Source organism: Saimiri boliviensis, chromosome 20 (assembly GCF_048565385.1).
Source record: "Saimiri boliviensis isolate mSaiBol1 chromosome 20, mSaiBol1.pri, whole genome shotgun sequence".
Lineage (NCBI taxonomy): Eukaryota > Metazoa > Chordata > Mammalia > Primates > Cebidae > Saimiri > Saimiri boliviensis.
In genome coordinates, this window is record NC_133468.1 from 5,707,623 (window position 1) to 5,778,686 (window position 71,064).

Sequence of the window (71,064 nt, forward strand, 5' to 3'; positions counted from 1 at the left end):
AAAGTCAATATCTAAAATATATAAGGAACTCAAACAACTCAATAGCAAGACAATAACCCGGGTTTTTAAATGAATGGAGGACATACATAGACATTTCCTAAAATAAGTCATTTGTATATATTCTGGATAGTAGATTTTTATGAGATAATGTGATTTAGAATTTGTTTCTCGCCGGGCGCAGTGGCTCACGCCTGTAATCCCAGCACTTTGGGAGGCTGAGGTGAGCGAATCACAAGGTCAAGAGATAGAGACCATCCTGGCCAACATGGTGAAACCCGCTCTCTAAAAAAAAAAAAAAAAAATCAAAAAAAATTTTTTTGTTTCTCCCATTTTGTGGGTTGTCTTTTCACTTTCTCTCTCTCTCTCTCTCTCTCTCTCTCTCTCTCTCTCTCTCTCTCTCTCTTCTTTTCCTGATATGGAGTCTCACTCCATCACCCAGGCTGGAGTGCAGTGGCACAATCTCAGCTCACTGCAACCTCTGCCTCCTGGATTCAAGCAATTCTCCTGCCTCAGCCTCCTGAGCAGGTGGGACTACAGGCATGCACCACCACACCCAGCTAAATTTTTGTATCTTTTGTGGAGGCGGGGTTTCACCATATTGGCCAGGCTGGTCTCAAGTTTCTGACCTCATGATCTGCCTGCCTCAGCTTCCCAAAGTGTTGGGATTACAGGTATAAGCCACTGGGCCAGGCCTTCCCTCTCTTTTTATATATATATAGCTAACAAATGACTAATAGGTATATGAGAAAATGCTTAAATCACTAAGCATCAAAGAAATGTAAATTACAACCACAACGAGATATCACTTCACACCAATTAGAATGGCCATTATCAAAAAGACAAATGATAACAAGGGTTGGCAAGAGTGTGAAGAGAAGGGAACCCTAGTGTGCTGCTGATGGGAATGTAAATTGTGCAGTCCTTATAAAAAAATAGTATGGCAGGTCCCCCAAAATTTAAAAATAGGCCGAACAGAGTGGCTTATGCCTGTAATCCCAGCACTTTGGGAGTGGGGTGGGAGGATTGCATGAAGCCAGGAGTTTGATAGCTGCCTGACCAGCATAGTGAGACCCTAAACTCTACCAAAAAAAAAAAAATTAAAAATCAGTCAAGCATAGTGGCATGTGTATGTAGTCCTAGCTACTCAGAAGGCTGAGGTGAGAGGATCACTTGAGCTTAGGAGTTAAAAGTTGCAGTGAGCTATGATCATGGCACTGCACTCCAGCTGGGACAACAATATATAAAAATAAATATATTTTAGACACTGTCTCTAAAAATATATATATTTTTAAAAAATAGGCCAGGCATGGTGGCTCACGCCTGCAATTCCAGCACCTCGGGAGGCCGGGGCAGGTGGATCACTTGAGGTCAGGAGTTCAAGACCAGCCTGATCGACATGGTGAAACCCCGTCTCTACTGAAAAGAAAAAAAAAAAAAAAAACAAATTAGCTGGGCATGGTGGCACACGCCTGTAATCCCAGCTACTTGGGAGGATAAGGCAGGAGAGTTGCTTGAACCCGGAAGATGGAGGTTGCAGTGAGTGAGCTGAGATCACACTACTGCACTTTAGCCTGGGCAATAGAGCCCAAATCTCGCCATTGCACTCCAGCCTGGGCAACAAGAGTGAAACTGTCTCAAAAAAAACCCAAAAAACAAATAGATCCAGCAATTTCACTACCAAGTATATAACTAAAGGAAGTGAAATCAGTATCTGAACTCCCATGTTTTTTGTGGAGCTATTCACAATAGCCAAGATATGGAATCTGTAAGGTCTTTTAGGCTGACTGACGGCCCCATAGATGCCATGTGACCTGCACAGACACTCCAGATGAGTTCCTGAAAAATTTAAAGTAACTGGAAAATAATGAAAAGAGGAAGAAATGATCAAACCCTGCAGTGCCTACTTAACTTTAAGACCTTCGCTATTGTTCCTTATTCCCAGACTTTGTGATCGATCTTGGTCAACCTGTGACTTCACACCCTACAACCCCCTCCCAGCTTGCAAAAAACTGCCCTAAAGTTACTTGTGTAACTTTCCACTGTTTACCCCAAACCTATAAAACCAACTCCTATCCCTTCACCCTCCACTAACACCCTCTCCAGCCTCAGTCTGCCAGCACCCAGGTCAATAAACAGCCATGTTGCTCACACAAAGCCTGTTTGGGGGGCGTCTCTTCATTCAGAGCATGCATTTTAAAGAATCCCCCTATGTGTCCATCAACAGATGAAAGAGTAAAGAAAATGTGCTATTTATGCTCAATAAAATAGTATTCCTCCGTAAGTAAGAAGGAAATCCTACCGTTCACGACAATATGGATGAACCTGGAAGACTAAGTGAAATAAGCCAGACACAGGTAGACAAATACTGTGTGATCCCACTCATTGCGGGAGCTAATAGAAATAGAAAGTAAGATGGTGGTTACCAAAGGCTGCAGGGGATGGCGGGGAGCTTGAGAAGGTATTGGTTAAGTCATACAAAATTTGTTAAATAGGAGGAATCAGTTCAAGAGATCTGTTGTACAACATGATGATTATAGTTACAGTATATTGTATTCTTTAAAATGCTATCATAATGGATGTATTCTCACCGCGGAAAATAACTGTGAGATTATGCAAATGTTAATTATCTAGATTTAGTCACTCGACAATGTATCTATACTTTAGAACATATCTGATGGAATCTACTAAAAAGCTACTAAAACTAATAAATGAATTTAGCAAGGCTGCAGGATGCATGCTGCAGGGCCACATGAAGACCATGTTTTGGTCGGAGACAGAAGAGGGGAAAAGACAAAGTCTAGCCGGAGCCTTTATCGGGAGAGGCCATGCAGAAAGACGTGAGCAGCTTAGGATTGACTAGTTTGGCTCCAAACTATAGCGTGCGGGTCCCTAGGTGCCTGGCCTGCCCCTGGGATGATGAAGGCAGAGGAACGTTGCCTGCTGGGTGTGCCAGCCTGAGGGAGGAGGCCTGGCTATGGCTGGTTAGTTTGCATATGGAAAGGCTTGCTCCAGACACGCTTTTGCTATCTCTAGAAACTGGCCAGTTAGAGTGCATCTGTCCTTCTCCCCGGCCACAAAGATCTGTTTTTTTTTTTTTTTTTTTTTTTTGAGATGGAGTTTAGTTCTTGTTGCCCAGTCTGGAGTGCAATGGTGTGATCTTGGCTCACAGCAACCTCCGCCTCCCGAGTTCAAGCGATTCTCCTGTCTCAGCCTCCTGAGTAGCTGGGATTACAGGCATCTGCCACCATGCCCAGCTAATTTTGTATTTTTAGTAGAGATGGGCTTTCTACATGTTGGTCAGGCTGGTCTCAAACTCCTGACCTCAGGTGATCCGCCCACCTCGGCCTCCCAAAGTGCTAGGATTACAGAGGTGAGCCACCACACCCAGCAGAAAGGTCTTTTTAAAGATGTCAAAACATTACAGTATACAGAAAATGAAAAATACAAAAAAAGTTGGCTCAAAAGCCAACTCCAATTAGCTGTAGGACACAGGAAGGGCAGGGGGAAACGGCCTTAGGGACAATGAGAACCCATGTCTGGACCGCCAGAACCCCCTCTTCCCCCGCCACTCCATCTCTTTCCAATTGTATGTTGGCTTCATTCACTCAGGCTGGCCTTCCCCTGGCTGAAGACAGGGCAGGCTCCACCAACGAACCAGGGGGAAGGAGCTTCTCCCTACTCCAGCTGGAAAGAATACCCAGTGCCTGGCTCAGGGGAGTGTCCCCTTGCCCCTGCAGATCAACTCCTGTGATGGCTAGACACACCCACTGGACCAGGAGGCATCAGGGGCTAATTTGGTGGCAGCTGGGCAGTGCCTCACAAGGGAATAGCTGAGCATGGTCCTACTTGGGGCCTCTGAATTTGTCCTTGGCCTTCCATTTGCCTGCAGGGCTCCTCACCAGAGGCCAGAAGCTCTCCTTTCTGGCTCCCCTGACCCCACAGCCAGTGTCTGCTCAAACGTCTCCATTTCAGGGCGGCCCTCTCTGGCCTTCTTATATAAGGTAGGTCCCTCCCCATCTGTCAAACCAGCCTTTTGTTTCTCCATGGCAGGTACCACCATCTGGCTCCCATAACTTTCTTTGTGTGAAAAGACAAATTTAGGCACAACGAATTTTTTGGCCAGGCATGGCAGTGAAACTGACCCAATTGTCCCAAAGATAGTTTTTTGGACAAACATAGAAATTCATCTTTTTGAACCTTACATTTGTTTTCTCTGAGTTCTTTCCTTGGAAAACACTTCAGGCCTCTCTCAAAAACAAAAACAAACAAACAAAAAAAAAAAGTATCAAAGAACTGAAACTCACCAGATCACCACATCCAGACAATGAGATTCCAGGCCTGTCATCCACCAGGATTGCTCCATTACCCTCCTCAAGTTCCTCTTTCTTTACATTCCTTTCCAGTTCCTGGTCTTTTGTTGTGGTGGTGGTTGTTTTTTGAGACGGAGTCTCACTCTGTCGCTCAGGCTAGAGTGCAGTGGCATGATCTCGGCTTACTGCCACCTCCGCCTCCCAGGTTCAAGTGATTCTCCTGCCTCAGCCTCCTGAGTAGCTGAGATTACAGGCGCACACCACCACGCCCAGCTCATTTTTGGATTTTTAGTAAAGACAGAGTTTCACCATATTGGCCAGGCTGGTCTCAAACTCCTGACCTCGTGATCCGCCTGCCTAAGCCTCCCAAAGTGCTGGTGTTATAGATGTGAGCCATCCTCCCTGGCCCCAGTTCCTATTTTCTTATATGTTGTTACATTTGTTTCCTTCTATACAGACCCCTAATTTTAGTAGGTCAAGGAGACGGAGCTGAGAGTGAACTCCCATCTCGCTGGCTGCAGCACCTGATTAAAACCTTCTTTCTTGGCAATACTCGTCTCAGTCATTGGCTTTCTATGCGGCGAGCAGGAGGACCCAGAGGGAACCCTTGGTGTTCTGCTAACAGTGGCTCACACGCTTTGGGAGGCCGACGTGGGAGGAAGCCCAGGAGTCTGAGTCTGCAGCAAGCTATGATCACCACTGCACTCCAGCCTGGGCAACACAGCAAGACCCCATCTCATAACAATGAAAACGTTCATTAGTTTGAGCATTCAGCGGTTTGTGAATCAGGCAGCACCAGGCCATAAGCAGCTTAGCACTCCACCTGGGGGCTGGAGGGGAAAACTTTACTAAGGCGTTGGCCAAAACAAGACAAAGAAGATACTTGATAGATCAAAGTGGAAAGTCCCCAGTGAGAGGTGCGTTGGCGGCTCCTGACGGGTTAAGATTTGGCTTTGTTCTCTCAGGCTGTGGCTGTTCACACTGAGCTTCTGTGCTGGGTTTCCATTTGCTCACAGGAGAACTCAAGGTTCTGGAGCATCTCAGCCGAAACGGCCACCCAATTACCCATGTTTCAACCACGTGTGTACTAGAATCTAAGCCCTACCGACCCCTATTCTCGGCCTCCACTAGAATGTAAGGTCCGCGTGGCAGAGCGTCTGCATCGGTCACTGCCGTACTCAGAGTGCCTAGAGCAGCGCCTGGTGCATGGGAGGTGATCACGACACTCAGATCATGTGGCTACCATGAAGGGAAGGAGAGACTGTCCTCCAAAGAAACAGGAGCGACACAGATGTGGTGCTGGGTGTCGTGGAGGCGAGGAGGCACTCTAGGTGTTGTCTCCTGTGGCTGGGGTCCTGAGCTGTAGGGCTCTCATGGGACTTCAAGTCCCAAGCCCGCACTGGGAAGCTTTCCCTTTCTCCACCCTCCCCAGGACAGAAGCTAGTGGGGCCCTGGGTGGAGGGAAGCATGGTGCCTCTGCCTATGGGAGGTGACGGAAGGCCACTAGGCCGGCCACCAGCAGGAGTCAGTGGTGAAGCACAAGGACTTCCGGCCTGCTGTGTCTCAGACCTCCCTCTCTCACGGGCAGGGAGCCGGGGCTTGTGATCATAGCAGAAGACAACACGCCCTTGGGATTTGGAGAGGCCAAGACAGAGAATCCCGAGGCGAGGCGGGCGAGCTCTGAGCAGCTGGGGAGCAGATGCCACTTGGGGCCGCAGAGAGTGGGTGGCACCCAAAGCAGATGAGTGACATTGTTCTCCATCCTCTGCCCCTCCTGCTCCTGGCAGTGAGCTGGGCTTTCACCTCTGCTCTGCTGACGCAGGGCGGAGGGGCTCAGTCCTCCCCAGCCCATCCTCAGAAGGTCAGCTCCATAGTGACGTGGTTTTTGTCCCTTATTCAGAGGTGTCCCATGCACACACAGCAGTGCCTGGCATGTGGTGGCCCCTCATCAATACCTGTGGGACTTGGAGAGCATCAGCCGCTCTTGAAGCAGCCATCCTGGAGGGGCAGCTGAGTCTCCGAGGGGGTCCCTTGGAGGGGGGCACTCTCAGTGACCACAGCACTTGAGTTCCTCATCAAAGGGGTAGATGAAGAATCTAAGACCGAGAGGAAAAAATGTAACTCACTTGTCAATGTCACATGCCATTGCAGAGGCCAGACAGGAACAGGGACCAAACATTTCGACTCCAGCCCCAGACTTCCCTGAGGTGACCCCGGAGGTGGATAAAGGAGCCAGCCACATCCCAGATGGCACTGTACACTGGCACAAGCCTGTGCAAATGGGCACTTACACAAGTGCATTCGTAGAGCTAGAAAGAGCCTTTTTTTTTTTTTTTTTAGATGGAGTCTCACTCTTAGCCAGGCTGGAGTATAGCGGCATGATCTCTGCTCACTGCAACCTCTGCCTCCCTCGTTCAAGCAATTCTTCCTGCCTCAGGAGAAAAAACAAAACAGGGGCCAGGCGTGGTACTCAACGCCTGCAATGCCAGGACTTGGGGAGGCTGATGCGGGTAGATCACCTGAGGTCGGGAGTTTGAGACCAGCCTGGCCAACATGGCGAAACCCCATCTCTACTAAAATTACAAAAATTAGCCAGGCGTGGTGGCACATGTCTGTAATCCTAACTACTTGGGAGGCTGAGGCAGAACCCAGGAGGCAGAGATTGCAGTGAGCCTAGAGCACGCCACTGCACTTCAGCTTGATGACAGAGTGAGACTCTGTCTCAAAAAAAAAAAAAAAAAAAAAGGATCAGAACCAGAGGAAACATTCAGATCATTTGGTCCAACTCTTGTTTCAGGTGAGGAAATGGGCTCATGCACTGATGAGCTCACGCTTACACGGTAGACGTTCCAAGATGGATGTCATGGTTCTCAATGCAGTGGCTGTTGGTTTAAGTGCCACAAAAATGACCTCTGCATACTACCAGCCTCCTGTGCGGAGAGGAACCATTAGCTAAATATCACGGGGTGGCTCTGATGATGATGAAATGTCAGTATCAGCCTGACCTAGTAGTTTGAAGGGCATTGGTGGATATCTGCCCTGGTGGGTGTGTAAGCGTCTTGAAGCAGTGCATCAACCTAGCCAGGTAAGGCTTCTTACGGAAGGCGAGGCAAGTTTGTGTTCGGTTTCAAAGGAGTAAAGCTTTTTCTTTATTGTTTCAGTAGGTTTTTGGGGAACATGTGGTGTCTGGTTACATGGATAAATTCTTTAGCGGTGATTTCTTAGATTTTGGTGCACCCATCACCCAAGCAGTGTACACTGTACCCATTATGTAGTTTTTTGGGGTGTGTGTGTGTTTGAGATGGAGTCTCACTCTTTCTCCAGGGGTGCAGTGGCATAATCTTGGCTCATTGCAACCTCCACCTCCCAGGTTCAAGCAGTTCTCTTGCCTCGGCCTCCTGAGTAACTGGGACTACAGGAACACGCCGGTACGCCCAGCTAATTTCAGTATTTTTAGTAGAAACAGGGTTTCACCATGTTGGCCAGGCTGGTCTCAATCTCTTGACCTCATGATCCACCCGCCTTGGCCTCCCAAAGTGCTGGGATTACGGGCCACTGCACCCGGCCCCATTATGTCTTTTATCCCTCACCCCCATCCCAACCTTCCCCATGCCCCCAAAGTCCATTGTGTCATTCTTACGCCTTTGCATCCTCATAGCTTAGCTCCCACTTATGAGTGAGAACATATGTTGTCCTGAGTTACTCCACTTAGAGGAATGGTCTCCAATTTCTCCAGGTTGCTGTGGATGCCATTATTTCGTTCCTTTTTATGGCTGAGGAGTATTCCATGGTATAGATATGCCACATTTTCTTTATCTACTCATTGACTGATGGGCATTTGGGCTGGTTCCATATTTCTGCAATTTTGAATTGAGCTGCTATAAATATAGGTGTCGTTTTCATATAATGACATATTTTCCTCTGGGTAGGTACCCAGGAGTGGGCTTGCTGGATGGAATGGTAGATCTACTTTTAGTTCTTTAAGGAATATTTAAAGGAGTATAAAGTCTTAAGGATTGCGGTATAGGAAGAAAAAGAGGAGGAGAAGAATGTGTCTGAGTTGAGTGCCCCCAGAGGAAGGCAGGACAGTTGACCTCAGCTGGGTGAGCACCTGGACGAGATTCTAGTAATTTGGGGCAGTATTGACCATAAAGACGATTTATTGCAGGTACCTCATCTGAGATTGCTGGTAGCTGATGGTAAATGCCAAGGGACGTTGTCAGGGAAGGATCCAACGGAACTCAAAGCAGCTGACTACAGCACAAGGCTGGAGCCTCTGGCTCTCTGAGGTTCCAGGGCCAGAACCCCAAGTCAGGGGGACATTGAGAAAAGGCACAAACTCGGGAGAAGTAAGGATAGCATCACGAATTCCTTCGCTCACAATAATTCAGCAAACGCCGCAGATAAACAGACCTCAAATCTTTGATTCTGGGAAACTGAGTTTAGTGGAGTTGCCAAAATGACACCTGGGATTAGAGGATGACACAGAGCCTGCCTGGGCAGGAGGGTCGTCAGCCAGGACGTGGCATAGGCGTGCAGCCTTGGAGGATGACCGGAACCTTCGAGACAGCCTGCACACAGTCACGTGAGTCCCTCACTCCCATCCGGGGACAGGGGAAGGGAACAAAGACGATGCTGGATGTGACCTTGTGAAAGACCCCAAGTACCATGCTAAGGAGTGTGGATTCGACCCTGATGGCTGAGAGGGACGGTTAAGCAAAGAATTGATATTTGTGGATCAGAAGGTGCCGTTCTGATTGGTGGTGTGGGAAAGTGATTCAGAGGTTGGCTGGAGACTGGAGGATCAGGAGTGTCTTGTTAGGAAAGAGAAAACAGGGCCAGGCCCAACAGATCACACCTGTAATGCCAGCACTTTGGGTGGCCAAGGCGGGCGGGTCACTTGAGGTCAGGAGTTTGAGACCAGTTGGGCCAACAGGGTGAGACCCTGTCTACTAAAAACACAAAAATTAGCCAGGTGCAATGGTGGGCACCTGTAATACCAGCTACTCTGGAAGCCGAGGCAGGAGAATTGCTTGAACCCGGGAGGTGGAGGTTGCAGTGAGCCGAGACTGTGCCACTGCACTCCAGCCTGGGCAACACAGTGAGGTGCTGTCTCAGCAAGGAAAGACAAAACAGAACTCAGGGGGAGAGAGACGAAGTCAAAGGGGAAGTGCATTTGTGGTGTCCAGTTGCATTTGAGGGTGCAGGAAAGAGGACTAATCTAGATTGAGTCTTCCTGATTTGGGCATGGGACAGCTCCATTCCCAGAAAGAGAGGGAGGCTGGGGTTAGAAATAGCAAATGGAGTTTGGAACAGGTTGAGTTGGAAAGGTTGGTGGAAGGGTTCAGAAGGCAGTGAAATATGGTTCTGGGCTGGGTGTGGTGGCTCATACCTGAACCCCAGCATTTTGGAAAGCCAAGGCTCACCTGAGCCCAGGCAACAAAGCAAGAGCCCCATCTGCACACAAATAAAATTAATCAGGCGTTGTGGTACACACCTGTAGTCCCGGCTACACAGGAGGCTGAGGTGGGAGTTTTGCTTGAAGCCCGCAGCTTGAGACCAGCTCGGGTAACATAGCTAGACCCCATCTCTACAAAAATACTTTTTTAATTAAAAAAAAAACATTTTTCAAGCTTTTTTTTTTTTTTTTCCCCCCTAAGGCCAGGCACGGTGGCTCACGCCTATAATCCCAGCACTTTGGGAAGCCAAGGTGGGTGGGTCACCTGAGGTCAGGAGTTCGAAACCAGCCTGATCAACATGGAGAAACCCCGTCTCTACTAAAAATGCAAAAATTAGGTGGGCACAGTGGCGGGTGCCTGTAATCCCAGCTGCTCTGGAGGCTGAAGCAGGAGAATCACTTGAACCTGGGAGGTGGAGGTTGCAGTGAGCAGAGATTGCACCATTGCACTCCAGCCTGGGCAACAGAGCAAGACTGTCTCAAAAAAAAAAAAAAAAAAAAAAAAAAAAAATCAATAAATAAAAATAAAGTTTTTTTAATTAAAAAATGTTTTTAAATTTTTAAATTTTAAGTTTTTTAAAACAAACTTCTTTAACATTTTTAAAAATTGTTTTTTAAAGTTAAAAATTTTTTTCAATTAAAAAAATTTTAAATCTTTAAAAAAAAATTTAAGGAAGTTAAAATTTTCTTTTTTAACATATATGGACTGGGTGTGATGGCTCCATCTGTAATCCAGCACTTTGGGAGGCTGACACCAGCGGATCACCTGAGGTCGGGAGTTCGAGACCAGCCTGACCAACATGGTGAAACCCCAGTCGCTGCCAAAAATACAAAATTAGCTGGGTATTGTTGCGGGCTCTTGTAATACCACCTACTCAGGAGGCTGAGGCAGGAGAATCACATGAAGCCGGGAGGCGGAGGTTTCGGTAAGCCAAGATCACGCCATTGTGCTCCAGCCTGGGCAACAGGAGCAAACTGCGTCTCAAAAAAAAAAAAAAAAAAAAAAGAAAAAAGAAAAAAAGACAACAAGACAACAGAAGGACCCTTCCAGGCCTCTAATTTCCTGAAGCATTTGTTCGGACTCCTGAGCACACCTGGAGGAAGCCCCGCCTCTCTCCAGAGTAACGCAGCAGAGCACTGCCCTCTGGTGACATACTGTAGAGCGGCTTTTCCCAGGAACTCTGAGCCTTAGTTTTTTGTTTGTTTGTTTGTTTGTTTGTTTTTTAAGAAAGCAGATACTTTAAGGTTTAGGGTGGTTTTTTGTTTTGTGTGTTGTTGTTGTTGTTGTTGTTGTTGTTCGAGATGGACTCTCGCTCTGTTGCCAGGCTGGAGTGTAGTGGGGCGATCTCAGGTCACTGCAACCTCCAACTCCCTGGTTCAAGCAATTCTCCTGCCTCAGCCTCCAGAGTAGCTGGGACTACAGGCACGTGCCACCACGCCCAGCTCATTTTTGTATATTTAGTAGAGATGGGGTTTCACCACGTCGGCCAGGATGGTCTCGCTCTCCTGACCTCGTGATCTGCCCACCTCGTTCTCCCACAGTGCACCCATGGTCTCAGCTACTTGGGGCACTGAGGCAGGAGGATTCAGACATGTTAAGGCAGGAGAACTACTTCAGTCTGGGAGGTCGAGGCTGCAGTGGGCGGTGATCACATTACCACACCCTAACCTAGGTAACAGAGTCTCAAAAATAATAATAGGTAGGGTGCGGTAGCCCCTGGTAATCCCAGCACTTTGGGAAGCTGAGGCAGATGGATTGCTTGAGCCCAGGAGTTCAAGACCAGCCTGGGTAATGTGGTGAAACCCTGTCTCTACAAAAAATAGAAAAATATGGGCAGGCACAGTAGCTCACGCCTGTAATCCCAGCACTCTGGGAGGCCACGGTGGGTGGATCACCTGCAGTCAGGAGTTTGAGATCAGCCTGGCCAACATGGTGAAACTTCATCTCTACTAAAAATACAAAAATTAGCTGAGCATGGTGGAACATGACTGTAGTCCCAGCTACTCGGGAGGCTGAGGCAGGAGAATCGCTTGAACCTGGGAGGCAAGGAGGTTGCAGTGAGCCGAGATGGCGCCAGTGCACTCCAGCCTGAGCCACAAAGTGAGGTGAGACACTGTCTCAAAAGATGAACAAATGAACAAACGAATTAATTAACTAAAAAGCTGGATGAGTTGGTGCACACCTGTGGTCCCAAATACTTGGGGGCCTGCGATGGGAGGATTGTTTGAACATTGGAAGGAGGAGGTTGCAGTGAGCTGAGATGGCACCACTGCACTCCAGCCTCAGCAACAGAGCAAGATCCAGTCTCAAAAGTGATGATGATGATGATGATGATCTATGATTCTGCATCTAAGAGGAAGGACTGGAATTCTCCTGACCATGGCAGCAGGTGCTCTGATTCGTGAAGGCTGCTCATCCTCATAAGGTGGCTGGCCTCTTGGACAGGGTGGACACTCTTCCCTGGTCGATATTTTCTCTGTGACTGAGAGACAAATGATGAACCCAGGATTGCAATGGGTTTGTCCTGAATTCAGCAAATGGGAAGAAAAGGGAATTATAAACCAACCGTCCTGGGACAGGAGAGATAATGGATTCATTATTCTATCAGCACAGGGCGGGGAGGCGTGCAGGGGGTCAGGTGGCCTCTGTGCCTGGAAGATTCTCACGTTGCTCCGGAGCCTTCACTCGCGTGACTCTGTCTGCAGGACCGGTCGTTTCTGCTGCTCAGCACCAGCCCACTCCACGCAGAGATCAGCCGGGAGAACCCCGGCTCTCTCCAGTCCTTTTCTCCGCCGGGTGCAACTCTTCCTCCTCCCTGTAGGCTGATAAAGAGGATGCCCGGCTCCCTAGGTATGGATGAAGTGGGATTTGGAGGCGGGATAGAACTGGGACAGGCAGGTGGCCAGGTCTGAAGGAGACCCCTTGGGTGCCTGGAAGCGCACAGAGCAAGGCACAGCAGCTGCGGCCATCTGAATTTCTAGGGACACTGGACAGTGGGAAGTGAGGGGTGCCAAGGACTGATTGAGGGGAGGTTTCTGGGTTCCTGGGGGAGTGTGGGGTCAGGGAGTGAGAAGCAAGGGGTGGGCCTCAAAAGGCTGGGCATGGGAAGGCTGGGCACAGCGGCTCACTCCTGTAATCCCAGCATGTTGGGAGGCCAAGGCGGTGGATCACCTGAGGTCAGGAGTTCGAAATCAGCCTGACCAATATGGTGGAAACCCCATCTCTACTAAAAATACAAAAAGGAGTGGGTGTGGTGGTGGGCGCCTGTAATGCCAGCTGCTTGGGAGCCTGAGGCAGGCGAATCACTCAAACCCGGTAGGCGGAGGTTGCTGTGAGCCAAGATCATGCCACTGCACTCCAGCTGGGTGACACAGTTAGACTCCGTCTCAAAAAAAAAAAAAGGTGGCTGGGCATGGGGTTCTGGGGGCTGGGCAAAAGTCATGCCGGTGTCTGGGAGGGAGGCCTCACAGTGACCCCTTTCCAGACTGCACACCTGTCCCCACTGCAAACCCCAACGCGAGCTGCTGGCTGGAGTCCAACTGGACGGCCCTGCAGGAGTTCGTCATCCTGGGCTTTTCCACATGGCCCCCAGGGCTCCGTGTCGTGCACTTTGCCCTCCTCTTCCCGCTCTACCTAGCCACCCTGGCGGGGAACCTGCTGATCCCAGGCCTGGCCCTGGTGGACCCTGCCCTGCTTCTTCCTGGGGGCGCTGTCCACAGTGGAGGCAGCCTACACGCTGGTGCTGACGCCACGCATGCTTCCTCCTGCCCCCTGGGGCCAGGCCGTGGCCCCCTCCACCTGCGCTGCCCAGATGGGCCTCTTCGTGGCCCTGGGGGGCTCCGAGTGCCTGCTGCTGGCCGCCATGGCCCTAGACCGCTACCTGGCCATTTGCCACCCGCTCTACTACCCTCAGCTCATGACCACAGGTGTCTGCTGGGGCCTGCGGGCTGCCTGCTGCATGGGTGGCTCCGTCCTGGCCTTGGGCCTCACCATGGCCACCTTCCAGCTGCCTTTCTGCCGCGGTGGCCTGGTCAATCACGTCTTCTGTGACCTCCAGCCGTGCTGGCGCTGGTGCTGGCTGGTGTGTCCCGGGCCCTGCAGGAACGCGTCCTCCTGGCAGCCTGCTGCTGCTGGTGCTGCCCCTGCTCCTCACCCTGCTCTCCTATACCCGGGTGCTGGTGGTCATCCTGGGGGTCAGGGGGGCTGCGGGCCGCCGCAAGGCCTTCAACACGGTGGCGTCCCACCTCACCGTGGCCGTGCTCCACTGCGGCTGTGCCACCAGGCCCCTGAGCAGCCGTTCCCTCGAGGAGGACAAGCTGGTCTTGCTCATCTACATCAACGTCACCCCATTGCTGTACCCGGTCATCTACACGCTGTGGAACCGGGACATGCAGGGGGGCCCTGCAACGCGCGGTCTGCCAGAGGACGCCGGGGATGGGCCACCATGAGGATCTTGCCTGATGCTGGTGCCAGGTGGTGTTTGTCCTGAGATTTTCCCCACTGAGGGCGGTGGGGGAATCTCACCATTGCAGAGACATCTGAGCCTCCCCAACGCCTACTGGACGTAAACCTGTGTATGGGCACTCAAGTACCGCCAATCCAGCTCTAACCTAGTGCTGCTGCGTCTATTGGTATCTTGCGCTGGATAGTTCTTTGCTGTTGGGGGACGTCCCATGCACTGTAAGATGCTCAGCCACATCCTAGAATCCTGCCACATTCTATTCACTGAATGCCAGTGGCATCCTCCACCTCACTCCTCCCCGTGATGATCAAAAATGTTATTGGGCCGGGTGAGGTGGCTCAGGCCTGTAATCCCAGCACTTTGGGAGGCCAGGGAAGGAGGATCTCAAGTTCAGGAGTTTGAGACCAGCCTGGTCAACACAGTGAAACCCTGTCTCTACGAAAATTGGCCGGATGTAACGCTGTGTGCCTGCAGTCTCAGCTAGGTGGGAGGCTGAGGCAGGAGGATTGCTTGAGCCCAGGAGGTGGAGGCTACAGTGAGCTATGATCGCAGCACTGTACTCCAGCTCAGGTGACAGAGCAAAGCCTTGTCTCAAACAAAACAAAACAAAAATACCTCCCGAAGGGCCCATTTAGGAGTCAGGAACCTCAGAGGCATGGTCCGTGCAGGTAACCTCTGCCTACCTAACCTGGCTGGCAAACGTGCACACCTGTCAGGGCTGATTGGGAAGAATTATGTCTATGCCAGTGAGGAGCGCCAAGAAGGAAGCTGCCAATGGCCTCAGAAGTCTTGGGAAGGGGAAGAGTCTATTCTCATACCGTCTCCCTCCTTACCTGTGGCTTGAGGCTTGTGTCTGGGAACAGGAAACACAAACCCCAGCCCTGGAGCAGGAAAGCTTCCCACCCTTCCCCCAAATGCTACAGGTATGTGGGATGTGAATGCCCCTAAGAGAGAGATTGAGGACAGCTTTTTTTGCTTGTTTTGTTTTTTGAGACAGAGTCTTGCACTGTTGCCTAGGCTGGAGTGCAGTGGCACAATCTCAGCTCACTGCAACCTCCGCCTCCCGGGTTCAAGCAATTCTCCTGCCTCAGCCTCCAAGTAGCTGGGATGACAGGCACCCGCCACGGCACCCAGCTAATTTTTTGTATTTTTAGCAGAGACGGGGTTTTCACCATGTTGGCCAGGCTGGTCTCAAACTCCTGACCTCAGATGATCTGCCCCCCTCGGCCTCCCAGAGTGCTGGGATTACAGGCATGAGCCACTGCACCTGGCCTAGGACAGCTCTTTTTAAGGATTTTATTGTTTAGAGCAGTTTAGGTTCATAGCACAATTGAGAGGAAGATACAGACATCCCACTTACCCCGTCCCTAAATAAGATGCACCTCATTAAGGTTATCTATGTCAGATTCCTGAGAAATATGGGTTGAGAGAGTCTGTCTCCAAAATATTTTACTTCCAAAAGCTCTTTCAAAGACCATGCCACATTTCTGATTTTTTCTTTTTTCTTTTGTGAGACAGAGTCTCACTCTGTCACCCAGGCTGGAATGCAATGGCATGATCTTGGCTTACAGCAACCTCCACCTGCCAGGCTAAAGCAATTTTCCTGCCTCTGCCTCCTGAGTAGCTGGGACTACAGGCATGCGCTATCACACCTGGCTTTTTGTATTGTTAATAGAGATGGGGTTTCACTATGTTGGGCAGGCTGGTCTCGAACTCCTGACCTCAGGTGATCCGCCCATGTTGGCCTCCCAGAGTGCTGGGAATATAGGTGTGAGCCACCACGCCCAGCCTGATTGTTCCATTTCTTAACTGGGATATGAATACGGCCAGTTCAAATTCTAACTTAGATGAGATACAGGTCAGTGCATATGGACTCAGCCAGGTAAACTCTTGCCCTACCCAGAGCCCAAGATAGACAGACAAGCTTTCTGTCTCCAGCCTGCCTTCTCCCTGGAAGCACAGCTTGTGTAGAAGGTTCTGCACTTCCGAGTTACTTCAGAGCCACTTCTCTGTCCTGTGCAGCTCCTAAGGTCTTGTTTGTTACCCTTCCATGCCCTTTCACATTCAAGCTTCTAAGTAAACAAAATCAAACACATTGAACAGCTATGGTGTCAACTCACAAACTTTATGTTTGGCTTTCAGTACCCTCTACATAGCTGGCACCTGGAAACTTACTTTCCCTGAGAGCTGAATTACGAATCTAAAAGGATGTCACTGGTGGTGGTTCACCATGGCTGGTTGTTTTTGGTGGAAAGGTCTTCACTTCATTTTTGTTTATTGAGACAGGGTCTCGCTCTGTCACCCAGGCTGGAATGCAGTGGTGTGACCATGGCTCATTGCAACCTCAACCTCCTGGTAAGTTTCCAGGCGCCAGCTATGTAGAGGGTACCGAAAGCCAGGAATAAAGTTTGTGAGTTGACGCTGTAGCTGTTCTATGTGTTTCATTTTGTTTACTCAGAAGCTTGAGTGTGAAAGGGTATAGAAGGGTAACAAAGCGTAAGTGATTCTCCCACCTCAGCCTCCCAAGTAGCTGGGCCTACAGGCATGTGCCACAGTGCCTAGCTGCTTTTTTTTGGTTGGGACCGGGTCTTACCATGTTGCCCAAGCTGGTCTTAAACTCCTGGGCTCAAGTATCCACCTTGACTTTCCCAAGTGCTGGGATTATAGGCATGAGCCACTGCCCCGGTGATTTTCACTTTAGACAGTCCACCATATTGCCAGAAAAGGGAGTCCCAACATGGAAATATAACTTTTGAGATGGAGTCTTGCTCTGTCACCCAGGCTGGAGTGCAGGGGTGTGATCTCAGCTCACTGCAACCTCTGCCTCCTGGGTTCAAGAGATTCCCCTGCCTCAGCCTCCCAAGTAGCTGGGATTACAGGTGCCCAACACAATGCCTGGCTAGTAGAGATGGGTTTTCGCTAGGCTGGTCTTGAACTCCTGACTTTAGGTGATCCAACCGCCTCAGCCTCTCGAGGTGTTGGGATTACAGATATGAGTGACCACGCCCAGCGGGAATCGAAACTTACGCACTAGTTGATTGTGAGTTACCAGTTGTCATGAAGTTGTTAACTTCCAGGCTCAGGAGTTCTGTAATATGTGACAACAAACAACAGAAGTAGTGGTGTGAGGTGCTGCAGCAGACCTCTGGTTTAATAATGCATTCATCTTATTCTCACTATGTATCACAAACACAGAGGGTATAATTTAGTATAGAAAGCCTCGATAGATATTGTACACATTGTGACATATGTCTACAAATTCACAATTGTGTTCTGTTCACCAGTGCAACTCAAAAACAAAAATTACCTGTCCGTGGCACAGTCAGGAACACACCCCTCTGTCCCTCTGGGGTGGTTCTGATGCTTTTTTAGATCCGTTTGTCTTAATGATTTCATTTCTTCCCATAGCATGGGCAACAAGAATTAAACTCCGTCTCAAAAGAAAAAAAAAGCTTCCTATCCACAGTTGTCTTTAAGTATATCCTGGCTGGGCGCAGTGGCTCAATCCTGTAATCCCAGCACTTTGGGAGGCCAAGGCGGGTGGATCATGAGGTCAAGAGTTCGAGACCAGCCTAGCCATCATGGTGAAACCCCATTTCTACTAGAAATACAAAAGTTAGCTGGGTGTGGTGGCGCATGCCTGTAGTCCCAGCTACTAGGAGGCTAAGGCAGGAGAATCACTTGAACCCGGGAGGTGGAAGTTGCAGTGAGCCGAGATCGCACCACTGCTCTCCAGACTGGGTGACAGAGTAAGATCTGTCTCGAAAAAAATAAAAATTATCCTACAAAAATAGATCATTCTAGCACACCATGACCCTTCCAGCGTTAGTTTTAAACAGACTTTTTAAAAGACTGAGTCTCACTCTGTTACTCAGGCTGGAGAACAGTGGTGCAATCCTGGCTCACTGCAACCTCCGCCTCCTGGGTTCAAGTAATTCTCCTGCCTCAGCCTCCCAAGCAGCAGGGATTACAGGCACCCACCATGCCTGGCTAATTTTTTGTACTTTTAGTGCAGATGCGGTTTCACCATGTTGGCCTGGCTGGTCTTTTTTCTTTTTTTTTTGAGACAGGGTTTTGCTCTTGTTGCCTAGGCTGGAGTGCAATAATGGTGTTATCTTGGTTCACTGCAACCTCCACCTCCCAGGTTCAAGTGATTCTTCTGCCTCAGCCTCCCAAGTAGCTGGGATCACAGGTCTGGATCACAGGTATGCACCACCATGCCCAGCTAATTTTTCGTATTTTTAGTAGTGACATTTTCTCCGTGTTTGTCAGGCTGGTCTCGAACTCCTGACCTCAGGGGATCTACCTGCCTCAGCCTCCCAAAGTGCCAGGATTACAGGCATGAGCCACCTCACTCAGCCGACTATGCTTTTTTTAAGCCACCAAATTGCAGAATTTCTTCCCGATATGGGATCTCTGCCTACGTGGCATCATAGTTTTGGTGGAGGGCTCTTCCCTGATGTCCCTCCTGGATGTCCCTCCGCATGATGTGACTTGGTGACAGTCCCGCCATCTCCTCTTCACCCACGCAGCTTCTCCCTGGTGTGGAGCTAGTGATGTCAGGTGAGGTTTGTCTTCTGAGAGGTCTTCCCACAGTGTGAGCACCGGTAGGGCTTTTTCCCCATGCGAGTCTGCTGGTGTGTGCCATGAGTCCGCTGGTGTGTGACGTGAGTCCGCTGGTGTGTGATGAGGCAGGAGTTTCTGGGAGAAGGCTTTCCCACACTCTGCACACCTGTAGGGCTTCTCCCCATGTGAGTCCTCTGACGCAGGATAAGGTATGATTTCTGGAAAAAGGCCTTTCCGCAGTTGCCGCAGCCATAGGGCTTCTCTCCCGTGTGGGAACGATGGTGCTTGATGAGGCGTGACTTGTGGGAGGTTTTCTCACACTCCAAACACTGGTAATGCTTTGCTGCGGCATGGGCGGTCCCAGGGACAGAGAGGCCTGGCTTCTGGAAGATCGTTTTACCACGTCTGCTGGCTCTACTGGGTTTCTCTTTTGTGTGAGTTCCCTTTCTGTTGGGGCAAACCTTCTTCCTGAAACCATTCCCTCGTTCACTGCACGCAAAGTATATCTCCCCAGTGTGGACCCCATGATGTACCATGAGGTCCAATCTGCAGAAGGCTTTCCCACACTCTGTGCCTGCGTGGGGTTTCTCACTACTGGCTCCCTGATCTGCCTGAAGGCCTGCGTTACAGCTTAAAGCTTTTCCACACGGGTTACATTCACGTGGATTCACTCCTGAAGGTGGTGTTTCAAGCTTCGAATAGAAGAACGAGTTCCCACGGCTGTCACACTCAAATCTCCTCCTTGCCAGGTAGGCGTTCGGAGTGAGGTCCAGGTGGACTTTCCACGCGAGTCACAGGTGTGACCTCCTGTTTGGAGGGAACGAGGTTTGTGTTCTGATGAAGTTTCCCCCCCCAAGCTGGTTATATTCATGAAGCCCATTTCGGGTCCAGTCTTTCTCGTCTAAAAGACAGCATCGCTCAGTTGTTGGTCTTGGTGTTGCTGTTGTCTATCTGGTTGGGTAACGACTTGCCAAACTTCTTCTAGAAAAAATAACACAAACTTTGTTGTTGTTGTTGTTGTTTTGAGATGGAGTCTTGCTCTGCTGCCACGCTGGAGAGCAGTGGTGCAATCTTGGCTCACTGCAACCTCCACCTCCCTGGTTCAAATGATTCTTCTGCCTCAGCTTCCCAAGCAGCTGAGACTACAGGTGCCCACCACCACACCGGGCTAACTTTTTGTATTTTTAGTAGAGACAGGGTTTCCCCATGTTGGCCAAGACAGTCTTGATCCCTTGAGCTCCTGATCCGCCTCAGCCTCCCAAAAAGCTGGGATTACAAGCGTGAGCCACCACGCCTGGCTGTTGTTGTTTTTTGAGATGGAGTCTGGCTCTGTCACCCAAGCTGGAGTGCAGTGGCGTGATCTCGGCTTGCTGCAACCTCCACCTCCCAGGTTCAAGTGCTTCTCCTGCCTCGGCCTCCCAAGTAGCTGGGACTACAGGCATGAGCCATCACACCTGGCTAAATTTTGTATTTTAGTTGAGATGAGGTTTCACAATGTTGGCCAGGCTGGTCTTGAACTCCTGACCTGAAGTGATCCACCCGCCTCGGCATCCCAAAGTGCAGGGATTACAGATGTGAGCCACTGCACCTGCCATACACTTATTACTCTTGGAGTATCGTGTCACAAAATTAGTGCAGAAAACCTTGAAGGGAAGATTCATTTTGTGATTTCAAGCCTCACTGCCTGTCATCTCAGCTACGCAGGAGGCTGAGGAGGGAGGACTGCTTAAGCCTGGGAGGTTGAAGCTGTAGTGAGCCGTGATCACACCACTGCACTCTGGCCTGGGTGATGGAGTGACACTCTGTCCCAAAGAGTAGTAAAGGCAAGTGCCTGGTCCCTCCCATGAGGCCGAGGTTACACAAAGGCCTTCATGATCAGCACTTGTGCGTGCTCCCTGCCTTATGCTCCCTTTTATTCTGTTTACTGCCTGGATTTTCTCAAAGCACGAGGTCTTTTGTTTGTTTGTTTGTTTGTTTGTTTTTGAGATGGAGTTTTGCTCTTGTTTCCCAGGCTGGAGTCCAATGATGCTATCTTGGCTGACTGCAGCCTCTACCTCCCGGGTTCAAGCAATTGTCCTGCCTCGGCCTCTGGAGTAGCTGGAATTACAGGCACCCACCATGACGCCTGGCTAATTTTTTCTATTTTTAGTAGAGATGGGTTTTCACCATGTTGGCTAGGCTAGTCTCCAATTCCTGGCCTCAGGTGATCTACCCACCTTGGCTTCCCAAAGTGCTAGGATTACAGGCGTGAGCCACTGCACCCGACCGTTAGGTCCTTATTTATTTTTTGGAGATGGAGTCTCACTGTTGCCCAGGGTGGAGTGCAATGGTGTGATCTCAGCTCATTGCAACCTCTGCTTTCCGGGTTCAAGTAATTCTCCTACCTCAGCCTCCCGAGTAGCTGGAAATGTGTATGGCCATACCACCCTGAATGTGCCTGATCCCATCTGAATACCTGGGACTACAGGCACATGCCTATTTTTGTATTTTAGTAGAGATGGGGTTTTACTATGTTGCCCAGGCTGGTCTCGAACTCTTGAGCTCAGGCAGTCCACCCACCTCAGCCTCCCAAAGTGCTAGGATTACAGGTGTGAGCCATTGTACCAGGCCGTAGGTCCTTATTGTTAAAGAAATTACCTTAGAGCTAGAGGTCTTTTCTACAGTGACTTATTCTCACATGGACTTACGGATATTTATGATGTCCAGCAGAAGAACGCTAGAGTACACACAAGACATCCTGGCCTCAGTCAGATTCTCTGCTGTCTCCTGATGCCTGTATTACCACTTTGATGATTTTGTTTTGGGAACAGGGTCTCACTTCAGCCTCAAACTCCAAGCCTCTGGCGATCCTCCCACCTCAGCCTCCCAATTAGCTAGGGTGACAGGTCCATGCCACCAAGTCCAGCTAGGTTTAAATTTTTTTTTTTGTAGATATGGGGGGGGGGGTCTCACTATGTTGCCCAGGCTTGTCTTGAGCTTCCGGGCTCAAGGGATCCTCCTGCCTCCCAGTTAGCTGGGATTATAAAAATTAGCCAGGCACAGTGGCTCATGCCTAGTTTTTTTTTTTTTTCCAGTAGAGATGGAGTTTTACTGTGTTGCCCAGGTTAGTCTTAAACTCCTGGCCTCAAGCGATTCTTTTGGCTCAGCCTCCCCAAATGCTGAGATTACAGGCATGAGCCACCACACATGGTGTATCTTCATTTGCATTTTAAACCAAAGACGCTACCTTCTGCCTCACCTCTGGCGCTTATATCCAGTCAAGGGTGTCACTCCTCTGTTAGGGGTTAGAAGTTCCTGGCCGGGTGTGGTGGCTCATGCCTATAATCCTAGCAGTTTGGGAGGCCGAGGCAGGCAGATCACCTGGGGTCAGGAGTCTGAGACCAGCCTGGCCAACATTGTGAAAATCCAACTCTATTAAAAATAGAAAAATTAGCCAGGCATGGTGCATGAACCTATAATCCCAGCTACTTGGGAGGCTGAGGCAGGAGGACTGCTTGAGCCTGGGAGGTAGAGGTTGCCGTGAGCTGAAATTGTGCCACAGCACTCCAGGCTGAGCAACAAATACTCTGTCTCAAAAACAAAAAGTTCTGGAGCTGAACAGCTGAATTCCCGAGAAGTAAAGACCACCTGCTCATCTCTGCCATCAGATTTCTATGGTGAAACCCAGCCAGGACTATTTTTAAAGATCCCCAAGTGACTTTGATGTGGCTCTCCAATTAATTAGCAGTGCCTTGAACAAATGCTGATAAAGAATCCTTGACCTGATCAAAAGAGGGATTAAAGGAGCGCCCCCCAGAGCTTCTCAAAGAAACATGAACAAATGAAGTAACAGCTCTGGCCGGGCGCGGTGGCTCACACCTGTAATCTCAGCACTTTGGGAGGCTAAGGTGGGCAGATCACGAGGTCGGGAGTTTGAGACCAGCCTGGCCAACATGGTGAAACCCCGTCTCTACTAAAAGCCAGGTGTGGTAGCACGTGCCCATAATCCTAGCTACTTGAGAGGATGAGACAGGAGAATTGCTTGAGCCTGGGAGGCAGAGGTTGCAGTGAATGCACCATTGTACTGTACAGCGTGGTCAACAAGAGCAAGACTCTGTCTCAAAACAAACAACAAGAGCTCTTCTCTCCATGGGGTTATACTGAGTGCAGCCCATTAGGCAGAATGGAGCCATATTCCATGGTTTTGAAAGAAAAGGCATTTAAAAGTTTTTATAAAAGGTAACATACTAGGCTGGATAGTAATCAGATGCATGAAGTAGGCAAAGTTGAAATTAACATCTAAGATCAGCTGGGCACAGTGAATCACACGTGTAATCCCAGCGCTTTGGGAGGTAGGAGGACTGAGTGAGCCCAGGAGTTCGACAATCCTGGGCAATGTCGTGAGACCACATCTCCACAAAAAAAAACCTTGAAGATCAGCCAAGTTTGTTTTTCTAGAGACAGGGTCTTGCCCTGTGACCCAGGCTAGAGGGCAGTGGCATGATCAGAGCGCACTGCAACCTCAACCTCCCGGATTCCAGAGAGCCTCCTGCCTCAGTCTCCCAAAGTGCTGGGACTATAATTGACAGCTGCCATGCCTGGAGGGTTTAATTATTTGATTCCATTACTGGTGCTAGCTGATCTTCAATTTTTTTTTTTTTTTTGAGGGTTATGCTCTGTTACCCAAACTTGGAGGAACCACAGCTCATTACAGCCTCAGCCTCCTGTGCTCAGGTGATCCTCCCCGCTCAGCCCCCTGATTAGATGAGGCTACAGGTGCATGCCACCATGCCTGGCTAATTTTTGTATTTTTAATAGAAATGGGGTTTTGCCATGTTGGCCAGGCTGGTCCCAAACGCCTAACCTCATGTGATATTTCTGCCTCAGCCTCCCAATATGCTGGGATTACAGGTGTGAGTCACCACGCCTGGCCCCTGAATGAGCATTTGATAGGCTAGATGGTGCCAGCTCCAAATAACCCAGCCCCTTTGTTTTCTTCGGCAGAAACTTGGTGATCAGCATGAATCAGTGCCACCTGAGGGTGAGCTGGGAGGGAGACAGCAGTGATTTAAAGTCATCAAGTTGGCCGGGTGTGGTGGCACATACCTGTAATCCCAGCACTTTGGGAGGCCGAGGTGGGCAGATCACAAGGTCAAGAGATCGAGACCATCCTGGCCAACAGGGTGAAACCCTGTCTCTACTAAAAAGACAAAAATTAGCCAGGCGTGGTGGCACATGCCTGCAGTCCCAGCTACTTGGGAGGCTGAGGCAGAAAAATCACTTGAACCCTGGAGTCGGAGGTCACAGTGAGTCAAGATGGTGCCACTGCACTCCAGCCTGGTGACAGAGTGAGACCCCATCTCACAAGAAATTTAAAAAATCAAGTCATCAAGTTACACTAAACTTTCACCAGTTTGCAGGTGTGACAAAGAGAATGAGGACTGAATTATACATGTAGCAAATATGTTTTTGAAGCATTTCATGGTGAAAAAAAGATGAAAAGTAAAACAAATGGCACAAAATAACAGCTCTTTTAACATAGACAAAGGAAATCTCTGAACACAAGAGAAAGCCCATTTTATAACCACAGGGAAAAGACTGAAGATCCTACAGGAAGACTTAGCAACCAAGGTCTTAGTGGGGACGGCAGAGCAGAATAAAAGGACAAATGAAAATAGATGGTCGGGCATATGGATCATGCCTGTAGTCCCACCTCAGGAGGCTGAGGCAGGAGGGTCCCTTGAGCCCAGGAGTTCGAGAACACCCTGGACAACATAGGGAGACCCCATCTCTACAAAAATAAATAAAACATTGGCTCAGTGTGAAGGTGTGTCCCTGTAGTACCATCTACTCAGGAGGCTGAAGTAAGAGGATCGCTTGAGCCCAGGAGTTGGAGGCGGCAGTGACCTATGATCACTCCGCACTCCAGTCTGGATGACAGAGCAAGACCTTGTCTCAAAGAGGGCTAGGTGCAGTGGATCAAGTCTGTAATCCCAGCACCTTGGGAGGCAAAGGTGGGAGGATCACCTGAGGTCAGGAGTTCAAGACTAGACTAGCCAACATAGAGAAACCCCATCTCTACTAAAAAAAAAAAAAAATGTGTATATATATATATATATATATATATATATATATATATATACACACACACACACACACACAAATTAGCTGGGTATGGTGGCACACACTTGTAATCCCAGCTAAGGAGGAGGCTGAAGCAGGAGAATCAGGAGGCAGAGGTTGTAGGAGGTTGAACCCAGGAGGCAGAGGTTGCAGTGAGTCGAGATCACACCACTGCACTGCAGCCTGGGCGACAGAGCCAGACTCTATCTCAAAAAGAAAAAGAGAAAACAGACTATGCCTTTCTCTAAAATCCAGGAACAGGAAAGGAATTGTGCAGTGATGTGTGCAAGTGGCAGGATCACTGAGCATCTCAAGGTTTAGGGCCGAATGTCTTAAACAAAGATCTCAGCTTCTTGCAAAGATCTGAGGCTTTTTTTTTTTTTTTTTTTTTTTTTTTAAGACCAAGTCTCACTCTATCGCCCAGGCTGCAGTGCAATGGCGCAATCTCAGTTTATAATCTCTGCCTCCCAGGTTCGAGCAATTCTCCTGCCTCAGCCTCCCGATTAGCATGCCACTACGCCCGGCTAATTTTTGTATTTTTAGTAGAGATGGAGTTTCACCATGTTGGACAGGATGGTCTCGATCTCCTGACCTCAGGTGATCCATCTACCTCGGCCTCCCAAAGTGCTGGGATTATAGGCGTGAGCCATTATGCTGGACCAAGATCCCAGGCTTTTAAGCAAGAGAACATCCAGCCAGGTGTGGTGGCTCACACTTACAATCCCAGCACTTTAGGAGGCCGAGGTGGGTGGATCACCCAGGGTGAGGAGTTTGAAACCAGCCTGACCAATATGGTGTAAACCCCACCTCTACTAAAAACACAAAATTAGCTGGGTGTGGTGGCAAGCGCCTGGAATCCCAGCTACTCGGGAGGCTAAGGCAGGTGAACTGCTTGAACCCGGGAGGCGGAGGGTGCAGTGAGCTCAGATTGCACCACTGCACTCCAAACTGGGTGACAGAATAAGACTTGTTCTCAAAACGAGACAACATCCATGGTTCTGCTTTGTAGACTTCCAGGAGCCTCATTCCCGGCCCCTGCAGGCCGCCTGCTCACCTGGGAAGTGCCATGTGCCCATCTCCTCCTCTTCCTCCTCCATCCATAGCTCTTTCCCTTGCTCCAACCTGAAGATCACAGCTGGTTTGCCAACTTGACACCCTGTTTGAGAGAAACAGTTATCAGATTTGTGCTGAGCCAGCTGGGCCTTCCCAGCAAGTGGGCTGTTAGTTCAGCCTGCAGAACAAAAGGTGGACATCTCAGCCACGGAAAAGCTGATTCACTTGGGAGGTAACTCCGCAAAGACTCCAAGTGAGATCCAGACTCTTTGACTGCTGAAACCCAAGGCCAAGCCCTTTTATTTTTGACACAGGGTCTTGTTCTTTTGACCAGCTTGGAGTGCAATGGCACAATCACAGCTCACCACATCCTCAACCTCCTGCACTTAAGCAATCCTTCTGCCTCAGCCTCCCGTGTAGCTGGGACCACAGGCATGCATCACCATGCTTAATTTTTAAATTTTTTTGTAGAGACGGGGTCTTGCTATGTTGCCCAGGCTAGTCTTGAACTTGGGCCTCAAGCAATCCTTCCATTTCAGACTCCCAAGTAGCTGGGACTTCAGGCACATGCCACCATGCCTTGCTAATTTTTTATTTTTAAATTGTATAGATTGAGTCCTGCTATGTTGCCCAGTCTGGTCTTGAACCTGTGGCCTCAAGCAATCCTCCCACCTCAGCCTCCCAAAGTGCTGGGATCACAACCATGAGCCACCACGCCTAGCCTAGCACTTTTAGTGCATGAGAGTCTTCCCAGTTTTATACAACTAAGAAAGGAAAGAGGTCATGTAACCCGAGGAACGCTGGGGAGACCAGGTGGCTGCAGTCCTCCAGCATCACGTCCCGGTACAGGGTCCTCTGCTCCAGGCCCAGCTGCTGCCACTCTCCAGGTGAAGCCCACAGCCACGTCCCTGAAGGACAGTGACCCCTGGAACAGCACATGGCTGATTAATGTGGAGTGGTTGGCAATGGGTACATGGCAAAGGCATAGAGGAAATAGATCTGACCGCCTTCCAAGGTCACCTTCCCCATGTTAAGTAATATAGGAAGCTTAGCACACTCCTAACTTTGTACTACATTTTGTGGGAGAGAAAAAAAGATTAGAAAAAAAAATCTTGGCCGGGTGTGTGGTGGCTCATGCCTGTAATCCCAGCACTTTGGGATGCTGAGGCGGGTGGATCGCTTGAGGTCAGGAGTTCGAGGCCAGCCTGGCCAACATGGTAAAACCCCATCTCTACTAAAAATATAAAAATTAGCTGGGCATGGTGGCAGGTGCCTGTAATCCAAGCTATACAGGAGGCTGAGGCAGGAAAATCGCCTGAACCTGGGAGACAGAGGTTGCGGTGAACTGAGATCCTGCCATTGTACTCCAGCCTGAACAACAGAGGGAGATTCCATCTCACACACACACACACACACAAAAAAAAAAAAAAAAAAAAAAAAATCTCATTACTGGATCTCCATTCATTCCTTCAGCGATCAAGCATCTTCCAAGGACCTGGCATGCTGCTGGTGTTCTAGGTGTTTGGGGACAAGGGCTGAACACAGACTTGCTCCTGTTCTAAAGGTGCGTAAATGTGCTGCTGCCCGATGAACACATGAACACAGCTGCACGGTCCGATTGCACCGAAGGCGGTGGTAGACATGCGGTTACGTACAGAACGGCACAAGGAAGATGGCAGCCAGATCCAATGTACTCATGTCAAGTGAAGTTTCCTAGGAGGTCACGGGTGAGCAGAGTCAAAGATAAACAGTGATCTGATGTCTGAAGGATATTCCTAGCAAGACACCTGGCATGAGCGAAGGAGGCACAGAAACGTCTGGTAGGAACTAGGAACAGAATGAAGTGCAGGTTATAAGGGGTGTGTGGGAGAGGGAGCGAGCCCACGAGCAGCTCACAGAAGTGACTGTTTCCCCTATAGGAAATGGGGACTCCCACATCACGGTAATTAAGGGAGGGAACTACTGATGATCTGATGTGGAAAAAAGGTGAGAGCCACCAGAAGGGAGGATAACAGAAGATCAGTTAGCACACAATTCTCATCCTCAATGTAAGACAGTGCTCAACAAGGCAGCACCAAGGGAAATGCAGAGAAGGGATTCCGCAGATGCAGGACCGGGCTGGGCCTTCCTCACCCCTCCCATCCCCTCGCCCCATCAATTAGAGACCCCCATTTAAATATTTTCAATTTACACCTATTAGAAGAAAACATAAGAGGATATATCTAGATATGTGTATGTGTGTATGGAAGGATATATGTGTATAAATGTATATATGTGTATATATGTGTATACAAATATGTGTATACATGTGCGTGTATATATATAGACAGATGAGCGAGAGAGCGCGCACTCTTTTTTTGAGACAGGGTCTCACTCTGTCCAGGCTAGAGTGCAGTGGTGTGATTACGGCTCACTGCAGCCTCTACCTCCTGGGTTTAAACCATCCTCTCGCCTCACGCCCCCACTCTCCAGTAGCTGGGACTACAGGCAGGTGCCACCATGCTAGGCTAATTTTATTTAAGTTTTTTGTAGACATGGGGTCTCACTATGTTTTGTTTCATGAAAGTTTAAATAATGGGAATGAGACCGGGCAGAGTGGCTCACGTCTGTAATCCCAGCACTTTGGGAGGCCAAGGCAGGAGAATCACTGAGGTCAGGAGTTCGAGACCAGCCTGGCCAACACGGTGAAACCTCATCTCTACTAAAAATACAAAACAAATCAGCCAGGCATGGTGGCAGGCACCTGTAATCCCAGCTGCTTAGGAGGCTGAGGCACGAGAATCACTTGAACCCAGGAGGGAGAGGTTGCAGTGAGCTGAGATCACGCCATTGCACTCCAGCCTGGGTGACAGAGCAAGACCGTCTTAAAAAGGTATTTGAGGGTTGGGGGGCTTTCATCACTGCAGCAGAGGTCAAGGGAGGATGCTGGTAGTGCTGGGGTGGGCCCTGCCGACACATGCTGCTTCGGCAGGGTGGTGAGGGATGTTTATAGCCAAATGGGTGATCCAGAGTGTCTCCAACAGTGGGACAAGCACATGCAGAGCAGAGGCAGGAAGCAGGGCACAGCCTGCGGGCAGCAGCCGGGACCGGGAGCTATGTGGGAGTGGGGAGAGGCACTCCGCAAAGAAACCCAGAGCCCCAGTCACCCCGAGGAGCCTGCGTTCTCTTTCAGGCAACACTCTCATCTCTAGAAGACTCATGACCAAGGGCTAAAGGCTGCTGAAACCAGTGACTTTTTTTTTGAGATGGGATCTCACTGTGTGGCCCCGGCTGGGTACAGCGGTGTGATCACAGCTCACGGCAGCTTCGACCTCCCTGGTTCAAGTGATCCTCTCGCCTCCGCCTCCAGCACAGCTGGAACCACAGGTGCGAGCCACCTCACCCAGCCAAGTGTTTGACTTTTTGTAGAGGCAGAGTCTCCCTGTGTTGCCCAGGCTGGTCTCAAACTCCTGGGCTCAAGTGATCCTCCCACCTCAGCTTCCCAAAGTGCTGGGATTACAGGCATGAGCTAAGCTACTCTGCCTAGTATCTACATGGTTTATATATCACACACACACACACACACACACATACATATACATATATATACACATACATATACATGTCTTTGTAGTTTACATACATGTCTAGTTTATACACAATGTCTATGTAGTTAATATATGTGTCTATGTAATTCATATATAATTTCCATGTAAATATATCATTTCTATAGCTATACCTCATGGGTTTATTTATGAAATAATATATAAAAAGTGCAGAGACCAGCACAAAAGTGCTGGACAGGCAGCATTTAAAACCATTATTAACATCTTCAGTACACAGACTGCCCTAATAGGGAGGCATTTCCAGTAGACTTGGCTTCCTAAAACACCGTGGCTTCCATGAAAAGAGAGCAAGTGAAGCCTCCAGCTTACAGCTTCACGGACAGGATAGGTGTGGCTCGCCACCTTCTTCCAGCCTCTCCTGCTGAGTATTTCTTGTGCGAAACACCCAGACATCCTTGGCTTCACAAAGCACTGACAAAGAAAGCCAGGCCCTGTGAACATGTCCCTTCCTGGAGTTGGAGAGGTAACGTTTGTTCACGAGGCCTCATCTTCCTCTAGGACCAACCCCTCCTGCCCCTGCCCTGTGCACAGCTGCCTGGAGAGAGGGCCTATTACACCCGAGCTAGGCTGGACCAAAGGAATCTTCCCTGAAGAGCTTTCACATTGGACCAAGGAAAAGAGATTCAGCCCCTGACCACGGCAGAACTTGCGGATGTGAGAAGAGGAGCTGTGGCCACGCTACTTCTGGTCACATGGACAAAGTCCACCTGAGAAGAAAGTCACAGAAGCAGGGAACAAGATACCTGACGATGCCTGGGTTGCTGGATGCCTCTGGTGCCCGACTGCAAACCTGCTCTTCTCATGTCTTGGGTGCTGCCTTGTAGATTTTTTTTCAATAGGCTCTCCCTCTGTCACCCAGGCTGGAGTGCAATGGCACAATCACAGCTCATTGCAGCCTTGACTTCCTAGGCACGAGTGATCCTCCCGCCTTAGCCTCCCGAATAACTGGGACTACAGGCATGTGCCAACACGCCTGGTTAAGTTTTGTGTTTTTTGTAGAGACAGGGTCTTGCCACATTACCCAGGCTGGTCTTGAACTCCTGGCCTCAAGCAATCCCCCTGCCTCAGCCTCCCAAAGTTCTAGAATTACTACTTTAAAAAAAAAATCCTAACCTACTTCTAGTTGGATTTCTGGCTCTTACAACTTCAAGGATTATAACTTCTGACCAGTGCACTCCACATTCACACATCCCTAGAACGTACAGTGAAGAGGAGCAGAAGGAGAATGCTTTCAGGCTGATGGAAAACACTGATGTCACTCACGGGCAAAGAAAGCTAACAGCCAAGTAACAAACAATACAAAGGAAGGCCAGGAGCAGTGGCTTATGCCTGTCATCACAGCACTCTGAGTGGGCAGATCACTTGAAGTCAGGAGTTCAAGACCAGCCTGGCTAATATGGTGAAGCTCCATCTCTAATAAAAATACAGAACTTAGCCAGGCATGGTGGTGCATACCTGTAATCGAAGCTACTCAGGAGGCTGAGGCAGGGGAATCACTTAAACCCGGGAGGCAGAGGTTGCAGTGAACTGAGATCATGCCACTGCACTCGAGCCTGGGCAACAGAGCAGGACTCCATCTCAAAAAACTTTTTTAATTAAAAAAATAGCCAGCCAGGCGCGTGGCTCATGCCTGTCCCAGCACTTTGGGAGGCTGAGGTGGGTGGATCACAAGGTCAGGAGTTCAAGACCAGCCTGGCCTATATGGTAAAACCCCATCTCTACTAAAAATACAAAAATTAGCTAGGCGTAGTGGCATACACCTATAGTCTCAGCTGCTCGGGAGGCTAAGGCAGGAGAATTGCTTGAACTGGGGAGGTAGAGGTTGCAGTGAGCCAAGATTGTGCCACTGCACTTCGGCTTGGGTAAAAGAGCAAGACTGTGTCTCAAAAAAAAAATACAAAATTATCTGGGCATGGTGGCACACACCTGTAATCCCAGCTACTCAGGAGGCTGAGGCAGAAGAATTGCTTGAACCCAGGAGGTGAGGTTGCAGTGAGCCGAGATCGTGCCACTGCATTCCAGCCTGGCGACGGAATGAGACTCCTTCTCAAGTAAGTAAATAAACAAACCATCATGGCAAGCAATTTCAGACAAGATCAGGTACGTTCAGGGTGGTATGGCGGTAGACATGGCAAGCCATTTCAGGAACACACAGTTCGTTCACTCCTCTAGATAATGCCATGTTACATCTAGGTCACGTGGAGCCACATAAGGCTGTCCCTGTAGACCTGACTGTTCATCACTAAACAACCACAGTCACAGACGTCTGCTTTGGCATAATACCTGCTGTTTCTACACGGGGGAAGAAAAGTCACAAGAGATTGGTGTTGTGTTTCTTTCAAGGTGGCTGTGATTGAGGAAGGGGCCTGCTACATCACGAATACAAAGATCAAATATATTTCTAAATGCCCAAAAGAGCTTTATTTCCCCTGAGAAGTAGACATGGTTGTCCAAAACAGACAACACAAGTCATATACTAGATGGAATCCACCTGCCTTTTTGAGGTGACAGAAATGTCAGACATAAATTTACAAGGCATCTGGCCAGGCATGGTGGCTCACACCTGTAATCCCATCACTTTGAGAGGCCAAGGTGGGCAGATCACTTGAGATCAGGAGTTCAAGACCAGCCTGGCCAATATGGTGAAAGCCCCATCTCTACTGAAAATAAAAAAATTAGTTGGGTGTGGTGGCACATGCCTGTGAAGAGGCTGAGGCAGGAAAATTGCTTGAACCCAGGAGGCAGAGGTTGCAGTGAGCCGAGATCACGCCACTGCATTCCAGCCTGGGTGACAGAGTGAGACTCCAACTCAAAAAAAAAAAAAAAGGATCAGATCTAAATAACAATTTAAAAGCCTGAGCTATTGGCTGTAGACAAAACAATGCACTCAAATGATGAGCGAATGTACTTTTTTTTGAGATGAAGTCTGGTTCTGTCACCCATGGTGGAGTGCAGTGGCTCAATCTCAGCTGGCTGCAACCTCCACCCTCCTGTGGTCAAGCAAGCACATTCTGCTAATTTTTGTGTTTTTAGTAGAGATGGGATTTTACCATGTTGGCCAGGCTGGTCTGGAATTTCTGGCCTCCCAAAGTGCTGGGATTACAGGTGTGAACCACCACACCTGGCCTAGCTTGCCATTTTTTGTACGTATCCCATAAGTGCTTAAAAGAATGCATTCAGCTGGGCATGGTGGCTCATGCCTGTAATTCCAGTACTTTGGGAGGCCAAGGCGAGGCCAAACCTCCACCTCCCAGGTTCAAGTGATCCTCCTGTTTCAGCCTCCCGAGTAGCTTGGATTACAGGTGTGTGTCACTATGCCAGCTAATTTTTGTATTTTTAGTAGAGATAGCATTTCACCATGTTGGGCAGGCTGGTCTCGAACTCCTGACCTCAAGTGATCCACTTGCCCAGAGTGCTGGGATTATCAGGCGTGAGCCACCATGCCTGGCCAAGATTTTTTTTTTTAACCTACTGTTTTTCTTTAAAAAAAAAAAAAAAAAATCAGGATAACACTTTATTTCATAAAACAGAGTAACTATTCCTCTTTTTTATTTATTTATTTATTTATTTATTTATTTTTGAGACAGAGTCTCACATTGTCATCCAGGCTAGAGTGCAGTGGATATGATGTCAGCTCACTGCAACCTCTGCCTCCCGGGTTCAAGCGATTCTCCTGCCTCCGCCTCCCAAGTCTGGGATTACATGCCCGGATAATTTTAGTATTTTTAGTAGAGATGTGGTTTTGCCATGTTGGTCACACTGGTCTTGAACTCCCAATGTCAGGTGATCCACCCACCTCAGTGACCCAAAGTGCTGGGATTAGAGGCATGAACCCTCATGCCCAGCTGTGTTCTCTCTTATTTTTAAATTTCTGCAAATTTCTGCCCAGACTCTTTTTTTCTTTTTTAAATATTTTTTTCTGGGAGACACAGACTGGACAAATGGGGGTGGGTGCTCCCTTTTTTTTTTTTTTTTTGAGATGGAGTCTTGCTCTGTCACCTGGCTGGAGTGCAGTGGGGAGATCTCAGCTCACTGCACCCTCCGTCTCCCGGGTTCAAGCAGTTCTCCTGCCTCAGCCTCCGAGTAGCTGGCACTACAGGTGCATGCCACCAAGCTCAGCTAACTTTTGTATTTTTAGTAGAAACAGGGTTTCACCATGTTGGCTGGGATGACTCGATCTTTTGACTTCATGATCCCCCGGCCTCTGCCTCCCAAAGTGTTGGGATTACAGGCATGAGCCACTGCGCCCGGCCCCTATTCTTTTTTCTATGCTAGCCACATGAGCTGAATGTGGTTAAGTTTCAGTCTTTTGATTTAAGATATGCATTAGGACTGTAATAAGAAGTTACAAAGAGAAAACTAAATTCAGTTCTTGGAAAGGTTTGATTAAACCTAATAAAATAATTGGTTTGTACTTAAGATCAATAAAATTGGCCAGCAGCCAGCCACAACTGGGCAAGCAAAGGCAAAGATAAACCATTTTCGGACATGAAAAAGACAATTTGGATACAGTCGTGTTTTATAATTGTGAGATATTACTATAAATAATTGCCATAAATTCCAAATTAAATGGGACACTTTTCTAGAAAATATAAATTAATAAAATTGACTGACAAACAGAAAACCAGAATAAACTACTCAACATTCAATGAAATTGATCCATCCTAAAAAATACAGTCATCAGGGAAACACCAGTAATTTTATCACATTCTACTCAAGATTTTTGCAATGTTCATAACCCAATGTGAATTTATATCTAAAATACATGAATAAAAATGCTAAAAATAAGAAAACCCCAAAAGAAATACATGTGAGCACTTTGGGAGGCCGAGGCGGGTGGATCACGAGGTCGAGAGATCGAGACCATCCTGGTCAACATAGTGAAACCCCGTCTCCACTAAAAATATAAAAAATTAGCTGGGCATGGTGGCATGTGCCTGTAATCCCAGCTACTCAGGAGGCTGAGGCAGGAGAATTGCCTGAGCCCAGGAGGCGGAGGTTGCGGTGAGCCGAGATCGCGCCATTGCACTCCAGCCTGGGTAACAAGAGCGAAACTCCGTCTAAAAAAAAAAAAAAAAAAAAAAAAAAGAAATACATGTGAAGGTGATGAATGTACAAAGCAATCTTACATACTGTCTGTGGCTACACTCCTGTCTAATAATAAACAAAAACATACATATATAGCCATTTTTGGCCAGGTATGGTGCTCACACCTGTAATCCCAGCACTTTGGGAGGCCAAGGCAGGCAGATCACTTGAGGTCAGGAGTTTGACACCAGCCTGGCCAACATGGGGAAACCCCGTCTCTATCAAAAATACAAAAATTAGCTGGGCATATTGGTGGGCCCCTATTATCCCACCTACTTAGGAGGCGGAGGTTGCAGTGACCTGAGATTGGGCCACTGCACCCCCGCCTGGGCAGCAAAAGTGAGACTCATTCTCCCCATTCCCCACCCCTGAAAAAAAGATATATAGCAATTTAAGAGTTTAATCTCAGTGAGGAAGAGTACAAAGGGTTGTCAACAGTATCTATGAAGTTTTAGTTCTGTAGAAAATCTGAACCCTGGCTGGGTGCAGTGGCTCACGCCTGTAATCCCAGCACTTTGGGAGGCCGAGGCAGGTGGATCACTTAAGGTCAGGAGTTCGAGACCAGCCTGACAAACATGGTGAAACCCTGTTTCTACTCTAAGAAAAATTTTTAAAATTACCTGGGTGTGGTAGTGCACACCTGTAATCCCAGCTACTTGGGAGGCTGAGGCAAGAGAATTGCTTGAACCTGGGAGATGGAGGTTGCAGTGAGCCAAGATTGCACCACTGCCCTCTGGCCTGGGCAACAGAGTAAAACTCCATCTCAAAAAAGAAAAAAAAGGGGAGGGACAGCGGGGGGTGGGGAGGTGGGGAGAGAGAGCATGGGGAGAAATGCCAGATACAGGTGACGGGAGGAGGGCAGCAAACCACACTGCCACGTGTGTACCTATGCAACAATCTTGCATGTTCTCCACACGTACCCCAAAACCTAAAATGCAATTAAAAAAATAAATAAAATCATTCATTATACAGAAAAAAAAAAGAAAGAAAATCTGAACCCAGCAAACTTTTGTTTTTCACATCCATCGGGCTCAGGACGAAGTAAACTTTTGACATCTGCTCAATTTAGTTCATGAGTGCGAAGCCTTCTTTTTCTTTTACTTTGCTATGTATTTACATCTCTTCTAATATTACTAATTAAAAATAGCAAAAAAGAATTATGGACATGTCGTAAAAAAACTTCCTTCAGTAAGACCAAAGTGCAAGTCGTGATAGAAAAACAACAACAAAAACATTTGGCCTTATCAAGATTTAAAACCATACTACCAGTTTCATTCTTTCCCAACTCAAGTCAGTTTCATCTTAAACAAAAAAGCATCGCATCCAAGACGGACATCGTCCTTCAACACCATCCCACCCCACCACTGTGAGTGTTGCTCATCCTTCTTCCCCAAGCGCTGGCAAAGGACGGTCTACACGGACCTGGCGCAGCCGCCTCCTCCTCCACCAGCCTGTGACGCTGCGCTCGCGCCGTCCCGCCTCCCACCTGCCGTCTCTCATCTCCCTCCTCAGTTTTCTCACACCCTCAGTCCAGTTCTCTTAACTCTACTTCCTGCAGGGATACTCTGGCCAACACCCAAATATGACCCTGCCTCTGCCCTAAAGTACTGCATTTGCGGCTGCAGCAAGAGGGAGACCCCACCTTGGACCCTGCTGGTCAGCCCCCCACCACGCCCCCAGCCTCACGGCCCCAGGAGCCTCCCCTGTGCCAAGTCCTCAGTACCACTCATCATTTCCCCTTACGGAAGCTCTTCCCTGGTCCCGGAAGGCCCTTTCGCCCTTTCACATGCGAGATCCTATTTTTCTTTAAGTCTGACCTGAAGTCACCCCTCCCCCAGTTGAAACTGACCCTCCCTCCCCTGGGTGTTCATGCATCCTGATAGTTGGGGTAACTACAAGGAGGCCTACCCCTGGATCTCGGCCACCTGTTAACGTGACCAACACCTCCGTAGGACTGCAGCCAAGGAGGAGCCCCAGCTCTGTGCTCCCCAAGATCGGACGCCTGGCACTCAGCAGATGTTTTGAATGAGCCCAGACGCCTGAAATAACAACACTCCCCGTCCTGCCTTCGTTTCCCTCCTAGCTAAGTGCCCACCACTGGCTGCGATGGGGGGGTCTGCATGAGCCAGGTTGAAGAGAAATAAAGGGGTTGCCCGCCCCCCGCAAGAGACGGGGACTTTCCCCAACAGCACCCCGTCTTCCCCCTAGAGACCCAGGCTCCGGAGTGCAGTGGCGTTGAGGGGCCTGGATGGGCAGAGAAGCTCCAGGGGACGGGACCGGAACAAACCCACTCTTCGGGAAGAGCGGCGTCCCCTGTGCAGAGACCAAGCCCCGGCTCACCTGCGTCCGGGTGGTCCCAGCAGCAGGTGCCCTGCGCGAGCTCCCAGGGGACGCTGGGGTCCATGGAGGCAGAGCTACGGAGCGGAGAGGGGCAGTGAGATGAGGGACCAGCCGCTGCTTGGGACCCGCTAACTGCCAAGTCCGCCAGCCCAACTCGGCAGCACCCGACACCCCGCGGGGACGTCGGGAGGAGCCACTCCAGGACCCCAGTGCAGCGCCGGTTCTGAAGCAAGTGGGTGCCAGCCACGCTCGTGCTCGGCACAGCCCTGGAGCCAGGGCGCCGCCCCACCCCCACGTGTCCGAGGCGCCCGTCGCCGTGGGAACAGCCCGGAGTCCGGAAATGCCCACATCGCAGTCCCACACCTCAAAAACTCTGTGCAAGGGACCACGCCCCCGCCCCGCTCCACCCCCCCCCCACACACACGGACTACAACTCCCAGAAGCCTCCACGACGCCACGCTTCTGGTTAGGCCACCGTGACCTTCCCGCCACAGCTGCAGCCACGTGGGAGGTGGCCCTGGGCTGGCAGGGTGTGGTGCGGTGGCTCTGGTTGACACAGAGCTGGGGGTGAATGCCCCTTCTTACACTTCCCCCACCGCCAAAGGTGGCCCTGATGGGCCCCACGTGTCTGATGTGATCTGTCCCAAGCTCTGTGCCATCGTGCTACTTGGGAGGCTGAGGCAGAATTCCTTGAACTGCTAAGCCAAGATGTCATCACTGAACTCCAACATGGGGCATAGAGCGAGACCCCGTTTGAAAAGAAAAAAAAAGAGAGAAGAGAGAGAGAATCTCAGAAACAGACATATTTGCAGATCAGGAATATTGAGACGATTATGTAAATGGAGAAATGCTGTGAGAACTAACTTTTCTCTGGTGGGGGTTGGGGTTAGTCAACCAATTTCCACCAGACAGAACATAACATGCATCAATTATCTATAATTTTTCAAGTGGTATAAAATACCTTAAATGTAATGAAGAAGGTTGAACTCCAAAGTGCGGTCTTCCAAATGTGCTTCATTTTCCGATAAAATGCAATTTTCTTTTTCTGCTTGTACCTCACCTCTTCAGGAAGTAGAGTTCTGGGTAATTTTTTTCTTCTTTCTTTTTTTGAGATGAAATTTCACTCTTGTTACCCACGCTGGAGTGCAATGGCGCGATCTCGGCTCACCGCAACCTCCGCCTCCTGGGTTCAAGCAATTCTCCTGTCTCAGCCTCCTGAGTAGCTGCGATTACAGGCGCCTGCCACCACGCCCAGCTAATTTTTGTATTTTTAGTAGAGATGGGGTTTCACCATGCTGGCCACGCTGGTCTCGAACTCCTGACCTCAGGTGCTCCTCCCGCCTCGGCCTCCCAAAGTGCTGGGATTACAGGTGTGAGCCACTGCACCTGGCCAGAAATACCCTTTAAAAAGGAGAGGAGAAAAGGTCAATTTCCCTTTTGGCAAATAAGACAAATTTAATTTTTTTTTTCTTTTTAGAAAATCCATACAGTGAGGGCCAGACACTGTGGCTCACATCTGTAGTTTCACCACTTTGGGAGGCTGAGGCAGGCAGACTGCTTGAGCCCATGAGTTTGAGACCACCCTGGGAAACATGGGAAAACCCGGTCTCTACTACAAATACAAAAATTAGCTGGGCATTGTGGTGTATGCTTATTGTCCCAGTTAACCTGGAGGCTGAGGCACAAGAATCGCTTGAACATGAGAGGCAGAGGTGCAGTGAACTGAGATGGTACCACAGCACTCCAGCCTGGGCAACAAAGAGAGACAAATAAGACAAAGTTAAACTTTGGGAAGAAGGGAGGGAGGAAGGCAGGGAGGGAGAAGAGGAAGGGAAAAACAAAGGAAGGAAATCCATGCAGTCCAAATAGCAATAACCAAGAAGTTGGTAACAGTTAAATAAACATATTTCTACATATAATATTCCAGGCCAGGCACAGTGACTCACGCCTGTAATCCCAACACTTTGGAAGGCAGAGGTGAGTGGATCCCCTGAGGTCAAGAGATCAAGACCATCCTGGGTAACATGGTGAAATCCTGTCTCTACTAAAAATAAAAATAAAAATAAATTAGCCAGATGCAGTGGCACATGCCTGTAATCCCAGCTACTCAGGAGGCTGAGACAGGAGAATCGCTTGAACCTGGGAGGTGGAGGTTGCAGTGAGATAGCACCATTGCACTCCAGCCTTGGAGATGGAGGCTGCAGTGAGCTATGATCTCACCACTGCACTCCAGCTTGGGAAACAGGGCAAGTCTCTGTCCCCCCAAAATAAAATAAATAGAATATATTTTGCCAAAATCCTGCCTTCTACAGGCATCTAGTCTAATAGGACTGGGAGAAATCAGGGCAGATGTCCTAATCCCAATGTCACATTATAATAGGATGTCACTGGCCAGCTGTGGGCGTGCAGAGGTGGGAAGATGAGGGAAGGCATCACAGAGGCTGTGGGGTGAACTGATGTCAAGGAACGGGTGCTTCCCTTCAGAACCACAGGCGTGCAGGACCCCAGACAGAAAACACAGACGCAAAGTCGAGTGGCGGGCATCTGGAAGGAGCGGTAAAACCAAGCCAGGAAACACCAGGATGGCGAGCCGGTTTGGCTGCAGAGAGATTGTAGAGAGGGTGGAATTGGCACTGTGGGCCTGGCCTCGATTTCAAAAGGCATCAGCTAAGGAAGCTGTTCAGGCGGGCAGTGGGGGTTCAGACCTGTGCTGCTTTGGAGAGATGTTCCGGCTGCACTAGGAAGCCCCCCGGTTTGGGGAGAGGCTCCACGAGACCCTAGGAGGGAGCATTTGGCAGTGGATTTGAGTGATGCGATGGAGACCTGAATTATTATTTATTTGGAGACTCTGTCTCTAAATGAATAAACAAATAAAGCAGATGGGATAATGAGCACAATATATTTTACAGTAAAAATGCACTCTCAAAGAATATATGAATAACAGATCCATTATGCCATTCTTACGAGCCCAAAAGGATTTTTAAAAGAAAATGACAATGTAAAATACTATGAACAAACACACCTGAAAGGTACGTCCTCTTAAAGATAGGTAAAAATTAAACCCCATATAATCCAGTAGTACATTTTCCCTGGGGATAAGCACAGATTTCCATGGATATATTCACAAGGAATGTCTGTGTGTCTGACAAGTTAGGTAACCTCTCTCTGATGTCTGTCCTTAGAGACTCAGATTCTAGGTCATGGTTAGGTAAAGACTGCTGTTCCCCTCTCCAGACTCAGCACCTGTCACTGCCACCTGGATGGTGTGGGAAACACCTGACCCCGCCCTGGTGCCTCCTGGAGTCAAAAGGGCATTCTCTTTCCTCCCTGCCCGGAATCTCAGCACATTGCTGCAGGGATGCTGGGTACTGTGGGGCCAGAGTGGAACCGAGTCCAAATCATTCTGCTCACTGCACTGCAGCCAAGAAATCTAGAGAAAGAAAAGTGATTTCATTTTGGAGAGCCAGCAAACCAAGAACATGACAGGTGGATGTCCTACATAACCATCTTAAAAGGCATGAATCTCAGGCAGGCAGATCATGAGATTAAGAGTTCGAGAGCAGCCTGGCCAACATGGGGAAACCACGTCTCTACTAGAAATACAAAAGTTATCCCAGCTACTTAGGAGGCTGAGGCAGGAGAATCGCTTGAACCGGGGATTGGGAGGTTGCAGTGAGCGGAGATCATGCCACTGCGCCACTGTACTCCAGCCTGGGTAAAAGAGCAAGACTTAGTCTCAAAACAAACAAAAAACAAACAAACAAAAAACAGGCATGAATATACAGGCCAGGTGTGGAGGCCTGTAATCCCACCATTTTGGGAGGCCAAACTGGGAGGATCATGTGAGCCCATTAGTCTGAGACCAGCCTGGGTGACATGGAGAAACCCTGCCTCTACCAAAAACAAAACAAAACAAAACCTAGCCGGGCATAGGGTGGCGTGCACCTGTGGTCCCAGCTACTCGGGAGGCTTAGGCAGGAGGATCACTTGAGTCTGGGAGGCAGAAGTTGCAGTGACGTTTGATCACACCACTGTACGCTAGCCTGAGTGACAGCCAGAAAAAAATAAAAATAAACTTTTAAAAAAGGCGTGAATCTCAAGCTTCCTTTGATATTGGGGAAAGGGGAACAAGGAGAGGGCTGAGGTCAGGAGGCGACAGGTCACCACAGACATCTGGGTGTTGGTGGGAATCTGGCTTTTGGTGGGAGTCCGAGGAAGTTGCCAAACTTTTATTTCTTCTTTTTTTTTTTTTTTGAGATGGAGTTTTGCTCTTGCCGCCAAAGGCTGGAGTGCAATGGTGGCACGATCTCGACCCACCACAACCTCTGCTTCCCAGGTTCAAGTGATTCTCCTCCCTCAGCCTCCCGAGTAGCTGGGATTACAGGCTCCCACCACCACACCAAGCTAATTTTCTCTATTTTTACTAGAGACACAGTTTCACCATGTTGCCAGGATGGTCTCGAATTCCTGACCTCAGGTGATCCACCCACCTCGGCCTCCAAGTGCTGGGATTTCAGGCTGGTGCTGCCAGGCGGAAGGCTGCTAAGCTTCTTTATCCTTGGTTAGGTCACGAAGGTCCTCCACATCTTTAACACAACCTTGTTTTTCTGCACTAGGAAGCCCCCTGGTTTGGGGAGAGGCTCCACGAGACCCTAGGAGGGAGCATTTGGCAGTGGATTTGAGTGATGCGATGGAGACCTGAATTTGTTTTTGAGATAGAGTCTCGCTCTGTCACTAGACTGGAGTGCAGTGGTGGCGGGATCTCAGCTCACTGCAACCTCTGCCTCACGAGTTCAAGTGATTCTCCTGCCACAGCCGCCCAAGTAGCTGTGACTACAGGCGCACACCACCATGACCAGCTAATTTTTGTATTTTTAGTAGAGACAGGGTTTCATCATCTCGACCTGTATGGTCTCATGATCCGCCTGCCTCAGTCTCCCAGAGGGCTGGGATTACAGGCGTGAGTTGGGACAGGAAAGAGAGGGATGCGGAGACCGTGAAGATGCTTTTGGACAATGGTCTGAGGTTAGGACAGTGGCAGGAGACACCACTGACCCCAGGAGATCCAGACACTATTGACCCTGGATCTCCAGGACAAGAGACCAGCCTGGCAGTTACATGTGTTTTTCTTCAAACTGGTAGCCAGGTTGGAATGACCGATGACATCAGAGATTCCAACCTTCCTGATTGGACCGCACTCCGTGGGCGCTTGGAAACTCAGGTACACAACAGCATCTTCTCAGAGCTGTTCTCCACTCCCGACTTCTCCCCAGCCTTGAGACTAGAGAACACACTTTTACTGGTCCTAATAGAGTGTGGAAGAAGGCTTTGGACAGAACAGGCACCAGGTTCCGTGGGAGGGAACAGAGTTTGGGAGACATCATGGCCAGGTGTCAACCGCAGCCCCAGCTTGAGGAGAGGAGCCCCCAGCCTAGCACCTCGGGGTGCTCCCTCCTGGAGGTGATAGATGTTGAAGTGCCAGGACCATCAGGTGAGGGGACTGGAGGCAGAAGAGATGGGAGGGGATTGACTAAGAAGAAGGAAGGGGGCCGGGCACAGTGGCGCACACCTGTAATACCAGCATTATAGGAGGATGAGGTTGGATGGATCACCTGAGGTCAGGAGTCAGAGACAAGCCTGGCCAATATGGTGAAACCTTGTCTCTACTAAAATACAAACATTAGCTGGGAGGTAGTGGTGCGTGCCTGTAATCCCAGCTCCTTCGGAGGCTGAGGTATGAGCATCGCTTGAGCCTGGGAGGCTGAGGTTGCAGTGAGCCGAGATCACACCAATGCACTCCAGTCTGAGCGAAAGACTGAGACCCTGTTTCAAAAAAAAGGAAGGGCCCGCAAGTCAAGAAGAAGCTCCTGAGGAGGGTGTGTGGGAAGAAAGGAGGGACTCAGGCCGGGTGCAGTGGCTCACACCTGTAATCCCAGCACGCTGGGAGGCTGAGGCAGGCGGATCACTTAAAAACAGGAGTTTGAGACAGCCTGACCAACATATTGAAACCCCGTCTCCACAAAAAGTACAAAAATGATCTAGGTGTTATGGTGGGCACCTGTAAGCCCAGCTACTTGGGAGGCTGAGGCAGGAGAATCACTGGAACCCAGGAGATGAAGGTTGCAGGGAGCTGAGATGGCACCACTACACTCCAGCTTCAGTGACAAAGCAAGACTGTCTTAAAAAAAAAAAAAAAAAAAGAAAAAAAGAGGGACTCAGAGAGCCAGGGAACAGGGAAGGAAATGAAGTGTTCTGAGGACAGACAGATGGAAGAACGGGGAGGAGAAGGAGAGGCACATGGGGTTCAGCAAGGGAGAAGCCAACAGCCTGCGGGGCTGGGGAGGATGGAGAGTGGATTGGGGTTTGGGGTCCGGGTCTAAGGTGATCAGTTGCAGAAGCATTAATTACACGGTGGCCTGCTTTCTTTACTCAGTCCCTTGGGTAGATCCCGGCACCCCGAGTAGGTTCCTTTGTTGGAACAGGAAGAGGGAGTGGTCGGACCAATCCGAGGAGCCGCCAAAGGAGGAGACAGAGGAGCGCGCCCCTGAGCCTGAGGAGACCTGGGTGCTAGACACCCTGTGTGGGCTCAAAATAAAGCTAAAGCGACGGCGAGTGTCACCCGTGCTCCCTGAGCACTGCAAGGCCTTCAACACGCGGCTTGGTAGGAGGACACCCCAGGGAGCACCTCCAATCCTGTTCTTTTCAAAAAGAAGCTTCCCATAACCATACTTTTCACATGGGAAAAATATGGCCTGCAGTGGGTGAGCGCTCCACGTGGGAGGACTCGACATTCCTAAGCATCACTTATGAGGCATGCTTAGGAGGCCATAGAGGACTCAGCTAGACTTGATAAGGGTCTGTGATTGGGATAAGAAAGCTTGGTTTAGGCCAGGCGCAGAGGCTCATGCCTGAGATCCCAGCACATTGGGAGGCCAAGGTGGGTAGATCACCTGAGGTCAGGAGTTGGAGACCAGCCTGACCACCATGGTGAAACCCCGTCTCTACTCAACATAAAAAATTAGATGGGTGTGGTGGCACAAGCCTGCAGTCTCAGCTACTCAGGAGGCTGAGGCAGGAAAATCACTTGAGCCAGGGAGGCAGAGGTTGCAAGTGAGCCAAGATGGTGCCACTGCATTCCAGCCTGGGTGACAAAGTGAGACTACGTCTCCAAAAAAAAAATAAATTAAAAAAAAAATAAAATAAAAACAAAATAAAAAAAACACAGAAAGCAGTTTCAGCTGTACCCTCTGAAACTTAATGTCTCTTGCTAACTTCATTTGCTTTTTAGAGACAGAGTCTTGCCCTGTCACCCAGGCTGGAGTGCAATGGCGTGATCTTGGCTCACTACAACCTCCACCTTCTGGATGTAAGCAATTATCCTGCCTCAGCTTTCCGAATAGCTGAGATTACAGCTCAGGATCACACCACACCGGCTAATTTTTTATATTTTAGTAGAGACGAAGTTTCACTGTGGTAACCAGGATGGCCTTGAACTCCGGACCTCATGATCTGCTCCCTCCGCTTCCCAAAGTGTTGGGATTACAGGCGTGAGCCCCGGTGCCCACCCCCTATGTTTTTCTTCAAATTGGCTGCCAGGTGGGAATAACCAGTGACATTAGAGATTCCAGTCTTCCTGATTGAACTGAACTGTGTTGGTGCTTAGGAGCTCAGGTGGATGACAGCATCTTCTCAGAGCTGTTCTCCACTCCCGAATTCCCCCCAGCTTTGAGAATACAGAAGGCACTCTTCTGGGTCCTAGTTAACTCTGGAAGAAGGCTTTGGACAGAACAGGGACTAGGTTCCGTGGGAGGGAACAGAGTTTGGGCGAGATCATGGCTAGACGTCAACCACAGCCCCAGGTTGAAGAGAGAAGCCCCCAGCCTAGCACCTTGGGGTACTCCCTTCTGGAGGTGGTGGATGATGAAGTGCCGGGACCATCAGGCGAGAGGACTGGAGGAAGAAGAGATGGGAGAGGGCTGACTAAGAAGAAGGAAGGGGGCCGGGCGCAGTGGCTCACACCTGTAATCCCAGCACTTTGGGAGGCTTATGTGGGTGGATCATCTGAGGTCAGGAGTTTGAATCCAGCATGGCCAGCATGGTGGAACCCTATCTCTACAAAAATACAAACATGATCCTGGTAATACCGGTGCACACCTGTAACCCCAGCTACTCAGGAGGCTGAGGCAGGAGAAGTGCTTGAGCTTCAAAGGTGGAGGTTGCAGTGAGCCGAGATCCTGCGACTGCACTCCAGTCTAGGTGAGGGAGTGAGACCCTGTGTGGAAAAAGAAAAGAGAAGGAAGAACCCAGTCATCAGAAAGGAACACTTGAGGAGGAGGGTGTGGGGGAAGAAAGAAGGGACTCAGGCCAGGCACAGTGGCTCACACCTGTAATCTCAGCACTCTGGGAGGCCAAGGCGGGTGGATCACATGAGACTGAGTTTGAGACCAACCTGGCCAACATGGTAAAATCCTGTCTCTACAAAAAATACAAAAATGAGTTGGGAATTGTGGTGGGCACCTGTAATCCCAGACACCTGGGGGGCTGAGGCAGGAGAATCACTGGAACCCGGAAGACGGAGGTTGCAGCAAGCCGAGATGGCAACACTACACTCCAGCCTGGGCAACAGAGAAAGACTTTGTCTCAAAAAACAAAAACAAAACAAAACAAAAAAAAAGGATGGAGTCAGAGATCCAGGGACTAGGGAAGGAATGAAGCATTCTGAGGACAGACAGATGGAAGAATGGGGAGGAGAAGGAGAGACACATGGGGTTCAGCAAGGGAGAAAGATGGAAAAATGGCTTGCAGAAGCCAATAGTCTGCGGGGCTGGGGAGGATGGAGAGTGGATTGGGGTTTGGGGTCGGGGTCTAAGGTGATCAGTTGCAGAAGCATTACACGGTGACCTGCTTTCTTTACTCATCTCCTTGGGTAGATTCCAGCCCGCCTAATTTCCTTTCTTGGCAAAAGAAGAGGGACTGGTCGGATGAATCTGAGGAGCTGGAGGAGGAGACAGAGAAGGAGCGCGCCCCTGAGCCTGAGGAGACCTGGGTGCTGGACACCCTGTGTGGGCTCAAGATGAAACTAAAGCGGCGGCGAGTGTCACCCGTGCTCCCTACGAACTACGAGGCCTTCAACACGCGGCTTGGTAGGAGGACACCCCAGAAAGCACCTTTAATCCTGTTCTTTTAAAAAAGAATTAACTTCCCATAACCATGCTTTCCCAATGGGAAATGCACCCCAGTGAGTGAGCTCTCCATGTGGGAGGACTCAGACGATCCAAAGCGTCACTCCTGAGGGACACTTCGGAGGCCACAGACGATTTGACTAGACTTGATCAAGGTCAGTGACAGGGATAAGAAAGCTTGCTTTCAGGCCAGGCGTGGTGGCTCATGCTTGAGGTCCCAGCACATTGGGAGGCTGAGGCAAGAACATCACTTGAACTCAGGACTTTGAGGCTGCAGTGAGCACCACTGCACTTCAGCCTGGGTGACAGAGCAAAACCCTGTCTCAGAAGAAAACCCAAGGCCGGGTGCAGAAGCTCATGTCTTTATCCCAGCACTTTGGGAGGCCAAGGTGGGTAGATTATCCGAGGTCAGGAGTTCGAGACCAGACTGACTACCACGGTGAAACCTCGTCTCTACTGAAAATACAAAATTAAATGGGCATGGTGGTGCACGCCTGTGATCCCAGCTACTCAGGAGGCTGAGACAAGAGAATCGCTTGAGCCCAGGAGGCAGAGGTTGCAAGTGAGCTGAGATCGTGGCACTGCATTCTACCCTGAGCGGCAGTGTGAGGGTCTGTCTCCAAAAAATCAGTAACAATGAAAGAAAGAAAAACAAAGTAAAAAAAAACAAAGAAAGTGGTTTAGCTGTCCTGTCTGAAACTTAATGTCCCTTGCTGACTTTTCTCATTTATTCATTCATTCATTCATTCATTCGAGACGGAGTCTTCCCCTATCACCCAGGCTGGAGTGCAATGGTGCAATCTCAGCTCACTGCAAACTCTGCCTCCCAGGTTGAAGTGATTCTCCTGCCTCAGCCTCTCGAATGGCTTGGATTACAGGCCAGCACCACCACGCCTGGCTAAATTTTTGTATTATTAGTAGAGATGAGGCTTCACCGTGTTAGCCAGGATGGTCTCCAACTCCTGACCTCATGATCTGCCTGCCTCGGCTTCCCAAAGTGCTGGGATGACAGGTGTGAGCCACCGTGCCTCACCTCTATGTTTCTCTTCAAACTGTTTCCCAGGTCGGAACGACCAAAGACATCTGCAATTCCAACCTTCCTGATTGGAAAGACGGAACTCCGTGGGCACTTGGGAGCTCAGGTGGACAACAGCATCTTCTCAGAGCTGTTCTCCACGCCCAACTTCTCCCCAGCCTTGAGACTAGAGAACGTACTCCTCTGGGTCCCAGTAGAGTCTGGATGAAGGCTTTGGACAGAACAGGGACCAGGTTTCATGGGAGGGAACAGAGTTCGGGAGAGATCACGGCTGGCTGTCCACCTCAGCCCCAGGTTAAGGAGTGGAGCCCGCAGCCTGGCACCTCGGGGTGCTCCTCCTGGAGGTGGTGGGCAACGAAGTGCTGGGACCATCAGGCGAGGGGACTGGAGGAAGGAGAGATGGGAGAGGACTGACCAAGAAGAGAGGGGGCCAGGCACGGTGGCTTATGCCTGTAATCCCAGCATTTTGGGAGTTCAAGGCAGTTGGATCACCTGAGGTCAAGAGTTCGAGATGAGACTGCCAAACTGGTGAAACCCTCCCTCTACTAAAATAACAAAAATTGCCCAGGCAGTAGTGGTGCATGCCCGTAATCCTAGCTACTTGGAAGCCTGAGGCAGGAGAATTATTGAGCCTGGGAAGCGGGGGTTACGGTGAACTGAGAATGCGTCTCTGCATTCCCGTCTGGGTGAGAGAGTGGGACCCTGTCTCAAAAAAAAAAAAAAAAAAAAAAAAAAAAAAAAAAAAAAAAAAAAAAAAAAAAGAAAAGAAAGAAAGAAAAGAAGAAGAAGAAAGGAAGAAAGAGAGAAAGAAAGACCCAGAAGTCAGGAAAGAGCACCTGAGGGAGTGTGTGGGGAAGAAAGGAGGGACTCAGGCCGGGTGCAGTGGCTCATACCTGTAACCCCAGGACTGTGGGAGGCCAAGGCAGGAGGATCACTTGAGACCAGCCTGGCCAACATGGTAAAACCCCGTCTTTGCTAAAAGTACAAAAATGAGCCGGGTGTATGGTGGGCACCTGTAATCCCAGCTACTTGGGAGGCTGAGGCAGGAGAATCACTAGAACCCAGAAGACAGAGGTTGCAGCGAGCCGAGATTGCACCACAACAATCGGCAATCCAGCCTGGGTGGCAAAGCAAGACAGTCTCAAAATAAAAAAAGAGGGGCTCAGAGAGCCAGGGACCAGGGAAGGAAGTGAGGAGGCGTTCTGAGGACAGACAGGTGGAAGAACGGGGAGGAGGCGGAGAGGCACATGGGGTTCAGCAAGGGAGAAGCCAACCGTCTGCGGGGCCGGGGAGGGTGGAGAGGGCTTTGGGGTTTCGGGTCAGGGTCTAAGGTGATCAATTGCAGAAGCATTACACGGTGGCCTGCCTTCTTTACTCATCTCCTTGGGAAGGTCCCAGTTCGCCTTGGTTCCTTTGCCGGAAAAGGAAGAGGGAGTGGTCGGACGAATCTGAGGAGGAGACCGAGGAGGAGCCAGAGAAGGAGCGCACCCCTGAGCCTGAGGAGACCTGGGTGCTGGAGACGCTTCAGGGGCTCAAGATGAAACTGAAGCGACGGCGAGTGTCACCCGTGCTCCCTGAGCACCACCAGGCCTTCAACAGGCTGCTTGGTAGGAGGACACCCCAGAGAGCACCTCCAATCCTGTTCTTAAAAAAGGGGAAACTTCCCATAACCATACTTTTCCCATGAGAAATACATGCTTCCCCAGTGGGTGAGCTCTCCATGCAGGAGGACTCAGAAGTGATCGCTCAGGAGGGACTTAGGAGGCCATAGACGATTCAGCTAGACTTGATCAAAGTCTGCGATTGGGGTAAGAAAGCTTGGTTTCAGGCCAGGCTCATGCCTGAGATCCCAGGAGGTTGAAAGGCTGAGGCAGGAGGACCGCTTGAACTCAGGGTTTGAGGCTGCACTGAGCTGTGACTGCACCACTGCACTCTAGCCTGGTTGACAGAGTAAAACCCTGTCAACAAAGGAAAACCAAGTCCAGGGGCAGTAGTTCATGTCTACGATGCCAGCATTTTGGGAGGCTGAGGCAGGTGGATCTATTGAGGTCAGGAGTTTGAGGAGGTCAGGAGTTCAGCCTGACCAACATAGTGAAATCCCGTCTCTACTAAAAATACAAAACTCAGCCTGGTGTGGTGGCACATGCCTGTAATCCCAACTATCCAGGAGGCTGAGACAGGACAATCTCTCGAACCCCGGAGGGGGAGGTTGCAGTGAGCCAGTATCACACCACTGAACTCCATCCTTAGCAACAGAGCGAGATGCCGTATGAAATAAAGAAATAAAAAAATAAAGAAAAACAAAATCAAAAAGCAAAGAAAGCATTTCCAGTTGTGCTCTGAGAAATGTAATGTCCCTTGCTCACTTTTCTAAACCTAAGTATCTCCATGCCTAGAGGGGGTTACCAAGGCCATGGTCACACCCTGATGTGACTGTCTCATGAGGAAACGATGGGCATCACTTTATGACGCTGCAGTGGTCCCTGCGTGTCTGTGGGGAGGGCATCCTGCTTCTTCCCAGCTCCCCAGCTGCTAGATTCTCACACCCAGGGCCTCCTTCAGCCTCTTCTCAGGGCAGTCTCAGAGCGGGAGCCTCCCTCCCTTGCCCAGTGAAAGGCATTCTCTCCTCTCCCATCCACCTCACCCGCGGCCACCATCCTGAGACTTTCCCCAGGGAGGCACAGTTCTCCTGGCTGCCCCGTTTCTCCCATGGAAACTCTGTTCCGCTTCTCACACTAACATCTGCCCTCTAATCACAGAGGATCCTGTCGTGAAAAGATTCCTGGCCTGGGACAAAGATCTGAGGGTATCCGACAAGGTAAGGTCGTTCTCCACGAAACCGTGTTCCTGCTCCAACACACAGCCTGGGGGGGGGCACAGCTTCCCCACCCGCAGTTCTCGTCCCCGCTCCCTCCACCAGCTCCCACCTGACGCTCCACGGTCTTATTTTATTCTAAGACAGTTTTGCTCTGTTGCCCAGGCTCAGGGCAGCATCCCAATCTCAGCTCAATGCAGCCTCCCCCTCCAGGGTTCAAGCGATTCTCCTGCCTCAGCCTCCCAAGTAGCTGGGATCGCAGGCGTGCACCACCATGCCTGGCTAATTTTTGTGTGTTTTTTTTTTTTTTGTAGAGGCAGGGTTTTGCCATGTTGGCCACGCTGGTCTTGAACACCTGACCACACGTGATCAATCCGCCTTGGCCTCCCAAAGCACTGTTACTACAGTCATGAGCTACTGTGCCCAGCCAGCTCCCACTGTCTTGAATGTTGGCGCCAGCCCAGGATTTTTTGGTTGTTGTTTTTTGTTTTTGTTTTTTTTTGACAGAGTCTAGCTCTGCTCCCTAGGATAAAATACAGTGGCCTGTATTTTATTACAGAATCCAATTCCTGGGTTCAAGCAATTCTCCTGCCTCAGCCTCCTGAGTAGCTAGAGCTGCAGGCACATGCCACCACGCTCGACTACTTTTTGTAATTTTTGGAGGAAGAGGGTCTTGCTGTGTTGCCCAGGCTGTTCTCCGATCTGGGTTCAAGTGATCCTCCTGTCTCCGCCTCTCACAGGCTGGAGCCGCCACTCTCAGCTATTCTTGGTCTTTTTATGATTTGTCAGCATCTCCCTCGGGACTCTGCTGGTTTCTTGCAGAGTGAGTGAGCGGCCCCTGCCTCTCCTAGGGGTCCTTAGGGATCTGAGCCCTGGGCCGCGTTCTGGCCGCAGCCCTGAAGCTCCTGGCCCCTCTACTCTCAGCTCCTTGGGACAGTTCTCTGCCTGGCACACACAAGACCCTCCTGACGTCAGCCAACCTAGACACACTCCCTGCAAAGGTCCCATGGGAGCTCAGCATCCTGGGAGCATCACCGACATCCCTTCCTCCAGCTTCTCAGATTTGCATCCGACCTTCTAATACCCTCCACCTCACCATTTCCCAGCGAGCACAGTCACCCCAACGCCGAGGTCCCTTCTCTGATGGGCAACCCCTCCTCTGCTCCCATTCCCCCATCTGCACGATCTTCCTCTTCCAAGATGTGACCTCTCCCTCTCCGTGTTCCTTTCTCTCCATCAGTACCTGCTGGCCATGGTCATAGCGTATTTTAGCCGCGCCGGCCTCTTCTCCTGGCAGTACCAACGCATTCACTTCTTCCTGGCTCTGTGAGTGCTTTGCTCCCTCCTGTCCGTCAATATCCAACACCCTGGGACAGCAGGGAAAATCGGATTCCAGCCTCTCATTTATTCTTTCACCTATTTGTCCTCTTTACTCTGTGTATCAACAAGACAAGATTATACAATGGCGTTCTTAGATGTTCCTTCTAAAAACAAACTCAGGCCAGGTGCGGTAGCTCACACCTGTAATTCTAGCACTTTGGGAGGCCAAGACAGGCAGATCACCCAAAGTCAGGAGTTCGAGACCAGCCTCGCTTATACAAAAAATACAAACATTTGCCAAGTGTGGTGGCATGTGCCTGTAATCTCAGCTACTCAGGAGGCTGAGGCAGGAGAATTGCTTGAACCTAGGAGGCAAAGGTTGCAATGAGCCAAGATTACGCCATTGCACTCCTGCCTGGGTAACAGAGCAAGACTATGTCTCAAAAAAAAAAAAAAAAAAGAAAATTAGTTGGGCCCGGTGGTGTGAACCTGTAATCCCAGCTACTTAGGAGGCTGAGGCAGGAGATCCTCTGGAACCAAGGAGGCAGAGGTTGCAGTGAGCTATGATTAATTAAGCCACTGAACTCCACCCTCAGTGAAAAAGCAAGATGTTTTCTCAAAACAAAACCAAACTCAAACGCCAGTTTAAAAATAAGAGAATAAAACCAAAGGAACCATCCACCCCTCCTAAGGGGAGAGGAAAAGGAACAGACATGACGCCTCCCCAGCCACAGCCAGTTCTGGTTCTTCTGTCTCTCTCCTTCCCACATCAACCCCAAATGCAACGGTCATCGTCCTCCTCCGGGTTTCCATGACAGAGGCCACAGTTCAGGCCCCCTCGCTTCACTCCAATCCACTGCCAAATGCTCCGTGCTGGGGCCTCCTGGAGCCTCTCCCCAAGCCAGGGGGCTTCCTAGTGCAGACTGAACATCTCTCCAAAGCACAGGTCCCACCCCCGACTGCCCTCCTGAACAGCTTCCTTAGCTGATGTCACTTGAAATCGAGGCCAGGTCCACAGTGCCAATTCCACGCTCTCTACAATATCTCGGCAGCCAAACCAGCTCGCCATCCTGGTGTTTCCTGGCTTGGTTTCACCGCTCCTTCTAAATGCCCATCACCCGACTTTGCGTCTGTGTTTTCTGTCTGGGGTCCTGCACGCGTGTGGTTCTGAAGGGAAGCACCCGTTCCGTGCCGTCAGTTCACCCCACAGGCTCTGTGATGCCTTCTCTCATCTTCCCACCTCTGCACGCCCACAGCTGGCCAGTGATATCCTATAATAATATGACATTGGGATGAGGTCATCCTCCCTGGTTTCTCCCAGTCCCATTAGACTAGATGCCTGTAGAAGGCAGGATCTTGGAAAAATATCAATGTATTCTATTTCTTTTATTTTTTTGTGACAGAGACTCGCTCTGTCCCCCAAGCTGGAGTGCAGTGGTGAGATCATAGCTCACTGCAGCCTCCATCTCTTGGGCTCAAGTGATCCTCCCACCTCAGCCTCCTGATCAGCTCACACTATAGGGCTGTGCTATCACACCTGGACAATTACTTACATATTTATTAAATTTTATTTATATTTTTAATTTTTTTTTGAGATGGAGCCTCACTCTGTCAACCAGGCTGGAGTGCAATGGCACCAACTTGACTCACTGCAACCTCTGCCTCCCTGATTCAAGCGATTCTCCTGCCTCCACTTTCTGAGTAGCTGGGACTACAGGCCCATGCCACCAGACCCTGCGAATGTTTTGTATTTTTAGTAGAGACCGTGTTTCGCTGTGTTAACCAGGATTGCCTCAATCGTCTGACCTGGTGATCTACCTGCCTCGGCCTCCCAAATTGCTGGGATTACAGGCGTTAGCCACTGTGCCCATCCTATTTATTTATTTGTTTTGAGACAGTGTATTGCTCTGTTTGCCAGGCTAGATGCAGCGGACCTCATTACAACCTGTCTCCTGGGTTCATGTAATTCTTGTGCCTCAGCCTCTGGAGTAGCTAGGACTAAGGTGTGTGCCGCCACACCAGGAGATTTTTGTATTTTTAGTAGAGATGGGGTTTCGCCATGTTGAACAGGTTGGTCTCAAACTCCTAGCCTCAAGTCATCCACCCACTTCAGCCTCCCGAAGTGCTGGGATTCCAGGCCTGAGCCACCACTCTCAGCCACCAGATGGCTTTTGGTCTCCATCCTGAAGGTGTGAGGGGCACCCTTCAGCAGGCCTCTGTCCAGCAGGGCCCTCCTGAGGAAGGCATGGCTCTCTGCAGGGTGGGTGCCAGTCCTGAGCTGAGGACAGTCCCCCGCCCTCCTCTCTGGGAAGCTGACCTCAGCCGGAGGTCTCTCCTGGTGGTGCCCCTGAGCAGCAGCCTGATTTCTGCCCCCAGATATCTGGCCAATGACATGGAGGAGGACGACGAGGACCCCAAACAAGCCATCTTCCACTTCCTGTATGGGAAGAACAACCGCTTCCAGCGACCCTTGTTCCAGAAGCTTCGCTTCCAGTTCTTCTGTTCCATGCACTGCAGGGCTTGGGTTTCCCCGGAAGAGCTGGAGGAGGTGGGTGGGGTGTGGGGAGGTGGAGGAGGTGGGGAGGAATCAGGTGGTTGGAGGCTGGATGAGGGGAGGGAGGGGTATCCTGGGGAGTCCCCGTCTTCTCAAGGGGCATTTGGTTTTGCAGATCCAGGCTTATGACCCAGAGCACTGGGTGTGGGCACGAAATCGTGCCCTCCTTTCCTAGAGCTCCAGGGACCGTGGAGGCCTGAGGTCATCGGCCTGAGGGAAGGTATGTCTGCGTCCCCTGGGGTCAAGGCAAAGTATTGAGTCTATTTAGGAAATTCAAGGAAGCCAATTGCTTGACCCGGCTTCAAGCCTGGGCAACATGGTGAGATCCACTCTCCACAAAAATTCACGAATTAGCTGGGCAAGGTAGAAGGCATCTCTATTCCCAACTACTCTGGAGGCTGAGGAGGGAGGATCGCTGGAGCCTGGGACACTGGAGCGTCAGGGAGCCCCGATCCTGCCACTGTACTGCAGCCTGGTCTATACAGTGAGACCCTGTCTCAAAATTCATCATAAATACTGTGTTCCGGAAGGTTCTCTAGGATTGACGCACTTGGATTACCTATTTGGGTCGAGGATTCAGTGAAGATTTGGTTTACATCTTGTGCAGCTAACCACGTTGAGGACTCAGCATGAGACTCAAACATTAGGAAGTAGGATTATGGATTAGGCTCTGGGACTCATGGTTTGTGATGTGTCGCATTAGAAATGTATCTAGTGTGGTTACCAGTTTAGATCTTAAGTGACACGAAAGGCCCCACATGTGATGAAGTCTAAAGCCACATTGTCTGAGGGTGCTGTATCCCTGGGCAGACCCACACCAAGTCCTGGCTAGGAGGCAGATCACTGGGGATGGCCTTGGGTGTATTAAGTGAGTTTTGGAGTCAGGGTCACCAAATCACAATTGAAAACCACAGTTCAGAAGCAGGCTAGAGAATGAAGGGCAGGAGATGAAACTGGATTGAGCACTTGCTCTGAACTCTAGGTAGAATAGATGTGGGATGTGAATGACCTTCCTAGGGAACTGCCTCCCTGAAGCCTGACATCCTCTCTCTCACTTCCAGAACACCGGGCCCAGGGGAGATGCGGATTTTCAGCACGAAGTTTATTCCCATGCTAATGGCAGACAGACACCAGGAAGGAGGAGAGCAGCCATTGGTGCAGATCATCTAGAATAACCTGGACTGTTCTAGAAGGAGCTCAATAGAGTGATCACGTTGTCCTCCTAGGGGTGGAGAGGCGGGGAGACAGTACTTCTAGGAGTCTGCGGAGGACAGTGAGAAACCAGGGGTGTTTCTGGTTCCACCCATTCCTGTGGCACCACCTGCCTTTTTATGTTGCTGAGTTCCAGGCTCTCCAGGAGCATTTGAGGGCACATTACAGGTGCTCAGACTGGCACAGAATTACTTGTAAAATATGAGTGCCATTGGATTGTAACAGGTAGCTTCATGCATACTATGCATTTTTGTGGTTTGTTTGGGAAGTGTTGGCCATTGAATTATTCCTATGTTTATTTCAAATAGTTTGGAAATTGTTTTACTTTTGAAAACTTGCTATTCCTGTAGAGTTTTTGATGAGAATTATAGCTGTTACAAATACAGAAATATAATTTTCTTTTTTAAGATAGAATTCTGTTTATCCTAAATGTTTTATTCAATTGTTTTATCTATTATGATATGTGCTCCTGAAGCGAGCACTCTTTATCTATGATACTTACATGATAATCTATTATATTTATAGCTATGTAGTAGTTCCAGTAAATCTTCTAATAGAAATTTTTATTTCCTGTTTAGTGTTTGTTACTGAATTGTGAGAATTCACTTGTGATTTTTAACATGTCTTAGATATACAGTAATATATTTAATATATGCTATACATTTTATTGGTTTATTTTGAAAAAGATGGGCATGGAATTATTACTACATTTATTTAAAGAGTTTGGAAATACTGTTTATGAATTTCCATAAAGTTGTATGATGGGTGATATAGCCATTATGTATATAAATATAATTTTGTTTTCCTTTCTAAGAGAGGATTCTATCCTAAAGCTTTTATCTGTCAACCTTTGTATGTTATTACGCGTGCTCCTGAAGCGAGCCCTCTTTTTATCTATGATACTTACTTAATATCTCTATTACCTGTATAGCTAAGTGGTAGTTCCCCCTAAATTCTTGTAAAAATAAATTTGGATTTGATGTTTAGTGTATGATTTGAAATGTGAGAATTCAGATGTAATTTTTTACTTTCTATTGACTTGTCTGTAAGGTACTTTGAAGAGGATGTGTGTTTTGAAGGAGGCCACGAGCCGTGTGTTTTCAAGGGAACAGTGCATCTCTTGGAAAACGTAATAAACATGAAGTTTTCTCACCTTCACAGTGAGTGCGATCAGATTGGTCTGGATTGCTTATTTGCTGTCAAGTGACATTTTTCCTTAATGAGGTTTTGGTTATTTGAACATATTTATTGGCTCTTGAAGATAATTCTGTATTTTTTTTTTTAATAGAGAAACAACGTAAGTCTGGAAACAGTGCTCACACCTATAATCCAGCACTTTTGGAGGTTACGGAGGGAGGACCACTTGAGGCCAGGGGTTTAAGACCAGCCTGGGCAACAGAGCATCTACGTCTATTTTTTTCTTAATATTTTTTTAAAAATTATAAGAGAAGGCTAATCCCAAGTTAGAGTTTTGTTTTGTTTTGGTTTGTAGAGACAGAGTCTCACTCTCTTGCCCAGGGTGGAGTACAGTGGTGTGATCTCAGCTTACTGCAACCTCGGCCTCCCGGGTTCAAGCGATTATCCTGCCTTAGCCTCCCGAGTAGCTGGGACTATCTGCGCCCCTCTGGATGCCCGACTAATTTTTGTAAATATTACAGACAGGGTTTCACCATGTTGGCCAGGCTGGTCTCCAAACTTTAGACTTTAAGTGATCCGTCTACCTTGACCTTCCAAAATGCTGGGATTAGAGGCATGAGCCACCGCGCCCAGCTGACTTCCAGAGTTTTAATAACACAGACGTGGTTGAGGAAGAAAAGGAAGCCATGGTCTGTAGACGGCAGGAGCTTCAGGAAAAGAGGCCAGTGAAGGGCAGGACGTGAAGTTCTCTACCTACAGGAAAGCAGCCCAGAGCCTCCCACAGGGACTTCAGCACAGAGGGCCGGGAAAATCTGCATGAACCCGAGCCCTGGATCTAAGACAGGACAAGGCCTTCACTGTTTCTGCAGACTCACAAGATGCAATCTCTGTGGTCCATGCCCATGGGGCGATCTGGAATAAAGGGGACCGCATGCCTATAATCCCAGCACTTTGGGAGCCTGAGTAGGACCGATCACCAGAGGTTGGGAGTTTGAGACCAGCCTGACCAACGTGGAGAAATCCAATCTCTACTAAAAATACAAAATAAGCTGGGTGTGGTGTCAACCCAGCTACTTGGGAGGTTTAGCAGGAGAATCCCTAGAATCTGGGAGGCGAAGGTTGCCGTGAACCACGATTGTGCCGTTGGACTCCAGACTGGGCAACAAGGGCAAAATTCTGTCTCAAAAAAAATAAAAAGAAAAATAGAGAAGCCTTCTAAATGCAAATAACATGGAATTGAATGTGCAACAGAAATACTGGCACTGATTTGGGCCACGGAAAGGCCTAAACAGTTTACTGTAGTCCATTGCCAAGGTCATCAGCGGGGTGACTCTGAAATAGCAAATTTCAGAAGCCATGGCCAAGATAGCTGCACGGGTGGGGAAGTCCTCCAAATGTGTCTGCTTCCTTCAGTAGCTCTTTATAAAATAAGCCGAGGTACTCCCCTGAGGAATTTTTTTTTCTTTTTTGAGACAAAGTTTCACTCTTGTTCCCCAGGCTGGAGTGGGATGGGGTAATCTCAGCTCACTGTAATGGCTGCCTCCCAAGTTCAAGTGATTCTCCTGCCTCGAACTCTCAAGTAGCTGGGATTACAGGCGCCTGCCACTACACCTGGATAATTTTTTGGATTTTTAGTAAAGATGGGTGTCACCATGTTGGCCAGGCTGGTCTTGAACTCATGACCTCAAGTGACCCACCCACCTCAGTCTCCCAAAGTGTTGGGATTATAGGTGTGAGCCACTGCACCTGCCCCTGCCTGGGGGATTTTAAAAGCCACTGGAGATAGGTATCACCTGAGTTCCGTAAGGTGGCCCTAAATAGAAGAGGCAGGATATGAGTGCCTGCAAATGTGAACTGGGTTATTGTAAAAGATGTCCATGACTCATTACACTAAGGGAAGGAGGCGGGACGCAGCTTGCACGTTGGCATTATAAGGACCCCGTGATGAAAGGAAACAATGTAATAGATAAAATGGCTGACCGCTGTGTCTATCATCAGAATATCAATGCTCCAGCCAGACCGCCCATACTTTTTTTTCTTTGAGACAGGGTCTCTGTCTCTGTCTCTCTTCTCTCTCTCTCTCTCTCTCTCCCTCCCCCTACTCCCCCAGGCTGGAATACAGTGGTGCCATCTCGGCTCACTGCAAATTCCACCTCCTGGGCTCAAGTGATTCTCATGTCAGTGCCTCCTGAATAGCTGGGATTACAGGCACATGCCATCACACCTGTCTAATTTTTGTACTTTAATAGAGATGAGGTTTTACTATGTTGGCCAGGCTGGTATTGAACTCCTGACCTCAAATGATCCACCCATCCTGGCCTCTCAAAGTGCTGGGATTAAAGGTATGAGCCACTGTCTCCAGCCCCTCCCATATCTCTTTTGGCCAAGGCAGTACAATTCAGAAGAACCATGCCAGGAAATACTGGCAAATGGACTTCAATGTGACGCCTGCGGCTCCTGGAGGATTTCCATACCTCCTGGTGCTCACTGATACTGTCACCAATTACCTTTTCAGTACAAGCCAGACTGAAAAAGCAGGAGATCACTGATCAACCTTAAACTATTTACTAGCAGAACACTGAGGGGTATGTGCGGTCACCAATACCTCCCATTGCACTTGGAGAAGCACCTCCTGGGAAATAGAGGTTCATGTAAAGGAAATAGTCAAACAAGCAGAATGGCTGCATTCCTTCAACAAGAAGCCTCCGTTCCTCTTTTTTCACACTGCAATAAAGAACTACTTGAAACTGGGTAATTTATGAAGAAAAGAGATTTGATTGACTCACAGTTCTGGGGGCTGTACAGTAAGTGTGGCCAGGGAGGCCTCAGGAAACGGACAATCATGGCAGAAGGCAAAGGGGAAGCAGGCACGTCTTGCCATGGTGGAGCAGGAGAGAGTGTGAAGGGGGAGGGGCCACACACTTTTAAACAGCCAGATCCCATGAGCACTCCCTCACTATGACAAGAACAGCAAGGGGGAAGTCGGCCCCCATGAGCCAATCACCTCCCACCAGGTTTCTCCCTCAGTACTGGAAATTACAATTTCACATGAGATTTGGTGGGGACACAGAGACAAACCATATCAAGGGTAGTTCATCCACTGAGATTGATTGATTTATTCAGAGATGAAGTCCCGCTCTGTCACCCATGCTGGAGTGCAGCGGTGCAATCAATCTCAGCTCTCTGCAACCTCTGCCTTCCAGATTCAAGCAATTGTCCTGCCTCAGCCTCCTGGGTAGCTAAGACTATAGCACATGCCACCACCACGCCTGGCTAATTTTTGTACTTTTAGTAGAAATGGAGCTTCATTATGTTGTCCAAGGTGGTCTGGAACTCCTGAGCTCAGGTAACGTGCCTGCCTCGGCCTCCCAAAGTGCTGGGATTACAGGCATGAGCCACCACGTCCAGCCAACCACTGAGATCACCTGGTTTCTTCCTCTGCTGGGGCCCCTCGTGGGCCCAGTAAAGTTCTCCTGTTACTTTACTTTTCTTTCTTTCTTTTCTTTTCTTTTTTTTTTTTGAAAAAGAATAAAGAAGAGGAAGAAAGAGAAAGAGGAAGAGGGAGAGAGGATGGGGGTATTGCTTTATTGCCCGGGCTAGAATGCAATCTAAATATGGGTATGCCTATAATTGTCCTTAATATTGGAGATATAAAAAAAAATGAGGGGAGAGAATAACAAACAAGGAGCCAACCAATATTTCGTTTAAACTTCTAAGTTGATACGATGTGGTGCTGATCTACGCATTCCTGTATTGGGTGTCTTTCTTTCTTTTCTTTTTTCCTTTCTTTTTTTTTTTTTGAAACAGTGATTTGTTCTTGTTGCCCAGTCTGGAGTGCAATGGCACGATCTTGGCTCACTGTGACCTCCACCTTCTGGGCTCAAGCCATTCCTCCTGCCTCAGCCTCCTGAGTAACTAGGATTACAGGCATGCGCCACTATGCCCAGCTAATTTTAAATTTTTAGTAGAGACAGGGTTTCTCCATGCTGGGAAGACTGGTCTCAAACTCCCAACCTCAGGTGATCCACCAGCCTCGGCCTCCCAAAGTGCCAGGATTACAGGCATGAGCCACTGCGCCCCGCCTCTTCTTCTACTTTTCAGTCCTATGTATTAAACTGATGGTAAGCTGTTTTTCCCCCAGGCGCCAATATTTCCACCTTCAGTTTGTATTACAACAACAATACCAGCCCTTCCAGCAACTCCGGGGGACCCCAAAACTCACCTGGACTCAGCAGCCCAAGAGTTTCATTTCTCCAATTTTAGGGGACTCAGTGTCCCTGGTGAGCATGAAGTAGATACAGAAACATGACCTCCAACCCTCTTCCCTCATGAATGAGAAGTGGAATGTGTTGGCAGGGGGCTGGGGGCACAGTTTGTAAATGTGTAACCGTATCAGACCAAATCCAGTTCAACTAGTGTTTTTTGTTTTGTTTTGTTTTGTTTTTATTTGATGGAGTTTCACTCTTGTCGCCCAGACTGGAGCGCAATGGCCAGATCTCAGCTCAATGCAGTCTCCCGGTTCCCTGAGCGTGCCCAGATTACCAAGCGTGCAACCATGGAGTGAAACCTAACCGCAATGGCGCAGTCTCCACACACCACAACCTCCCCCTCCCGGGTTCAGGCGATTCTCCTGCCTCAGTCTCCGGAGTAGCTGGAATTACAGGCATGCGCCACCACGCGTGGGCAATTTTTGTATTTTTAGTAGAGACGCGGTTTTCCCGTTTTTGGCAAGACCCCGTCTCTCCTTACCTCAGGTTCTCGCACCCTGGTCCTCCGGCGAACCCCCAGCCTCAGCCTCCCACAGCGCTGGGATTACAGGCGTGAGGCTCCGCTCCAGGCCTCCGTTCAACTCTTACGGAATGAATTTGTCAGTTGCCTTTCAATTGCCATGGCCTCCCAGGTTAAAGGTCACACACGCTGAGCATGCCCAGACTGACCAAGCGCGCCGCCGCGGACTGGCACCTGAGAGCTCGGAGCGAGGAGGCGCGATGGGTTCCAGGGATGAAGCCTAAGAAGCGGACCCCGCACGGCAGGAGCCGGGAACCAATCAGATCGAGTTCTGGTGTCAGCGCGTGGCAGGATCCAGTCAGATCCCCCCTCCCAGCGTGCCTTCCTCGCAAGATCCAACCAGATCCTAAACTTAGGAAGCCGGACACAGCCCCCAGCTGGGAAAGGGCGGTGTGGGCATCTCCTCCGGCGTTCTTGCCGGCTGACTTGCGCAAAAGCTTCGCTTCTCTCGCTTTCCCTCGCCCCCAAACGGAGTGTCGCTCTTGGTGCCCAGGCTGGAGTGCAGTGGCGCGATCTCGGCTCACTGCAACCTCTGCCTCCTGGGTTCAAGCAATTCTCGCCTCAGCCTCCCGAGTGGCTGGGATTGCAGGCGCCCTCCACCACGCCCAGCTAATTTTGTATTTTTAGTAGAGATGGGCTTTCTCCATGTTGGTCAAGTGGGTCTCAAACTCCGGACCTCCGGTGATCCGCCCGCCTCCGCCTCCCAGAGGGCTGGATTACAGGCAGGAGCGACTGTACCTGGCCAAAAAAGCTTTATTTCTCAAAAGCTGGAGCCATGGTATTGGCTGCTGAACACTTTGGGGAGCGAGCCCGTTGACTGCTCAGTAACTTATATGAGAACCATATGCGAACTTGAATTCCTAAAACATTTAAGTTAGTTTCAGCAAAAAAATGCTTTCCTAGTACATCAAAGCATTCGAAGTTCAATTTCCCTTTTTCTAAGAATTTAGGCAAGTTCACTTACATAAGTACTTATGTAGCTCTATAAGCCAATCAAAACAGAGAGGCTTTAAAAACTCTACATTGTGGCTCACAACTGTAATCCCAGCACTTTGGGAGACTGAGGCAGGTGGATCACTTGAGGTCAGGAGTTCAAGACCAGCATGGCCAACATGGTGAAACACCATCTCTACTAAAAATACAAAAATACATTGGGCCTGGTGGTGTGTGCCTGTAATCCCAGCTACTTGGGAGGCTGTGGCAGGAGAATTGCTTGAACCAGTGAGCCAAGATCTCACCATGGAAATCCAGCATGGGCAACAGAACAATACCCTGTATCCACAAAAAAAAAAAAAAAAAAAAAAAAAAAAAAAAAAAAAGAGAGAGAGAGAGAAAGAGAGAGACAGAGACTATCTGGGAAACAGACATTTGCAGATCAGGAATATTGAAATGATTATATGATGAAGAAATGCAGTCTAAACTGGATATTCTTTGGTGGGGATTGGGGGAAGTCAACCAACTTCCACCGGACAGAACATAACTTGCATCAATTACCTACAATTTCCAAAGAGGTGTAAAATACCTAAAAGAATGAACAGGGTTGGACTCATCATGGTCTTCCAAATGTTGTTCATTTTTCATTGAAATGCAATTTTCCTTTTATGCTTGCCTCATTCTCTTCAGGAAGTAGAGTCCTGGATCTTTCTTTCTTTCTTTCTTTCTTTCTTTTTTTTTTTTTTTTTGAGAGAAAGTTTTGCTTTTGCTGCCCAGGCTGGAATGCAATGGCCCAATCTCAGCTCACTGCGATCTCCACCTCCCAAATTCAAGTGATTCTCCTGCCTCAGCCTCCCGAGTAGCTGGGATTACAGGAACCCGACACCATGCCCGGCTAATTTTTGTATTTATAGTAGAGATGGGGTTTCACCATGTTTGCCAGGGTGGTCTGGAACTCCTGACTTCAGGTCATTCACCCATGTTGGCCTCTCAAAGTGATGGAATTACAGGCTGGTGGCACCCCGCCTGGGGGTTGGCAAACTTCTTTGTCCTTGGTCAGATCACAAAGATCCTCTACATCTTTAACACAACCTTGTTTTTTCTGTTTTTGTTATTTTTTTGTTTTTGTTTATGAGATGAAGTCTCAAAAAATTGAGATTTAATTCACTAGGCTGGAGTGCAGTGGCATGATCTTGGCTCCCTGCAACCTCTGCCTCTTAGCAGAGCGAGGCAGTGATTCTCCTGCCTCGGCCTTCCAAGTAGCTGGGACTACAAGTGCGCACTACCACACCCAGCTAATTTTTGTATTTTTAGGAGAGACAGGGTTTCACCATCCTTGCCAGGATGGTCTCATTCTCTTGACCTTGTGATCTGCCTGCCTTGGCCCCCAAGGTGCTGGGATTACAGGTGTGAGCCACCACACCCACACACCAAACTGTTTTCTAGAGCTCTGTACCTTTTTTTTTTTTTTTTTTTTTTTTTTGAGATGGAGTCTCACTCTGTCACCCAGGCTGGAGTGCAGTAACATGATATTGGCTCACTGCAACCTCTCCATCCCTAGTTTAAGCAATCCTTGTGCCTCAGCCTTCTGAGTAACTAAGATTACAGGCATGTGCTACGATGCTGGGCTGATTTTTGTATTTTTAGTAGAGGCGGGATTTCACCACGTTGCTCAGGCTGGTCTCAAAGTCCTGGCCTCAGGTGATCTACCCACCTCAGCCACCCAAAGTGCTGGGATTACAGTGACCTCATTTTAACTTAATCAACTCTGTAATGCACCTCTGGCTCCAATAATGTCACATCTGAGGTCTTGGGGGGTCAGGGCTTCAATACATGAATTTGAGGTGGGGGGCACACCATGCAGCCCATAATACTAGCAGATCTGGGTATGTGAAATTTACTACAGCCACTGCCTTGGATATGTTACCATCGGAAGGGCCCTTAAAGATCATCTAATATGGCCGGGCTCCGTGGCTCATGCCTGTAATCCTAGCACTTCGGAAGGCCACTGCAGGAGGATCACTTGAGACCAGGAGTTCGAGACCAGCCTGGTGAACACAGCAAGACGCTGTATCTCCTTACAGGCACGCACCTGTAGTCTCAGCTACTTGGGAGGCTGAGAAGAGAGGACTGCTTGAGCCCAGGAGGTGACAGAGAGCTGATTGTACCACTGCACCCCAGCCAGGACAACAGAGAACTTGCCTCTAAAAAACAAAAACAGAGCAGTGTGGTGGCTCACACCTGTAAACCCAGCACTTTGTGAAGCAGAGTTGGGTAGATCATTTGAAGTCAGGTGTTCAAGACCAGTCTGGCCAAAATGACAAAACCCCGTCTCTACTAAAAAAAAATAGGAAAATTCCATGCTGGCCAACATGGTTAAACCCGGTCTCTATGAAAAATACAAAAATTAGCTGGGCATGGTGGCACGTGCCTGTAGTTTCAGCTACTTGGGAGGCTGAAGCAAGAGGATCCCTTGAACCTGGGAGGTGGAGATTGCAGTGAGCCAAGATCACGCCACTGCACTCCAGCCTGGATGACAAGAGGGAAACTCCATCTCAAAAAATAAAATAAAAAACAAAAAGGAAGAGCCTCTTCTACATCTCCCCATCACAGAGGTGTCTTCTGTAATTTCATCCCATTTTTCCTAAGGATCCACTGGGTTTCTGGGTCCCAGAGGGGAAGGTCTCTTCAAGGTACCGAAGCCATTATTCTGCAGAGAACCACAGAGACAGCAGAAGGAGCAGATCCCAGCCAGGTGTGGAGAGGCTGCTGGGCTGAGACCTGGGCTGATTGTCCCCTGCAGGTCCACTTAATCCCATCAGCTCTGATGGTTGAAAGTGACATGAATGCAAATTTTAACGCCAGAAAAGCAGAGCTTCCTAACAATTGGACTTCCACAGCAGTGGGATCAGCTTCCTTCTTCAGGTTTTGCCTTTCCCATGAGCAAGAGACTCCTAGGACAGCTGGAGCCCATTAGGAAGCTGTGTGGGAACGCATTCACAGGTTGTTTGGGTTTTGGGGGTTTTTTTGAGATGGAGTTTTGCTTTTGTTGCCCAGGCTGGAGTCAATGGTGCAACACCACCTCACTGCAACATCCACCCCCCAAGTTCAAGCAATTCTCCTGCCTCAGCCTCCCAAGTAGTGGGGATCACAGGCATCTGCGACAATGATCGGCTACTTTTTTGTGTTTTTAGTAGAGATGGGGTTTCCCCATGTAGACCAGGCTGGTCTCAAACTCCTGACCTCAGGTGATCCACCTGCTTTGGCCTCCCAAAGTGCTGGGATTACAGGCATGAGCCACTGCACTGGGCTGGAACACACAGGTTCTTTGGAAGGTCTCTCAATGTCATGCAACTCTTTTATTTTTTATTTAAAAAATTTGTTTGACACACGGTCTTGCTGTGTTGCCTAGGCTGGAGTGTGGTGGCATGATCATAGCTCACTGCAGTCTCTAATTCCTGGGCTGAAGTGAGCCTCCTGCCTCAGTCTCCCAAGTAGCTGGAACACAGGTGCCAGCCACCACACCTGGTTAATTTTGTTTTGTTTTGTTTTGTTTAGAGATGAGGTCTTGCTATGTTGCCCACCCTGACCTAGAACTCCTGACCTCAAGCAATCTTCCTTTCTTAGCCACCCAAAGTGCTAGGATTACAAACCTGAGTCACTGTGCACAGCTGAGATTTTTCCATGTTCTTCTACATGAAATATTTTATTCATAGAATGCATAAATGGTAGGGGAATTTCTGAGTTAAGAGCAATATATTTGATACAAAACTTCATATATAGACTAGAGGTGAATTTCTTAGCTGAACTGGAGGGGCTGGCTTTAGGTGATTCATGAACTCCCTGAAACCGGTGAAACCATTGGAAATACATGAGAGCACATGGACAGTTTCCTATGATTTTCAGTCCTCAGAATGTCTCTTGAACTCAAAGATGCCTTAGGGCAGAGGACGTGTGTACCCTAGTCTAGAATCTCAAACAGTGAATGTCAGAAAACATTAGGCAGAAAAGCTTTGCCAAATTGAGTGCTTAGATGTAACTTTTTCGTCGAGTTAATATACCTGGCATCTCTTGTACATGTGAATCTCACTCTTGTAAGGTTTCATTGTTTCTGCTTCCCCTTACTTTCCTAGCCACCCAGCTCCCTCTCCCACCAGACTGGACTCTGAAATGGCCATGTACAGAGGAGACCCCAGCACACTTCAAGCTTTGAGTGGAGAGGACACAGCCTCTGCTGGGACAGGGAACAGAGGGATGCAGAGATCCTGAAGATGCTTTTGGACAATGGTCTGCAGTTGGGACAGTGGCAGGAGATGCCATTGACCCTGGATCTCCAGGACAAGAGACCAGCCTGGCAGTTACATGTATTTTCCTCAAACTGGTTGCCAGGTTAAAATGACCAATGACATCAGAGATTCCATCCTTCCTGATTGGAAGGGCCAGATTCTGTGGGTGCTTGGGAGCTCAGGTGCACAACAGCATCTTCTCAGAGCTGTTCTCCATTCCCAACTTCTCCCCAGCCTTGAGACTAGAGAAGGCACTCTTCTGGGTCCTAGTATAGTCTGGAAGAAGGCTTTGGACAGAACAGGCACCAGGTTCCGTGGAGGAAACAGAGTTTGGGAGAGATCATGGCTAGATGTCAACTGCAGCCCCAGGCTGAGGAGCAGAGCCCCCAGCCTAGCGCCTCGGGGTGCTCCCTCCTGGAGGTGATGGACGATGAAGTGCTGGGACCATCAGATAAGGGGACTGGAGGAAGAAGAGATGGGAGAGGATCGACTAAGAAGAAGGAAGGGGGCCAGATGCGGTGGCTCATATTACTATACTCCCAGTATTAAGGAAGGCTGAGCTGGCCAATCACCTGAGGTCAGGAGTTGAAAACCAGCCTGGCCAATATGGCGAAACCCTGCCTCTACTAAAGATACAAAAATTAGCTGGGCGGTACTGGTGCATGCCTGTAACTCTAGCTACCCGTGAGGCTGAAACAGGAGAATCGTTTGAGCCTGGGAGGCTGAGGTTACAGTGAGCTGAGATCGCACCAATGCACTCTAGTCTGATTGAAAGACTGAGACCCTGTGTCAAAAAAAAAAGAAAAAAGAAAGAAAAAAGAAAGAGCCCACAAGTCAGGAAGAGGCTCCTGAGGAGGGTGTGCGGGAAGAAGGGCGGGACTCAGGCCGGGTGCAGTGGCTCACACCTGTAATCCCAGCACGCTGGGAGGCTGAGGCAGGCGGATCACTTGAAAACAGGAGTTTGAGACAGGCTGACCAACATATAGAAACCCCGTCTCTACAGAAAGTACAAAAATGAGCTGGGCTTTATGATGAGCACCTGTAATCCCAGCTACTTGGGAGGCTGAGGCAGGAGAATCACTGGAACCCAGGAGATGAAGGTTGCAGGGAGCTGAGATGGCACCACTACACTCCAGCTTCAGTGACAAAGCAAGACTGTGTCCCAAAAAATAAACAAACACACAGGGACTCAGAGACTCAGTGACCAGGGAAGGAAATGAAGCATTCTGAGGACAGACAGATGGAAGAACGGGGAGGAGGAGGAGAGACACATGGGGTTCAGCAAGGGAGAAGGATGGAAAGATGGCTTGGAGAAGCCAACAGTCTGCGGGGCTGGGGAGGATGGAGAGTGGATTTTTGGGGTCGGGGTCTAAGGTGATCAGTTGCAGAAGCATTAATTACACGGTGGCCTGCTTTCTTTACTCAGTCCCTTGGGTAGATCCCGGCATCCCGAGTAAGTTCCTTTGTTGGAACAGGAAGAGGGAGTGGTCGGACCAATCTGAGGAGCCGCCCAAGGAGGAGACAGAGAAGGAGCGCGCCCCTGAGCCTGAGGAGACCTGGGTGCTAGACACCCTGTGTGGGCTCAAGATGAAGCTAAAGCGACGGCGAGTGTCACCCGTGCTCCCTGAGCACTGCAAGGCCTTCAACACGCGGCTTGGTAGGAGGACACCCCAGGGAGCACCTCCAATCCTGTTTTTTTCAAAAAGAAGCTTCCCATAACCATACTTTTCACATGGGAAAAATATGGCCTGCAGTGGGTGAGCGCTCCACGTGGGAGGACTCAGAGGATCCTAAGGATCACTCATGAGGGACGCTTAGGAGATGATAGAGGACTCGGCTAGACTTGATAAGGGTCTGTAATGGGGATAAGAAAGCTTGGTTTTGGCCAGGCGCAGTGGCTCATGCCTGAGATCCCAGCACACTGGAAGGCTCAGGCAAAAGCATCGCTCGAACTCAGGACTTGGAGGCTGCAGTGAGCTATGATGGCACCACTGCACTCCAGCCTGGGTGACAGAGCAAAACCCTGTCTCAGAAGAACAACAAAGGGCAGGCACGGTAGCTCATGTGTGTAATCCCAGCACATTGGGAGGCCAAGGCGGGTAGATCACCTGAGGTCAGGAGTTGGAGACCAGCCTGACCAACATGGTGAAACCCCATCTCTACTCAACATACAAATTTAGACAGGTATGGTGGCCCAGGCCTGTAATCGCAGCTACTCAGGAGGCTGAGGCAGGAGAATCACTTGAACCGCGGAGGCAGAGGTTGCAGTGAGCTGAGACTGCACTGCTGCATTCCAGCCTGGGTGACAGAGTGAGACTATGTCTCCAGAAAATAAATAAAAATCAAAATCAAATAAAATAAAGAAAAACAAAATAAAAAAACACAGAAAGCAGTTTCAGCTGTGCCCTCTGAAACTTAATGTCTCCTGCTGTCTTTTCTTTATGTTTTTTTTTTTTTAGAGACAGAGTCTTGCCCTGTCACCCAAGCTGGAGTGCAGTGGCGTGATCTTGGCTCACTATAACCTCCGACCTCCTGGGTTCAAGCGATTCTCCTGCCTCAGCTTCCCGAGTATCTGGGATTCCATGCCAGCACCACACCACGCTGGCTAATTTTTTGTATTTTTATATTTTTAGAGACGAGGTTTCACTGTAGTAGTCAGGATGGCCTTGAACTCCTGACCTCATGATCTGCTTGCCTCCACTTCCCAAAGTGCTGGGATTACAGGCGTGAGCCCCGGTGCCCACCCCCTATGCTTTTCTTCAAACTGGTTGCCAGGTGAGAATAACCAGTGACATTAGAGATTCCAGTCTTCCTGACTGGACTGAACTGTGTTGGCGCTTAGGAGCTCAGGTGGATGACAGCATCTTCTCAGAGCTGTTCTCCACTCCCGAATTCCCCCCAGCCTTGAGAATACAGAACACACTCTTCTCGGTCCTAGTTGAGTGTGGACAAAGGCTTTGGACAGAACAGGGACTAGGTTCCGTGGGAGGGAACAGAGTTTGGGCGAGATCACGGCCAGCTGCCAACCACAGCCCCAGGCTGAGGAGAGGAGCCCCCGGCCTAGCACCTTGGGGTACTGCCTCCTAGAGGTGGTGGATGATGAAGTGCCAGGACCATCAGGTGAGGGGACTGGAGGAAGAAGAGATGGGAGGGGATTGACTAAGAAGAAGGAAGGGGGCCGGGCACAGTGGCTCACACCTGTCATCCTAGCACTTTGGGAGGCTGAGGCAGGTGCCTCACCTGAGGTCAGGAGTTAGAATCCAGCATGGCCAGCATGGTGGAACCCTGTCTCTACTAAAAACACAAGCATCATCCATAGGATATACTTTTAAGGAAAAAAAATCAAAATAAACAAAAATACAAACATGATCCTGGTAATACTGGTGCACACCTGTAACCCCGGCTACTCAGGAGGCTGAGGCAGGAGAAGCGCTTGAGCCTCAAAGGTGGAGGTTGCAGTGAGCCGAGATCCTGCGACTGCACTCCAGTCTGGGTGAGGGAGTGAGACCCTGTGTCAGAGGAAAAAAAGAAGAAGGAAGAACCCAGTCATCAGAAAGGAACACTTGAGGAGGGTGTGCGGGAAGAAAGACGGGACTCAGGCCCGGCGCAGCGGCTCACACCTGTAATCTCAGCACTCTGGGAGGCCAAGGCGGGTGGATCACTTGAGGCCAGGAGTTTGAGACCAGCCTGGCCAGCATGGTGAAACCCCGTCTCTACAGAAAATACAAAAATAAACTGGGCGTTATGGTGGGCACAGCTACTTGGGAGGCTGAGGCAGGAGAATCACTGGCCCCGGAAGACAGAGTTTGCAGCAAGCCAAGATGGCAACACTACACTCCAGCCTGGGTGACATAGAAAGACTTTGTCTCTCTCTCTCTCTCTCTCTCTCTCTCTCTCTCTCTCTCTCACACACACACACACACACACACACACACACACACACACACAAAGGCAGGGACTAGGGAAGGAAATGAGTATTCTGAGGACAGCAGATGGAAGAATGGGGAGGAGAAGGAGAGGCACATGGGGTTCAGCAAGGGAGAAAGATGGAAAAATGGCTTGGAGAAGCCAATAGTCTGCGGGGCTGGGGAGGATGGAGAGTGGATTGGGGTTTGGGGTCGGGGTCTAAGGTGATCAGTTGCAGAAGCATTACACGGTGACCTGCTTTCTTTACTCATCTCCTTGGGTAGATTCCAGCCCGCCTAATTTCCTTTCTTGGCAAAAGAAGAGGGACTGGTCGGATGAATCTGAGGAGCTGGAGGAGGAGACAGAGAAGGAGCGCGCCCCTGAGCCTGAGGAGACCTGGGTGCTGGACACCCTGTGTGGGCTCAAGATGAAGTTAAAGCGGCGGCGAGTGTCACCCGTGCTCCCTACGAACTACGAGGCCTTCAACACGCGGCTTGGTAGGAGGACACCCCAGAAAGCACCTTTAATCCTGTTCTTTTAAAAAAGAATTAACTTCCCATAACCATGCTTTCCCAATGGGAAATGCCCCCAGTGAGTGAGCTCTCCACGTGGGAGAACTCAGACGATCCAAAGCGTCACTCCTGAGGGACACTTCGGAGGCCACAGACGATTTGACTAGACTTGATCAAGGTCAGTGACAGGGATAAGAAAGCTTGCTTTCAGGCCAGGCGTGGTGGCTCATGCTTGAGGTCCCAGCACATTGGGAGGCTGAGGCAAGAACATCACTTGAACTCAGGACTTTGAGGCTGCAGTGAGCCATGACGGCACCACTGCACTCCAGCCTGGGTGACAGAGCAAAACCCTGTCTCGGAAGAAAACCCAAGGCCGGGTGCAGAAGCTCATGCCTGTA

At 49.5% G+C, this 71,064-nt stretch overlaps 1 protein-coding gene and 1 pseudogene across 1 annotated transcript; one reads left to right on the plus strand and one right to left on the minus strand.

The window, feature by feature from the left end:
• Positions 1-16,311: 16,311 nt before the first annotated feature.
• On the minus strand, positions 16,312-37,335 carry LOC141582505 (zinc finger protein 684-like; annotated as a pseudogene).
• Positions 37,336-44,817: 7,482 nt separating this feature from the next.
• On the plus strand, positions 44,818-54,067 carry LOC101035138 (speedy protein E4-like). Its single transcript, XM_074390379.1, has 7 exons — positions 44,818-44,926; positions 45,904-45,925; positions 48,602-48,810; positions 49,963-50,021; positions 51,259-51,344; positions 53,715-53,886; positions 54,008-54,067. The coding sequence occupies exons 1-7, from the start codon at positions 44,818-44,820 to the stop codon at positions 54,065-54,067; spliced, it is 717 nt and encodes a 238-aa protein (XP_074246480.1).
• Positions 54,068-71,064: the final 16,997 nt, after the last annotated feature.

Excerpts from the sequence above, each read along its gene's own strand:
- LOC101035138 (XM_074390379.1), top strand. The coding sequence starts at position 44,818 with ATGGCTAGACGTCAACCACAGCCCCAGGTTGAAGAGAGAAGCCCCCAG. Across the intron at positions 48,811-49,962 it reads GGCCTTCAACAGGCTGCTTG|AGGATCCTGTCGTGAAAAGA; the intron begins GTAGGAGGACAC and ends CTCTAATCACAG. Across the intron at positions 51,345-53,714 it reads ATTCACTTCTTCCTGGCTCT|ATATCTGGCCAATGACATGG; the intron begins GTGAGTGCTTTG and ends TTCTGCCCCCAG.